At 43.4% G+C, this 72,089-nt stretch overlaps 1 protein-coding gene across 1 annotated transcript; it reads right to left on the bottom strand.

Annotated features, from left to right (window-relative positions):
* Nucleotides 1–12,633: 12,633 nt before the first annotated feature.
* Nucleotides 12,634–65,484, bottom strand: dusp10 (dual specificity phosphatase 10). Its single transcript, XM_068044969.1, has 4 exons — nt 65,323–65,484; nt 64,042–64,983; nt 22,337–22,705; nt 12,634–13,634 (listed from the first exon to the last, which is right to left on the bottom strand). Exons 2-4 carry the CDS (start codon nt 64,934–64,936, stop codon nt 13,369–13,371), a joined length of 1,530 nt encoding a protein of 509 aa, XP_067901070.1. The 5' UTR covers nt 64,937–64,983; nt 65,323–65,484; the 3' UTR covers nt 12,634–13,368.
* Nucleotides 65,485–72,089: the final 6,605 nt, after the last annotated feature.

Genomic DNA, 72,089 nt, shown 5'->3' with positions numbered 1-72,089 from the left:
ATTTTTGATTGGAACGTCATGGTTTGAATAACTGTGCACAAATTACATTATCTTTCAACTGGTCTATTTCATTGCATGAGACCCAATAAAATGTGTAAGAGACAACCATTGGAACTGCTACTCATATTAGTTCGGGACAATAAGATTTGTCAATACATCTCCAGGAGGAAATTGGGTGTAAAATGTTAGAATGGCTTCATTCATGTGAGGCTGCCAGAGAAACCTTCACCTCGGAGATGGTAGACTGTTTGATTTACACTTCCTCTAGACGCATCTTTTGTATCTTTACTTGTTCTATTACCATCTCCTTTTGCCTTGCACCGTCGTCCCTTTAGCCATTTAATTATACTTGCCTTCCATAGTACCACAGACCTACTCTTTTGTTCTTTTTCCCAACCTCCTCCATTTCAATTGTTTCAAATCTATTACATCTCTAACTTTTCCCAGTTCTGATGACAGGTCATTGGTCTGAAATGTTGACATTTCCTCTCTCCACAGATGCTGCCTGACCTACTAACTATTTCCAGCATTTTCTGTTTTTATTAACCAGCATGGAGAGTTGGAGAAGGGCTAAGAGACAATTTTAACCTCCACAGTCTGACAGAAACTGGTCAGGTAGTTAAAACTGCCTGTGGGACTTCTTCTTCCCCCAGATTCTGATTTAAATTTTGTCTTCTGAACAGGCAGGAAGGACACCCACCCGAAACTATTAAGGTCCTTCTTTAACTATCTAAGTGTCATAACGTTGTGGATTCAGGTCCCACTCCAGAGTTTAAGTACAATAATCAAGGCTGGTGCTCCAGTGCAGTACTGAGGGTGTACCGTGTTGTTGGAGGTGCCATCTTTTGGATGAGATGTCAAACTGAGGCCCGTCTGTTCTCTCAAGTAATCCCGATCATAAACCCCATGGTAGTATTGGAAGAAGAGTAGGGGAGTTATCCCCAGTGTCCTGGCCAATATTTATCCCTTAATATCACAAAACAAATTATCTGATCATTATCACATTCCTGTTTGTGGGAGCTGCCACGTTTCCTACATTACAACAGAGACTACACTTTCAAAGTACTTCATTGGCTGTAAAGTGCTTTGGGACGTCCAGTGGTTGTGAAAGGCGCTATATAAATTCAATTCTTTTATTTGAATCAGAGGCCTACACATGGAATCTATAAGGAAAGTTTAGGTCTCCTGCCCTCCTTAATCCATGTCCGCCTGCCAGCCAGCTGCCACTTCCCACTGCTTTCAGGCAGGAACCTAACTGGGCCAATGACATATTGGGACCGGAAGTTAAAATCTCCTGGGCTTCATGCTGCCAAGGCAGGGACAGTTTGCAGCCCACCTTGTCCCCCATTCCACATGACTGACATTAAGATAAAATCAGAGTTCTAGTCTCTGACTGAGAAAGGACAGACAATTTGAAGAAATCTGGAAAAAAAAGTTAGGCGCAAGATGAAAGTTTCTTTCATAAATTTATCACTGAGTAGGTTCAGAGAAATTGCTGGTTAGAAATTTGGTCCATTATCAGAGATAGTGTGGCATTGCTTTGTCAATTTATATTCTAGGACATTTACAGATTAGATTAAAATCACTGTAAATACTATATGTAACATAAATCAGCTCATAAATTTATAATTGGCATTGTCTCACAAAAGCGTTCATCAGTCCAGCTTCTAGAAGATAGAAGAACTGCAGGGGTGGGGGTGGGCAGTGTAGTGGTGTGGGGGTTGGCGAGGGCATCTCAAAGATTAGAGCATCAAGTTCACCTAACAAAAATTTAATAGTCCCTACTCCCAGGTCATAATATTGCATGACTGGATATTGGGCAGTAAAGGTAAATCCCAATCATAAGGAACATGGGATCTAATTATGAGATAGAACAAGAGAGAATATCTAATTCAGACCTGAAACTTGTAACAGTGTATGTGTGGATATTGGATGAAAACACAATCAGGATGGACTTTGATAGCTTTTGCAGTTGAATAGCCTGTTAGCATTCCCTATTAAGGCTTACACATGAAGATTGCCATTTGGACATGCTACCCAAAGGCTGCTTGCCTGCACTTTGGCAAAAGCCAGCACCTTCAAAAGAGAAAGGGAGAAAATGAGGGAAAAAGGTAATGAAAACGTTTGGGACCCAGGGACAAATGCTGGCTACAGCAGTTGGAGTATAATGGAGAAGTAGCAGAGTGTAGGGACTCAGGAAAAACTTATGCTGGAAAACATAATGAAGACCATGAGTGCTCAATACTATCCCCAAACCTCATTCTAGGGGCAGTACATTACTGACTCAAAGCAGACACAGGAGCAGTTACCTGGGCCTGCATGACCCCGAGCCTCCGGTTGTTTGCCATTTCAACACCCCCCCTACTCTTATGCCCACATATCTGTCCTGGGATTGCTGCAGTGTTCCAGTGCACATCAACACAAGCTCGAGGAACAGCATCTCATTTATCGATTAGGTACACAGCCTGCCGGACTGAACATTGAGTTCAATAATTTCAGAGCATGATGGGCCCCCCTTTTTATTTTCAGTTTTTTTTTCTTTTGTCTTTTTTATTTTAGTTTGCTTCATCATTCATTTTTTTTTTACCATGTGCCTACCCACTTTTTTCATGTTTGTGTTTTAGGCCAGGGTTGCTCATTTTTCTGTCCATTAACACCCTCTCTGCACTAATGCTTTGTCTTTCAACACACCATTAACATACCGTTTGCCTTTGCTCCATGACCTTCAGTTATCCTTTGTGACTCTGTCCTATCTACACCTTCCTTTTTGTTATCTCTTGCCCCCACCCCCGCTTTATTTGCTTAAAACCTATTACATTTCTAACCTTTGCCAGTTCTGATGAAGAGTCACTGGCCTGAAATGTTGACTTTGCTTCTCGCTCCACAGATGCTGCCAGACCTGCTGAGTATTTACAGCATTTCTTGTTTTTATTTCAGATTTCCAGCATCTGCAGTATTTTGCTTTTATTACTATGTGATCTGCACTCTCCCTCATTGGTATCCAAATCATTCAAAACCTCTGTCCTATAAAAATTGCAGCTATGAGCAAGTTGATACCTTTTGGGATTGAGGAAAGAGGACATGACTTACAATGGTATTTGAAGCAGCAGAACAATTTGAGTGATTCTTAAGAGAATACCACCCACCCAGATTTGATGAGCAGGGGGAAGGCCTGCTGCCTCCTCTAGCTGCCACTAATCTGTCCACGGGAAAAAATCATCGTAAGGTAATTAATGTAATGATGTTAGCCTGTTGTTAAGAGAAAAGCAGCTCATACCAGTCTTTCTATGACATAAGGAAGCTTTAGGAAAACCAGGAATAATGATGTATTTGGGTTTATAAGACAAGAATTGTTCTTAAGCAAAGAAACATCATGTAAACGGAGCGATACCAGATTGGTTGATCATTATACACTTCTCCTGATTTTCATTCTTATACGTATCTACAAGATTAATTGGTCAGTTTTGTGCTTCTGAGAGATACCTAGAGGGGTACCAGAAGGTGAGGTTTTTGGCTGTGCAACATTGGTCAGGGATTGTTTAAAGTATGTATGTGAAATAATAGTTTCTGCTTCACCACAGTTCATGACACCCGGTCAGTCCACATTCTCCTACAGGCATGTTAGCGTACTGGGCAATGTAGAGTGTGTGAGTGGAATGTGTTTAATGAGCTCAAGGACTGTGAGCATTCAGAGAAAGGATCTTTGGTGCGAAAGGAAAGGTCTGTCCTATAAAAATTCCAGCTATGAGCAAGCTGATACTTTGTTGGGATTGAGGAAAGAGGACATGACTTGTCAGTAAAGGCCATGGACTTCAGTAAATGTGTGTAAGATCTATCTATTTCATTCATTTGTCTTCTTCAGAATATGTGAAACCAATAACTTTAAAGTTATTGAACGCACAGTGCATCATTAAATGCTTGTTTTATTTCACCACAGTTTAGCCTTGCCAGTTAGCTATTTAATCAGTATAACGGCATACGTACGCCAGTATTGTGAACAGTTATTTCCAGTAAAATAATTAATATATAGATTTTTGGACTATTTCTTTACTCCCATGGTTATGCTTCCCTATCCACCTGAGACATAAAAATATAACAATAACAAAAGTGTAGAATATATAAAAATTAAAATTATATTAAATACGATCTTCAGGCATTCTATCAATGAAATTTTGTTGTGGATATTTTAAATAACATGTTCTTCTCAGTGGGCAGCAGATTGATCTTCTTTCTGGCTTTATATTTCAGAGACTGCATTTGTCACTCAGGCCTAACAGTCGGATAACATTTTAGTCGCAGCATCTAGATAGCTATGATTATCATTGACTGGTTCATGGCTTGTCTGATAAACAGGTCAAGTTCTTTGCTTGTAAACAGCACCAAAATAGGTTCAGGGGAGTTTCCAATTGCAACTGATGAGCAGTCCATCATATTAATCCTCTTCTATCAGCAGTGCATACTCGTCGGTGCAAGAATAGCCCTGATCTCAGCAGCTCTGCATTCAGCCTTGGATTTGTTTTTCGACGTATTTGGAAACACAGGTTTCTTTGCCTGAGCCTCTGCGGACAAGAGGCAGACATGTGCTGGCTTTATATGGCTTGACAGCACACAATCAAATCAGTTTCTGGGTCATTTTTATCAAGCCAAAAACTCAGCTGGAATTTCAAACCTTCTTCCCATATTACATCAATGCTAGATATAAATTCAAATGAAAGATTTCACGACGTCATAAAATGACAAAAATAAAACACACAAGTGGAAGCTGTCTCATTTGTTTTAATGAGGATTGTGTCTATTAGACAGTTTGATTGTACAGCATGTTGCTGCTCCTATCCATTGTTTGTTCCATGTATTGGCAACATTTATAGATCTCTCTCTGCATTGCCGCACACAATGAGTTTCCAAACCACAGACATGCAACTGGGCATCGGTCAGGCACTTACTTTCCTATGGGCAAAGTAAGAGGAATCAACAGGTGAGCTGCAGTATGTGAACACAAAAATTTGGCATGAGAATTTTAGTATATAAGTAATATGTCAATTCTATGAGCTGCTGTTTTGAAACTGACTCAACCACATCACTGGGACCATACTAAAAGTGAACAGTCTGCTCTATGTTATTATGGGTACATGAGCCTAGACGTTACTTGCAGCTTCCATGTATATCTTTAGCAGTCAGCTCAAGAGTGTCTATAGCGGAAAACTGAATGTCATTTGACTGAAACTTGGTTTGCAGATAGCAATATCTTGCTCCTTATTTGAGCCTCCCCATATAGCCATACTTTGCACCAACTGTCCTGTTCAAATTGCATGCTGGTGGTGTGGCCCTTATCATCAAATCACAATCTTGGTTGCTCCCCCTATTCCTCTGTCACCTTTTCCTCCTTCAAGTACCTGATCTTGTTCCACACCCTCACCTCTAAAATCCTGGCTAAGTCCACTCTGACTTTTTTCACTGAGATATCCTCCCTCCTTTCCTCCTTCAGCCTCTGTATTGCATAACTTTTCCTCCTCTGTGATTTCAATCTTCATCTCAGCTTCCCTTGCCCTCTTTTCTCTGAATTCATTGTACTCCTGTCCTTCCTAAACTTCTCCCTCCACATGAACTCTCCTACCCATATTCATGGTTACTCCCTCAACCTTGCCATCTTCAGATCAGGCTTAACTTGACAGTGAATTTAATTTGTAAAAGTAAATCTAAAGCAATTCTGAAAAGCTGATCATTAAATAATATAAAGTGTCCAATGCACAACAGTTAAATGGGATGATTCCTGCAGCAGGTTTATAATTGTCCTGTACTTCCAATACAGAGTTTTGTTACAACCAGGTGAGAAAGAGATCTAGGGTTCCCTTTCAGCCTTCGCCTAGTCTTACTGTAACAGGGTTTTATTTTAAAACACACTATGTTTTCAGCTCCCCCTTGATGAATCCTTGTTCACTGCTTTCCAATTATAAGGCAAAGAAACCAGCACAAATAGGCTCTTAGGTTGAAAGAAGAAAAGTTGAAATTTATTAAACTTAAACTCTAATTCGGTTAACGCCTACGGATACATGACGCACCCACGCAAGCATGCATACGCGATGCACAGATGCAAATAGAGACAGAAAAGGACAGAAGAAAAATAAAGTGGAAAGGTTTGAGGCAATATCTGAGGAGTTTTTGTTACGGTTCTTCAGGCTCACTGTAGAGTCCTTGATTGTAGGTAGATCTGGCTTGTCGTTGGGGTGCAGTATTCTTCTTAAACCTTGTTCTCTGTAGGACACTTTTCTCTCTTGAGGTTCATGTGTCTTCAGTGGATTCAAAGACTTGTGAGAAAGAGATGGGAGCAGACAGGAGAGGCTGTGGCAAGCCAGCCAGGAGAGGTCCTTTCAATCCAGGAACAAACAGCGCTCTGCATACTCTCAGTTCAAACTGTACAATTCAGAAAAAAACCCAGACTGCCAAGTCATGTGACTAATTGGTTTGACCAAGTCTGTTTGTGGATTGTATTGGAGCAGGGGATAGCTCCTTTGTTCCAAGAACCGCCTGTTAATATGCAAAAATGTCTTTCCAGTCAGGGGCCTGGCAACCCCTTGTCACAGGCCTTCTCTTCCAGCAACAATTTGAAATTTAATGTCCATGTGGTGAAATTAATGTGCCTCATTCTTGGCAGGTGGGGGCCTCCATGGCAGTTTGTTGGAAAGAAGTGAGGTGAGTTTTCATTTCAAATGTAGTAAAGCAAGAATACACGGCTTCCATTTATACCTCGTAAACATCTCAAATCAATTCACACACAATTAATAATATGGGCACTATTGCTAAGTAGGTGAAGAACAACAGCATATAGCATCAGATATTAAACTGGGACAAATTTGTGGCCTTATAGTACCATCTGGAGTTATACCAGGCACAAAGGATAATGGTTGTGGTTGTTGGAGAGTAATCATCTCAATCCCAGGATATTGCTGCAGGAATTCCTCAGAACAGTATCCTAGGTCCTACTATCTCCAGCTGTTTCATCAATGACCTTCCTTCCGACATAAGGTCAGCAGTGGAGATGTTTGCTGATGATTGCACAGTGTTCAGTACCATTCACAATTCCTCAGATACTAAGCAGTCCATGTCTGCGTGCAGCATGACCAGGACAAAATTCAGGCTTGGGATGATAAGTGGCAAGTAACATTCGTGCCACACAAATGCTGGGCAATGACCATCTCCAAGAGAGAATCTAACCATCTCCCCTTGACGTTCAACAGCATAACCACCACTGAATCCCCCCACTATCAACATCCTGGGGATTACCATTGAGCAGAAGCTTAACTGGACCAGCAATATAAATACTGTGGCTACAAGAGCGGGTCACAGGCTGGGAATCCTGTGGTGAGTAACTCACTTCCTGACTCCCAAAGCCTGCCTGCCCACCATCTACAAGGCACCAGTCAGGAGTGTGATGGAATACTCTCCATTTACCTGGATGAGTGCAACTCCAACAACACTCTAGAAGCTCGACACCATCCAGGAAAAAGAGGCCATTTGATCAGCACACCATCACCACCTTAAACATTCACTCCCACCATGACCAGCACACAGTGGCAGCAATGTGTACCATATACAAGATGCACTGCAGCAACTTGCAAAGGGTTCTTCAACATCACCTTCCAAACCCATGACTTCTACCACCTAAAAGGACAAGGGCAGCAGACGCGTGGGAACATCACCACCTGCAAGTTCCCCTCCAAGTCACACATTATCTTGACTTGGAACTGTATTGTCGTTCCTTCACTGTCACTGGGTCAAAATCCTGGAATTCCCTCCCTAACAGCACTGTGGGTGTACCTACACCACGTGGACTGCAACCTTCAAGAAGGCAGCTCACCACTACCTTCTCAACGACACTTACGAATGGGCAATAAATGCTGGCCTTGCCAGTGACACATCCCAAAACAAATAAAAAAACACCCAAGACAAATTTCACTCCCAATGAAACTGATCATTTTTCCATTAAGTGTGGAGTGAGGCAGATCACTTAGAGAGTAAGATGGATCACAAATCCACGAAACAAGATGATCACAAACCCATTAAACAGAATCAGAGTACAATCCCATTACACTGATCACAAACCCATTATACACAGTGAGATAAATAGCTCACACCATAGTTGCACAAGAGTCAGAAATATAATAACAGTACAAAGATTGCATGTTAGATTCATGAGGATGTTAGCAAAATGAGTAGGCAGAATTATGAAGACATGCTTTTTGCAGAGAGATGAAAAGCTTATGTGATGAACTGATTGAGACGTTCAAGATTCTGAATAGTTATGATAGGATAAACACTGAGATTATTTCCTTTGGTTGGTAAAATGACGACGAGAGGGCTATAGGGCGAGAGCAGGGCACTGGGATTAGTTTTGGAATGCTTTAACAAAAAGCTAACACAGAAAATAATGGACCAAATGATGTTACGCTGTATAATTCTGGTTCTCAGAGGTTTTGAGTTTAGGATAATAACAAAAATAATTAAATGGATGGTGAGAACAGATTCTAAGGTGATTATATCATGAAATTCTTGTCTCAAAATATTATTGAAGCAGAGTTCATAAAAATCTTTTAAAATGGATTAGATATTTGAAAGAGAACATTAAATATTAGCATAATTTTTCTTCAGAGAAAGGATTTAGGAATGAGTTATGTTTAAGTGTGCTTTAAAACAAAATGAATTCACAGCTGAGAAGGCAGCGAAAAAGACAAAAATGATACATGTGTATTCAGCTAGATCTGGCAAGGATGCTTGGCACAGAGAGCAGATACTCAGTCACCTCAAGCCCAGAGTCAGTGAAGATCAGAAGAAAAAAAATTAAGGGATCCCACTAAAAGTATGTGGCATGTTACTATTATGTTTCTTGTTCTTGACGATTCTGTAGTTAGTTGAATCAAGGTGAGATTTGTTTACATCACATGTCTTTTTCAAAAAAAAGCAGCTGAATGTCACATCTTTGAAACAACTGAAGTGCTACATATCAATATGATATTGGCTAATAAGAAATCAGCCATTATCTAACATCCATATCATTCATAGATTTCAACCAGTGTTAGACCAACTTGGCTAGATGTCCTTCCTGCCGGAGAAGACTTGGAGTAGAACTTCCACCAGTTGTCCTGACCCTGCCATCTTTCTGGAATGCAGCTATATATGTTTACAAGGTGGGCTCCTTGCAGGATCCTTGGCAACAGGAGGGAGTCTATTGCTATCAGGAAAGGGAAATGAAAGCAATTGGGCAGCAGGACTATTGCTGCAGCACATGGAGTGGAGGACAAACATAAGGGAGTGGAAGTGCTGAGATATAACAATGGTCAGAATTTGGGGGTGGAATTTTATGCTGGCAGCGGGGGTCTCAACATCGGGGGAAACCGATGCCGGGATCCCCACGTTGCCTCTTTTCTGGAAGGCCTGCTCAATTTAATGCTAATCAGGCACTTAAGTGGACAGCGGTGAGCCTTCCATAGGATTTAGGACCCTGTTGCTGGAAGTCCCGCCCTAGGTGAGCTGACGGCCAATCAGAGGCTGGCAGCTGCAACGCCACTGCGGAGGTGGTGGCTGCTGCTGGAGATGACCGTCCTTGAGGCTGGGGATTGTTGCTGGATCCAGGCCTCAGGTAGGTCAGGGTGGGAGGGGTCTTGCAGGATGGGGGTTGCAGGGGCGGGGAGCAGGATCAGGATCAGCAACAAGGGCAGGTGGTGGCTCTCAGTGGACCCCCCCCCCCGCCCCCTCCGATGTCGGTCCCTTGTTCAGTCACTATGTGCCTTTGAAGGAGGGACCCACCCCCAGAGCCAAGAAGCAGCCCGCAGAGTTTTTCATGCCGTGCTTCCCGTGCAGTTACAGGGCCACCCGCTGCACTGGTAATTGCTGCTGCGGCAGGAAGAGGACCTTAATTGTGGGTTAATTACTCAGTTAACGGCCTCAATTGGTGGCAGGACTTCCAGCCCTGGTCTAAATTTCGGCGGGATGAGACAGTGGCGGGAAGGCCCCCCCTGCCACCACCCCATCTGATTTTATGCTCTCCCCGCCTCCAAACTCGCCACAGGGAGAGCATAAAAGTCCCTCCTGGGTTTTTGGAGATTGATTGGTATTCGCGACTGGGTCTTCTACCATGAAGAGGGACATTAGAAGGCCTTCTGCCACTACCTCAGTGACCCTGCCACCTCTCTCCTGAGCATCCCTGGATCAGTGGTGCTGACAGAGAAGGAAGAGAAATTGCCTTTCATTACATGCAGTTAGCGGTAAATGAGTGGTCAGTGTCTTTCCCTGCTAAGGTGGGAGGAAAGGAAAACTCAGTTCAGGATGAGGGTGAGGTGGTAGGCCTTCCTATGATAAAGGTCCAGCCTACTGTCTCCAGATATGAGTCAGAGACACTGCTAATTGTAGTTTCTAGGCAGGTTTCGCTGCAATTGTGTACATGTGTTGTAAATTAACACATGGAGAAACACCAGGAGAATTTCCACACAAATTCTCTGTAACTCTGGCAAAAGAACAATAGGAACCCCAGTGCTTGTCACCTCCACATTTGACTATTTCAATGCTCTTCAGGACATCCTCTATGCTTTGTAAATTTCAGCTCATCTGAAATTGTGTTGCCTGTATCTGATCCTGCTCTGAGTCTTGTTCATGCACTACCCCTTTCCTTGCTACATTGACTGCTGGGGCAGAATTTTGGATGCCTGTTGGTGGCGGGAAGGGAGGCAGACAGACCTGGATTCTCCTGCCACTGACTGGCGTGTCAGTTTGCTGGCATAGTGCTGCCTCCAGGCCATTTTTAAGGAGGCCAGGTCGGGGGTGAGACGGCTACCCACCCACATTGAGGTCATTTGGGGTCTATTAAGGCCCCTGTCTCATGCTAACTGAAATTTTCCAGTCAGCAGGCAGGCCCCCTGCGATGGCTAAAACACAGCCAATGAAAGAAGGTGGCCTCCCCATGGCAGACCGAGGGGGGCAGTGCTCCTGAGGCATTTAAACCCCCCCCCCCCCCCCTCCACTGCTAATGCAGAAAAATGGCCACAGGGTTTTCCCTCCACAAATGGCAGCTGTGGCCATTGTTATTCTCAAAGATTTTTAAAGTGCTGAGCGTACTTCCATCTTGAGGCATCCTCTCTCTCCCTTACCTGCATCACAAGGCTGCAGCTTTCTCACTGCTGGAAGGCCTCCTATTGGCCTCGCCCCTCTCTATCTCTTTAAGCTTCTTCAGTGCCACAACCCCTACCCTGTGACCCCCATCCCCACACCTCTCCTGCCACCCTCTCTTTGTCATTGGTGGCTATGCCTTTAGTCATCTACACCCACACTCTGGAATTCCTTCTCTAAACCTCACCACCTCTTTTAAGATCCTCCTTAAAACCCACCTCTTTGACCAAGATTTTGGTCACTCTTCTTAATGACTCCTTCTTTGGCTCAGTGTCCAATTTTTGTCTGATTATGCTTCTAGAAGTTGTTGCTGCTTTCCCTGTTTTCTCTGGGGCTTCTGCTGCACTTCAGGGACAAAATGGTGGAAATTCATCCCTCTATAAAAATGTGGGGGAGACATCAGGCTGAACAATCTGAACTTCATCAGGTGTAATCAGGAATCACAGTGGGGAGAAATAGATCTCTGGCAGTATGACAAAGCAAGTGATAGCCTGTTTTACAGCCCGTCCATTGACATCAATGGGGGAAATAAAAATGGGTGGAACATGAAAAGGGCTGCAGATTTGCTATTGCTCATTTTGTGCGATTGCTGAAAACCAATTGCACTGCCTTAGTTTGGTGTTGCAATCTAAATTTTGCGTCTTTGAGCCAATCAGCCTTCCTCATTTGTATCTATCTTGTGATCGCAAAGTGGAACTTTGAGTTCAGATTCACTTCCTGACTTCCTATATTATAGTTTAAAGTCCCATCTCTGTACTCCCATAAAAATGATTTTTCTTTCCAAAATGACTGTGTGCTTCAGTGCATTCTGAATCCAAACTTCAGATAGCAAATTTAGTGCTCACCGTTCAAATTCTTTCCCAATTAATTTTTCTACAGCACAGCTTCCCTTCAAGCCAAAGCTTGAACCTGTCAACCAGCTGCAAGATTTGTCTGCGTAAAATAAATGAATTCAAATACTTGCCAAATTGGACCAATTTAAAACTGTTTCAGAGCTGATCAATCACCCCCTGAACATTCAAACAGTTACAAAGAAAATTTAGGTTTGCATCCAATTTTCAAAAAGTGCATCTGAACTCTAAGTACTCACTCATCTTACTGTGCACCCCAATGATGCTATTTGGAAGGATTCCACACTAACAAATATTACACATCCATACATCTGATAAATTGAAGAAAAATCCATATAAGTCCATATACAAGTGGAACAAATGTGATTTTTTTGGGGGCTAGGGAGGGTTTATCTCAACAGGATTGTGCAACATTTATGAAAAATCTACTCAATAATAGGCTGCATGGTGTACAGCTATCATATTTGATCCTATGTTCTTCACTCTCATTGTATTTTACAGGAAGCAGCTTGAGAGAGACTGCAGCTCAATCATGTGTGTTCCTATTGCTACGTTGAATGTTTTGTACAATTAGAAAACCTGACACACAGACACAAAAATATAGCCCAGATGGTTATACATAACTTTTTTTATAAACAAAATTATACACAGACAATGGTAACACACAGATTTTGTGTGAAAAATATTAAATAACATTTTCCCTTAACATTCTGATTCAACATGTTTCTAAGAAATTGCACCAGTATATGTGGCAAGAATTTAAACTAAAATTGCTTTTCATTGATTTTTTTCCCCCAGTTACGAGCTGGTGCATGTTACTATCTATTGTTATGCAACTCCATCCATTTGGTTTTCCACACGCAAATCAATTATTGCACGATGAGCCTCAAAGGGCATATAATGGATGAGACCATTTTTAATTTAACTCCCACAACTGTATTTAACCCTGATGGAAAAATATAACCAGAATCAACAGGACCTGAACACACAAAATAATCAGGTTTATCGTTTCAAGTCTTTCTTCATTAGCTTAGTGGAGATTAGTTGCTGTTACGTGCTTATTGGATTCTCTCACAGCAACCAATCTGCTTTGGCAACCTTTAGATAGTTGAAAGGACATTCCTGCGGAAATCTCCAGACCATATCCCCACTACCATTTTCTTCCCTTCATTTCCAGTTGTTTGTTGCTGTCTATGAACCTGCACAGACCACCAACTGTATAATTCCACAATCAATGACAGTGCAGTCTTTCTTAGGTTCTCAGTTCCAGCATACTGTTAAGATGCTTCAAAGCATCAAGGAGAAATAAACATCACCTTTTTAAAAAAACAATGCTAAAAAAAAAGTCAGCCGGGTCACATTAGACAACTGTCTCCACCCCAACCAGCTTTGGTGTGAGAATTCGAGGAGTGATACCATTGTTTAGGTCTTCTTCAAACTCCAGTAACTGTCCCATGAAATTGAGGTTTGGGGAAATGATTGGTCTCTTTCCTTTAACAAATTTGTAGGCATCAGTCATGGTCATCCGTGTGTGCTTCATCAGATAGGCAATAACAATTGTAGCAGAACGAGAAACACCAGCTTGACAGTGAATGAGCAGCCCCTTGCCACATTGGTGTGCTTCCTCTGAAAGAAAAGGAAACAAAATATGTTATGCTCTGTTGCCAGGCCTGTCAGAGAATACAATCACCCTTCCAACATTTTTTGATGATATTGAAAATAATCAGAATTCAATGTGAGCATCTGAAGACAGATGAATAGAAATCAGATTAATAAAATGAAAATAGGAATGAGAAAAATTACTCAGTGCATATACTGATGCTGTTCTTGCTGTTGTTACCTTGTGTAGTTGATTTTACCAAACTACATATTTATAGAATAGGTTTGCTGCGTGTCCATCATCTTTCATAGATGGAAGGATGCCAACCCTTACATTTCAGTCTTAAATTTCTATTTTCATTTCTAATTGTATAATTGATCTACATTATTTTGCAAATGTCTGTCTCTACTGTTCACCCTATTTTTATGTCGCTAGCAAATGTGCATTTGGAATTGCTCTCCAGGCCATTTATCTATATCAGAAACTGTTAGACATTCAAACAATGGTCCTTGTGGGACTCCACACATTACTCATCTGATAAGAACTGTCTGTTTCCTATTCTTAACTGGCTTCTATCCTTATTCGACTCTGAATTCCTGTAGCTTTGGATTAATTAGAAGTTACCATGTGGAACTTTGTCCAAAGTTACTGAAAGTGAAAGTATATTGAGCAGAAGTATGGATGAAACAGCTTTTTGAACAGACAACAAAAAGGAAGGGTATAAAATATCAACAATATTTGTAACAACCACATTCATATAAAATTCCTCTGTTAAAATAGTGCACAGAGGAATTTCATCTGAATTCAGTAACATGTTCACTACAAATTTCATGATTGGCCTTTAACAGGCAAGCTGCTGTGTTTTTAATTTTTTCACCAATTTCTCTGAATTCAAAATATGGCCCTGCTCTCCAAGTTATTTATTCCCAATCTCCAAACAATAAAAAATCCCAAATGTTACATATGGATGGATAGAGATATGAAACAATTCCTAAAAGGCCTGAACAAGGAACTTCCTGTGTATGTGTGCACAATGCACTGAACCAGTTAGGATGCATTTGTTTTATGGCTAAAGAAATGCCTTAGCACATGTCAAATGACAACTAAAGCACAGCAACATCTTAGGTTTTCTGATCACCTCTGTTAAGTAAAATCTTAATGCAGCTGGTCAGTTGCTAACAGCAATGATCGTAGGTGCGAGCTGATAGAAGCAATGCAAAGCAACAAATACTATAAAGAAGCAATCTTCTGGATCGGTGCTTCAGGGTGCTTAAAGAAGCTTTCTAGAACTACTACTACAACAACAACAACCACCTTATATTTATATAGTGCCTTTAATGTAATAAAACATCCCAAAGCGCTTTACCAGGAGCATTATGCATGAATCGCAGAAGGTTGGTCTGCAGGTACAGCAAGTAATTAGGAAGGCAAATGGAATTTTGTCCTTCATTGCTAAAGGGATTGAGTTTAAAAGCAGAGAGGTTATGTTGCAGCTGTATAAGGTACTGGTGAGGCCGCACCTGGAGTACTGTGTGCAGTTTTGGTCTCCTTACTTGAGAAAGGATGTACTGGCACTGGGGACGGTGCAGAGGAGGTTCACTAGGTTGATTCCGGAGTTGAGGGGGTTGGCTTATGAGGAGAGACTGAGTAGATTGGGATTATATTCATTGGAATTCAGAAGAATGAGGGGGGATCTTATAGAAACATATAAAATTATGAAGGGAATAGATAAGATACAAGTAGAGAGGATGTTTCCACTGGCAGGTGAAGCTAGGACAAGAGGGCATAGCCTCAAGATTAGAGGGAGCAGATTTAGGACTTCTAAAGAAGGAACTTCTTCACCCAGAGGGTTGTTAATCTATGGAATTCCTTGCCCAGTGAAGTAGTTGACGCTACTTCAGTAAACGTTTTTAAAGCTAAGGTAGATATCTTTTTGAACAATAAAGGAGTTAAGGGATACGGTGAGAGAGCGGGTAAGTGGATCTGAGTCCACGAAAAGATCAGCCATGATCTTATTGAATGGCGGAGCAGGCTCGAGGGACCGGACGGCCTACTCCTGCTCCTAGTTCTTATGTAAAATATGACATCGAGCCACATAAGGAGATATTAGCTCAGATGAACAAAAACTTGGCCAAAGAGGTAGGTTTAAAGGAGTGTCTTAAAGGAAAGCGAGGTAGAGAGGCAAAGAGGTGTTGGGGGGAATTCCAGAGCTTAGGGCCTAAGTAACTGAAGGCGTGGCCACCAATGGTGGTGCGATTAAAATCGGGGATGCTCAAGAGGCCAGAGTTAAAAGAGTACAGATATCTTGGAGAGTTGTGGGGCTGGAGGAGATTACAGAGATGGAGAGGGGCGAGGCCATGGAGGGATTTGAAAACAAGGATGAGAATTTAAAATCAAGATGTTGCTTGACTGTGAGCCAATGAAGGTCAGCGAGCATAGGGGTGATAGGTGAATGGGATTTAGTCCGAGTTAAGAGTGGGAAGCAGAATTTTGGATGAACTCAAGTTTAGGGAGGGTAGAATGAGGGAGACCAGCCAGGAGTGTGTTGGAATAGTTAAGTCTAGAAGGAGCAAAGGCATGAATGAGGGTTTCAGCAGCAGATGAGCTGAGACAGGATCGGAGTCGGGCAATGTTATGGAGGGGAAATAAGTGGTCATAGTGATGGCGTGAACATGAGGTCAGAAGCTCATCTCTGGGTCAAATGTGGCAAGGTTGAGAACAGACTGGCTTAATCTCAGATTGTTGCCAGGGAGAGGGATGGTGTCGATAGTTAGGAAATAGAGTTTGGAACAGGGACTGAAAACAATGGTTTCAGTCTTACCAATATTTAGTTGGAGGAAATTTCTGCGCATCCAGTACTGGATGTCGGGTATGCAGACTGATAATTTAGCAACAGTGGAGAAGTTGAGAGAAGTGGTAGGGAGGTAGAGCTGAGTGTTGTCAGTGTACATGTGAAAACTAATGCTGTGTTTTCGGATGATGTCACCGAGGGGCAGCATGTAGATGAGAAATAGGAGAGGGCCAAGGATAGATCCTTAGGGTCCCCAGAGGTAGGGGTGTGGGAGCAGGAAGAGAAGCCATTGCAAGTGATGCTCTGGCTATGATTAGATAGAGAAGAATGGAACCAGGTGAGAGCAGTCCCACCTAGCTGGATGACAGTGCAGGAGGCGTTGGAGGAGGATGGTGTGGTCAACCATGTCAAATGCTGCAGACAAGTTGAGAAGGACGAAGAGGAAAAGTTTATCTTTGTGATAGTCTAATAGGATGTCATTTGTGATTTGATAAAAGCTATTTCAGTACTGTGGCAGGGGTGGAAACCTGATTGGAGGGATTCAAAAGGTGGAGTTTAGGGAAAGTTGAGAATGGATTTGGGAGGCAATAACAGTTTCAATGACTTTGGAGAAGAAAGGGAGGTTGAGATGAGATGGTAGTTTGCAAAGACAGTGGGGTCAAGAGTTGTTTTTATTTGAGAGGGGTGATGACAGCAGGTTTAAAGGAAAGAGAGGGACATCGCCCGTAGAGAGAGAACTGTTAACAATATCAGCTGACTTGGAGACCAAGAGGGGAAGCTGGATGGTGAGCAGTTCAGTGGGAATAGCATTGTGGTAGTAGCAGGTGGTCTCATAGACAAGATGAGCTCTGAGAGGACATGAGGGGAGTTAGGGAGAGAAACTAAAGAAAGATGTAAGTTCAGGGCTAGGGAAGTTTGGCCCAGTGGACTCGTGGAAGGGAGGGACATGGCAGCAGCAACTGATTGGATGGTTTTGATCTGAATGACAAAGAAGTCCATGAGCTCCTCACACTTATACGATGCGGACTACAGAAATTTCTGTTGAGCTTGCAATTATTTTATGCACTTACTGCTGCCTTGATTGTTAGAGTTTCTGCAGCAAATCTACACAGGTCGTCCACAGCTACCCACAGGTGCAGGTTTTTATCCTATATTGCTTCTCATTGAAATAAATGAAACAGTAAACCATTCAGAAGATTTTACATGGCCTGAAATGGCTTATGATTTAGAAAGCTTGATTTTTTTTAAACTTCATTTGAATGATTAACATTTGCTAAATGTTGAAGAAATTAATAAAGAATATTTTCTAATACACAGCAAGATTGAGGCAAGCCCTGCAAAACAATCCTGCCAAACTACAGTCCCTTGGACACTTTAAATATCCATGAGTATCACAGGATCAAAGCCAAACTAAAGCATTTAATTATTATTCTTGAGTGACTAGGTCTGTTAAACTTGATGAAGGCATTATTTGATGTGTCATTTTACACAGATAGATGAAGGATGATCACTATCTCAACCATATAGGAGGCGGGACTCTGTATTCAGAGGGAAGCAACCCCAAACTACAGTCAGCTTTCGAGAATCTGATTGAATATTAATCAGTTCCTTAACTTCGTCACAATAGTGATTTTACAACTGGGCTTCCCCAAATATTTGGGCTTGCCAAATATGCAACTCATAAAAGACTAATTTTTATTAACAATAATTGAGCAGCACTTAGGAGCTATAAAACATTGTAACTGCTGATACATCAAAATGTAAATACCAAGTTTGAAAATGGCAAATGTTGCACTTCTGGAAATCCTTCACAGAATAGGGCAAAGCCAATTCTGGGGCATCTGGAATAGAAAATATGATCTGCACTACTACAGAAGGTATGACAGCTACAGGCTAACTGCAAATCTCATCATTCCTGTAGTAAATAATTTTGCTTTCTTTGCAATTTTCATTTATAAAAGTATCCACACTTCACTGGAATATGGTAACGAAAGATTCTAAAAATGACATTTTAGTATCCAATACTATCTTTCAATAGAATGTGTAAATTATTAATAGTATGCTTTACAGTAAGTTCAAAATCATTTCAAATATATTATATATAATGCAACTGGGTATATTGTCCCAGTTCTCACCTGTGACGAGCTGCCTCAGATTCTATCAGCTATGATCAAGAGTCGGAAATTCTATCCTAACATGTTTAGGCCACAAAAAGGAATTGAAAATCTATCTAAATTATTTTGTCTTTATTTTAAGATAAAAGTACCATTTTAACTGGGGGCAAGTTTTTGGGGGGGCGGAGGGTGGGGCGAGCATCAAAACCACCCAGTTGTCATCAGTTTGAGTCCTGGCAACTTTTAACTCCTGGGCATCATTTATATCATGCCAGCCAAACCTGAAATGGGGATCAAGTGTCATTTGGCTGGCTTCTGCAGTGTCAAAATTGTACAGTCAGCAGGTTGCTAGATGGCACCAAGGTAAGCCAAAATGGAGGGAATCGGGGCTGTTTTGCAGGAGGGAAATGAGGGAGACCGGGCGAGAACAGGCCCAGACATTCCCTGTGGGGCCTGAAGGAGCATGTCTGCTCTTCTTGGCCTTACTATTAAAAAGTTCTTGACTTAGCTTAGAGGGCCTCCTCCAAAGATGTATAATGGGTGACTGAACTGTTACCACCCATTTTACACACAAGCCGAAGTAAAAATTTCTGGTGTTGGACACTAACCCAGGAGGATCAAGAATAAGGGAGTTCATTCCAAGAACTCCCAGAAAACATACATACATAGCGGGTGAGAATGTCCTTTCCTGTTGAGCTTTGCAATGAAGCTAGTTCAAAAGGAAGGGTTGCAGTAGCAGCTTTGAATACTGGCTTGCTTCACCAACCCCCAGACAGGGGGCGGGGCGAGGTCAGGAACTAAGCTCCAGTTTGCTGCGGGCATGTGAAAGAGGTGAACAAAGACAAACAAAGATCTGAAAGCTTTAGCCACGCTCCGAAAATGCTGGAGGGTTCAATGACATCTTTTTTAAGTCAAACAAAATGACCTGCTGACGTGGAGAAGCATGGTTTGTTCTTTATTTTATATCATAATGGAAAGAAAAGTTCTAATCTTTGAAGTAAGAAAGAATTTTAACTGGCAAGGGAGGCGGTAATGGTGTGGGTTAAAATGCCCAACAAGTGGTGTCGGGTTGGGAACCCGACATCATCTTTCCCATTTCCGGGCTTGACCCAGGTGGGTTTGGAGGCGAGAGGGGATCCCCCATGCAGCTGTCGGGAAAGTAATGGCCTGTTTGAATATTTTACTGTATTTTAACCCTGCATTCTGGCTTTAACAGCCAATGCATGCATTCCTCGAGCTGTCTGCATCTCAGCAGGGTCACAGAGGCACAACACAGCGAGGACTGATTGTGTAATGAAATTGACGTGCTGGGAAGACTTTAAAGTCTGAAATTGCTAAGTTTGTGGTCAACCACAGTGAGCGACTTATACTTGTAGGATTATTTCTGACAGCCTGAAATTACTACATTGTGGGCTGAATTTTATGAGCCCCCCTAAGGCAGGGGGCCCATTGCCTCCCTGTTGCAATGCAATTTTGTTGGGGGCAGGACAGGCTTGTGCTGGTGGGTGGGGGGGGGGGGTGCCCCTTCTCCATGAGCTTTTTGTGGCTCACAGAGGGCCCCGCCAGGAAAACCTGCAACTCCCTGAAGCATCCTCCCCCTGCACTCAATGCCCACCTTCCCACCCCCATCCCTGAAGCAGCCTTCCAGACTGGCCCCAGTGACCCCGCCTCACTTGCCTTGGATCCGAGCTCTAGCACTGGCCCTGGGTCCAAGGCCTCTGCAGTACTGGCAGTGGCCTCCGCTCCTGGTGACGCTGCTGATACTGCTGAGCTGCCGGCACTGTGATTGTGGCCCAGTTCTTGGAGGTGGGATCCCCATCTTTAAAGGGAGAGAGATCCTGGTGCCGGGCTGTTAATTAGCCCAGCTCCGTAGAATCACTCCGGGGAACTCCAGCTGGTCAAGGCGGAAATCCCCTTGCCATTTCGGTCTAGTACCGGGAGCCCTACTGTTGGCACAAAATCCAGCTGTGTGTGTCAATTTCAATATTTTGGAGTTACTGACTTGGAATATACTCACCTTCATCTCAACTTCCTTGCTGTCAGTCTTCACTGCAGCATGGGAGCAATGTATGCAACAGCCTGGACCTCTGATGGGGAACAACAGGAGCAGCATCAGCAACACCAGCAGCAGCACCAACTGCCTTCTCCTCAGACACATGCAGCTCCACAGGGCAGACAAGATGAACACAGAGATCCAACTGCAAGGAGGCGAGATGTCCAACAGAGGGTACAGGCAGAAGATCAGCTCACTCGACACGTGCAAACACCAGTGGCTCAGGAGGCTCAGGATTTCATGGCAGATTGTTGCTGATATCTGCAGCCTCCTGGAATAAGACCTCCTTCCCAGTGGATCAGGTGGGCACGCATTGCCAGTGGCCATCAAGCTGCCTGTCATTGGAAGGCCACTCCCCCCAAAGATGAGGGTAAGTGCGAGGTTAGCTATACTGTTGGGGATGTGAGGTGCCTGCAGAGAGAGGAATGAGTGGAACTGCAAGGAGTGTTGTTCTAATGAGTGCTGTGCAGGAGGATGCTGGGAAAGTCAAACTGTGGTGATTGACACCTGGACGTGTTACATCACTCACCATTCCTGCCCTCTTCAGGTCCTGGATCCTCTAGGTGCACTGTCTCCATGTTGGAGGGACCACACTCCGACTACTCACTTCCATGGCCTCTTCTGTGCACACCTTGGTTGGAGAGACTGGCCTCTTCCTCCTCCCTTGGGAAACATCACCTCACCTCACTCCCTCAGATCCTTCAGCAGGACCTCCATGTAAGAGGAAGAGGTAGGGGGGGGGGGGTGGGGCACCCTTCCCAGGTCTCCACATTTCTGTAGTTGCTGAAGCCTCAGAAATCCATGTGCCGTTCAGCCATTCTCACCCCTGCTGGGATCCCTCTCATTAGAAATGCTTTGACAGTTACGGCATGTCATCCCGCCTGCCCTCTCTGAATGGTTGGAAACCCATGGAACGGGATGGCAATGCCACGGCTCAGTTAAAGAACCACAGCAAAGCCGATTCTAATGGGTTCCCTACCCGCTACAGGTCTCACCATTGCAGCTGTGTCCCTCATTGGAAAATTCCATCTGGTGAGTCCAATCATAACTTACTTGCAAAATAAAACAGCTTGTTGATTTGTATCAGGCCTCATTTCACTAATTGTTTGCTTGATCTGCTCTCATTGCAAGTGAAGAAGCATGTTTACAGAAGACACAAATCCAATCCAGCTCATATAGGCATATTTTTGTTATGTCTTTGGAATGTGAAACCACAGAAGTGGTTATAGGTCAGTGTTAGTCAACTCCCATAGAGTAGAACATAGACTGCTTACAGTAGCAATGACAATACTGGACCAGAGAATGTATCTATTGCACTTGCAAATTTGTAACCATTAGGGTTACAAAAGGGAACATGTTCGCTTTCATTTAAGAGGTCAAAAAAAAAGCAGAACCAAAATTTCAAGTTAGGAATCAGCATTCAACAGGAAATTAAATGTAGGTGGAGAAACACGTGCCGGTGCTGGTGGGGGAGCGAGCGGTGGGAGGCTGTGGAATTCCAGATTTGCTGCAATTGGATATTTGGCCTAGGATCACATTTACACTACATTTTGGTTCATTTATTTTCTAGATTTGCAGGCTGCGAGACTACAACCTCAGAATACTTTGGCAGCAAATTATGTTACAGTAAAGGGAATTTTAAGAGCTGCAAACCTTCCAAACCACCTAATGAACTGCATGTTATAATAAAAACGTCTTTGTCAACAGAAACACGGGATATACTTAAGTTATAAGATGGTTAGAAACAGTAGATACTGAAAAGAAAATTACCTATGAATTCAAAGGCCTCTTCGAAATATTGCCTGAGATTCTGCTTGTTGCTATCAGTGGCAGGTAGCCGTTTGTAACAGAAGATACCTTTCTCATAATGATAAAGAGGCAGATGGGTAGTTACGTTGATGATGTAGCCAACATTCATCCGCTGCATTTTTTCTATATCCTGAGCATCCTGCTCGTTTCCTAGAAACAGGAAGGGTAGGATGGGGGTCAGCTCGGCATTTTCAATGTCAGGGGTGGTGGGGATGGACTGAGGTAGCTGTGTTAGAATTGCTGAGGCTCCCCTTGCATCTGGGCACTCCTGAAGCTGCAGGGAGTGATCACAGAGATTCTCGTGGTGTTGTTTGAAACTGCTGTGCCCACCTTTGAAAAGAGAAAAAAATTAGAACACAGTTAGCCACGCGTAGAATTCCAGAACATTCCCAGTGCTTCAACCGCACTGTGTTAAACTAAATCAATCATTCACATTATTCTCAATTAGGGTAGTCAGGCAATAATGTTTTTACGATAAGACAAATGTCAAACAAATCTAGTCGTTCTTCTGTTGCACTACGATACGCAGGCTACAAGAATATTTAGAACAGAAGGAGACTACTTGGCGTACTGTGTTCCCACTTTGCTAGAGCAATCGAGAACTAATTCCACTGCCCTGCTCTCTCCCCACAACCTTTATCTTCCTCTGCTTCAAATGTTTATCCAACTTCATCAAATATTTATCCAACTGCAAACATGTGTTTCATTATTATTACTTGATTAAGTCACCAAGTTTTATAAATGGACTTTTGTGCACTTCTTTAAAAATAAACTGCTGCTAATAATTGGTCTTTACTTTAAGTGTTTCACAATTAGTCCCCAATAACTCATGGTTCTTCAACTTTTAAAAAAATTCTTTCAAGGGATGTGAGCGTCAGTGGCAAGGCTAGCATTTGCTGCCCATCCCCAGTTGCCCTTGAGAAGGTGGTGGTGAACCGCCTTTTTGAATTCCTACAGTCCATGTGGTGTAGGTACACCCACAGTGCTGTTAGGGAGTGAGTTCCAGGTCTTTGACCCAGTGACAGTAAAGCAACGGTGATATACTTCCAAGTCAGGTTGATGTATAGCTTGGAGGGGAACTTGCAGGTGGTGGTGTTCCCATGCATCTGCTGCCCTTGTTCTTCCAGGTGGTACCGGTCGCAGGTTTGGAAGGTGCTTTCGAAGGAATGCGAGTTGCTGCAGTGCATCTTGTCGATGGCATGCACTGCTGCCACTGTGCACCAGTGGTGGCGGCAGTGAATGTTTAAGGTGGTGGAGGGGTGCCAGTTAAGCAGGCTGCTTTGTCCTGGATGATGTTGACCTTCTTAGAGTGTTGTAGGAGCAGTACCTGTACTAAAATTGGAACTGGACAAAAAGGCACTGTAACCGATTTTAACAGTGGCTGGCCAGTTTTAACGGAGAAGCACTGGCCTGAAAGTGGCATTGGATCACCGATCACCCTGTTTAGATTGATAAGGGTCTTTAGATGGGCAGCTGGAGAACCCTCCTGTTTCAGATGGCAGGCCACTTTCAATATGCAGAACTTGGTCCTATGACACATCTGTCCCATTTCAAATTATGAGGTACAATTGGACACAGAGCAAGTTCTGTTCATTTATGCCAGCATTAAAAGGCATAACCAGTGGCCCTTAAAAAGGCGGCTGGAGGCTGTTCAAAAAGCAAGCCAAAACCATTTACATCTTTTATTTTTGTGCGGCCAGGGGAAGCAGGAAAGCTCCTTCTGGCTCCGCAAAAATACTCTGCCCCCCAGCTGGCCTTTGCTCGGCCATTCCCCACCCCCCAGGGTTCACCTCCAGCCTACCTGAACTGTCAGTCAGCTCCGCACAGGAGCCAGCTGATTTGCTGCTCTCCTTTTGCAGAAAATGTTAAACTTGGTCCTCTGTGTCTTTAGGAGGATCGCAGAGTTAATTTTCTGCAGCGTTCTTATGTTCATTACGGCTATCATAATGGAAAAAGAAAAACAACTGGTGGTGGCTCATATATTGTTGTATACACTGAAATATGGCAATGTCCCTACTGGAATACTTTACAAAGAAATAATTTACTACTTTCTGTCTTTTATATTGCAGCAACACTCCCATACACCACAGTTTGTCAAACAGGGATTAAATAGCCAAGAACTGTTGAGCATTCTGGTAACAGAACCTATTTCCAGAACTTACAATAGCTCTTGGCTATTTAATCACAGTCAACATCCTAATACTGCCATCATACTTCAAAGCTGGTTTTCTGGACTCCAATTCTGTATAAGATTTTTAAAGGTTAAACCACTTAATCAAGGGTGGGAATCAACAGATTTCAGCACCTGTGTGCCTTGAAGCACAATATGAAATGTTGTGTCATGATGTAACCATTGAGATTCTCCACCAACATTCGTTTGATTCACTCATTACTTCTAAAATGAATAAAATCCACCTATGGTCAGTTTACTATAACTGAACCCAAACGCTTGCTGTACTAGTATGTAGGTTACACTGCAGCTGCCAAATGCCTGTATTAGTGCAGGACTGACTCTTGGAAATGGTCTCATTTGGAAGAACTTCCCAGGTCAGGAAAACAACATCTGGATACTGCTCCCAAATGTGTTGTATAACATGGGCATTGCTTGTAACACAGGATTGCTTTCAGAACACAGAAAAGCAGTCAGTTCTGTGGTTTTAGGTTTCTTGGATACTTTCAATGAAAGCCTAGAGCAATCTTAAGGCTACACAGTAAACATGTGACTTTTTCTGTAGTACGTTTTTGCAAAATGAAGATCATTCCTGTGGTTGTCAATTTATACTTCAATTCAAGCAAGCTACCAAATACATTTTTAACTGGTTCCTAACAGTTTCCACATTGCTGAACACTTTTGCAGAATACCATAATCTATCAATGCAGAATGAATGCATGTGAAGACACAGAGTGAACAGTTCTAGTGAACACCATATTTGTTGAATAGATAACCAGAAGAAAAGAAATTGTGACCTTTAAACATTTAAAAATAATGGACCATAATTGATGTAAAAAATAAGTGATGATTAGATTAGATTAGAGATACAGCACTGAAACAGGCCCTTCGGCCCACCGAGTCTGTGCCGAACATCAACCACCCATTTATACTAATCCTACACTAATCCCATATTCCTACCAAACATCCCCACCTGTTCCTATATTTCCCTACCACCTACCTATACTAGTGACAATTTATAATGGCCAATTTACCTATCAACCTGCAAGTCTTTTGGCTTGTGGGAGGAAACCGGAGCACCCGGAGAAAACCCACGCAGACACAGGGAGAACTTGCAAACTCCACACAGGCAGTACCCGGAATCGAACCCGGGTCCCTGGAGCTGTGAGGCTGCGGTGCTAACCACTGCACCACTATGCCGCCCTAACGGTGCTCGCAAATGGTGCAGCATCTTCAGGCAAGGGGCAAATACGTGGTCAAACTCAAATATCCAAAGATTCCCGTGAGAGTTGCACCATTCCACCATTTGCTTCACAAAAATAGCATCTCACTGAATGCCTTACTATTGATACACATATAATGATGTGAAGTTGCTGTATTTGCATGTAGATATGAAACAAATCTGCTAGAGAAAGTTAAGACTTGTCAATTTCAGTCTGGGTACCCTTTTAACAATGTGATTAATGTTAATTACTGCTAGTCAACCTCTCTGGCACTGAACATTCATTAATTAATACAAGTGTAGAGTTTCATTCCTTAATGTTTTATTGTTGTTGAAGGTTTTAAAATGTCAGATTAACTTTAAAAAAACTTTTCTTGTCTTTTTTCTCTCTCTTAATCCAATCTTTCTTTTCCTATTGTTATTTTTGTCCCTGTACCTGATTTGGCATTGAATTTATTCACGTGGATTTCCACTTCCTTCTTGATCGTTGCACTTATAACTTTACAATCCTTCAATCTGATTGGTTAAGGAGCTGGCCTTGTTCACTCAGGTTCCAGATGCCTGGTTTTCCTCAGTGATGTTATCAGCTCACACTTTCAGCAACTTACGATGCAAAAAAGTCGAGAAGCCCAAACATGCAAGGGCAAGCCTGACTAGTGGCAAATACCATCTGATGACCTGTTACAGCAAATTATGGCCCAAAATAAATACCCTGCTTCAATGTACTGAAAAAACAGAGATTTTGTGCACCAATTAAATATATTTAGAATGGGGGAAAAACAGAATCTTCTAGTCTAGTCAATCTTGGATTTAATCCTTCCGAATTATCTTCAGGCCCTGCCACAAACTCTGTATCCTTTACACCAATTCAGATCATTCAAAACTCTGCTGCCTGTATCCTATCCCAGACCTGATTGCCCATCTCTTACCCATCCTCACTGACTCACATTGGTCTCCACCGCCTCAAATTTAAAATGTTCATCCTTTTGTTTAAATCACTCCATGGTTCAACCCTCCCTCTCTCTGTAACCTCTTCCAGTGCTTAACCAGCACCCCCCCCCCCAACCCCCCGAATTCTCCATTCCTCTAACTTTGGTTTCTTGTGCACCCCAGTCTGTTGCTTTCTGTTCTGTCTTATCCCATCATAATTTTACACACCTCTATTAAATCATCCTATAATCTCTTCTATTTTAAGAAAAGCAACTCAAATTTCTCACTTTTCTTTGTATTTGTATTTTCTGATACCAAGCAGCATTCTAGTGAATCTACACTATAACCTTTTTATGCAATTTCTTTGGCATATTTTTGGTCAGCCCTACTAATTTCCCCTTCTTTGGCTCAGCATCCACTTTTGTTATGCCTCTGTGAAGCACCTTTGCATATTTTTCTATATTAAATGCAGTATATAAATGCAAGTGCTGGTTGTTAACCTCTCTCCTCAATCTCTTAATGGAAATTTTAAAATGATGGCTCTTTATTATGTATTGCCCACCAGAGAAAATAGTCTTTCCCTATTCATTCTAGTGAAGCCCTTCAAAATTTGAAAAACCTCAATTAAGTCTCCTCTTAGTCTTCTCTGCTCTCGTGGAAATAGCCCCTGTATCGCATGTCTGTCTTTATAACTATAGTTTTCCATTGCTGGCATCAACCTGGTAAATTTACAGTATATGCTCTGTATGGCTTTAATATACTTTCTATAATGAGGAACCCAAAATTGCACACATGTCTCTAACTGTGCCCTAACCAACAGTTTGTGAAAATTGATCATCACTTCTTTACTCAGATATATAAAAGCCAAAATGTTGTCAACTTTTTTATTGGCTTTACCTATTTGCATTTCCAGGAAAATGGTATATATCCAAATAAATTATCAGCTTCATTTTTTTTTCCTTTTTACAGCTACAGTTCTAAGAGGGTTAAAATCTAACAATGGATTTAAAAAAAAGTTAATAATTTTACTAATCAACCGTGAAAGTGTTCAGTAGGGAAACTATTACATGTAATTCTGTTTACAAAATGATTAATGAAGGAGATTGGAGTCCAGTTAGTATCCAACCCCATTCACCTCTGTTTTTTTTCTATCCATCTCTCTCTCTATGTAGTGTCTGTTGCTAAACATGGCGTATACAATGATAATGCAATGGAAATGCCCCAAGAGCTACCTCAGCTGGTACATGGATTGAACACATACTATTGGCATTATTCTGCACCACACTATAGCCTTTAAGCCAACTGAGCTAACCAACCTCACTTACTTCCATAGGCTTGTAAAGCCAAAACTTAACTTCACCGAAACATTATTTCCTGGTTTGTTCTTCAACCTTCCTGGTGTTTTGAACCATTCACCTTCATTTTTCAATTAATTGTTATTGTAAAGGACCATAGGCATCTCTCTCATTTGAGAGAGACAGCTGGTAATGTACAGCTTGAGGGTCACCACTTCATTAAGCATGGGGCAAGGCAAGGAAGCAGGCCTCAACTATCACAGCCAGTACAGGGACTGAATGTGTTGTTGGTATCTTTTTATATCACATTATAGTAATCTAGTCAACTGAGCTAACTGACCTCACTTACTTCTGTGGGTGTATAAAACCCAAACTTAACCTCACCGAAAAACTATTTCCTGGTTTACTTTTCTTTTCAATCTTCCTGATGTTTTGAGCCATTCACCTTCATTTTTCAATTAGTAATAAAATATTAAATCACATCATGAAACAAAAATGTAAATGGTAAAAAGCCGACAAGAGAAAATTATAGCTCACCAAACAATTACAATAGGAACATTAAGGAATTAATGTAAATTAATCATAGGAAGAGGAGTAGGTCATTAAGTCCCTCAAGTGTGTAATCTTTTTGGACTGCCACTGTTTCTAGCTTTTCACCATTTAAAAGTACTTAGATCTATCCTTTTTGGTCCAAAATGGATGATCTCACACTTGCCTGCATTGAAATCCATCTGCCACAGTTTCACCTGCTCAATTAATCCACCACTGTCTCTTTGTAATTTAATGCTGCTATCTACACGACTTAGCGTCCCACCAATCTTTGTGTCATTGGAAAACTTGGATATATGGCTCTCTATTATCTATGTCATTAATAAATATAGTGAATAGTTGAGCACAGATCCTTGTAGGACACCACTAGTCACTTCCTTTCACCGAGTAGAACTTTTGAAAGTAAATTTCTGCAGAATGTCAGGAAAACTCAGTCCCTTAAAGTGTGAAACCAACAGTCTTCTGAGATCGATCAAAAGAGCTTACTTACCTATAACACTTTATCTTGCAATAAGGTGCAATTACCAAAGTGAAAGGTCAATTTGTAATGATACCATTTTTTGTCGTGGATACCGATTTTTACACCCAACTGACTTCCATTGGCAAACTAAACAACTGATCAGTAAACTGGTTTAAAGGCATTAATTTGTTTTTAACACTCTTTATCTGTATTGTGCCTAAATCGTTTTCTACTAGAATTAGTGCATGTGGTTAAAATGGTGTTGCCATAGGTACACCAGTGGGTTGTCAGCGCTATCTATTGGATAACACTACTTTACATCAACAGGAGTTAAGCCATATGCCCCTTTGAACCTGCTTCATCTTTTTGTTAGCCATGGCATCTCTCATTTTAATCCCAATTCTCTCGCTCCCTTAACAACGTTAATTATCTACCTCCCTTTTAAATACTTTAATTGAGCTTGCATCTAGGACAGTGAGTTCCATCCCCAATTTCAAATACAAATCTTTACCTTCATTATTTCCTTTACACTCCCTTCTGTACTGGCTAACTAAAATTAACTGCCCGCACAAAATCATTACTAGCACAATAACAATCCTAATACAGTATATTTTGTAGCAAAATATCAAAGGGTTGGAAATTAGTCTGGGACCATTTTTGAGTTTAGATTCCATGCATCCAAAGCAAAAGACCCAAAGATCAATGGAAATTGGTCATCCAGTTTCATCTAAATAATTGGGTCTTGCCTTGTCAGGCAGCCATCAATTTTGGGTGGCTTGCTTCACCGGCAGCCTCCCTCAGGCAAGTCCCATGGGGGCGAGAGAGGGAGGGTTTGGAGTGGGCTACTGGAGAACTGATCATGACTCCTGTGGCTTCTTGAAAAAAAAGATTTACCTGTTCTTGGTGGTCGCGAGGCTGCTGAAGAATCCTGGGTGGGGCAAAATTTGTTAACAGGCGTTAGGCCCCTAATTTACATATTCAAAAGACCTAACACCTGTCTTAAGCTTTGCCCCCATGACGTTTGTAAGAATGAGTCCTATGAATTTGGCAGTGGGACCAATGCCTGCACAGTTTGGGTGCACCACATAACACTGCTAAATTGGTATGCTTCGTACCCATTTTACTCCTGAAAAATGGGTACAATGCATACCAATTTCTATTCCTAAATGCCTGACCTAAGAAAATTTAAATCAAGAGAGTTCGGTGTGGAATTGATCCAATTCTGGGAACTGTACCGACATATCCTTCTACCTTCCCCACCATCGGTTGCCCCATGGATGTCCATGGTGACCACTGCACAGGTCTTTTGAGGATACACAAAACACTAACAAAAACACACTTAGAGTCCAATCCAGATTACAATTTACCTTTTTAATGCATGAGTGAAAAACAATAAGGAACAAAAAGCAGATCAATTCATCATCAAGTCCTGAGCCTATAAAATCAGTGACACAATGTGCATACAAAAAGCACTCGAAATATATATGAAATTTGCCCAGATTGTACTGCAGCAGTAAAACAAAAGATCACATTCTGCTGTTTCAAAGACAAAACAAGGCATTAAAAATATGTATAAATCGTATAATAAATTTTGCTCATGACTTCAGAATGCAGCTGCAGTTAGGTTGGATTGAGAGGACTCTATTGATGTTATTTGATTGCTACTGTGTTCATACTGATCTTCCTTTTACATTATTTTTAATGGAGGTATTTGGGCAAGGTTCCTTTTGTCCCTTTTTCTTTGGTAGCTTGTGATTGAAAAGGTCTCCATGAATGCCCCTATAGCTGGCTATGAGAAGGCACCATGAGCTACTCATCTGTAATTCTCCCATTCAGTACTCATGTATAATTCTCCCGTTCAGTTTTCTCTTCCCCTCCTCCAAGGTGGAAATGCAATCATTTCTTTTCAGCACCTCTTCCCTTAATTTGGCTCAGATTGGGGGCACAGTTCTATCTTTACATGTTAACACTTATCACCATTGTACAGTCCCATTAAGATTGATGTTGAAACGAAAATTAACCTTTTTTGACCTGCCTACCTAAGCTCCCAGCTATCGAAGCCAACTCGCATATTTTGGCTCTAACCCACCAATCTTGGTGGTTTCTCCAAAGGTTCAGTCTAAATAAACATAACCTGTTTTCCTAATCACATGAGCAAATGAAGAGTATATGATTTTAGAAAATGTGGAACATGATATTTGGAGCATTGAATTAATTATTTTAGAGAATGTTTCTTTCAGTGACTAAAATTAAACACACAAAGTGCAGCTATTCAGTAATGATGTAAGGGCTGTGGACTGTCAGAAAATTTTCACCCTGCCAAAATAACCCAATTGACAGCTCTTAACTACTTTTCCCTTGAACATTTCAAATACCGAGAGTAATAAACAAAATGGATTAGCTTGCTTTGATCTTGGAAATTTTGAAGTTCTCTGAGCTAATGGCTGTTGATATCAAAGCTTCTTTAATCTTTGGTATAAAGATTGTTAGTTCATGCTCACACAACCAGCAACTTGTACCGCGTGCACACTAGCATTTAGAGGTTGGACTGGAGACCAGAACTGATCTTCCATTCACAGAATAAAAGCAAAATTTTTTGTGCTAGAAGATCCACAACGGGTATTGTTTTGGACATATTCGTACTGATTGAAAATGGACTTTGAGCCTAATAGTGCTTATTGGATGATCCTCCAGCATAATAATCTATTCTCCCCCGTAACCCCAAATGGGCCTACAATATCTGATATAATTTTTAAAAAGGAAATAACTGCCTGTGATGTGCCACTCATGAAAATGCAGGTTCACCTAAGGTTGGATGATGGCAGTAGGTGTCAGCGTAAGGTGAGATGAGAGTGATTGCTCTTGATATCAAGGCAGCATTTGACCGAGCGTGGCATCAAGGAACCCGAGTCAAAGTGAAGTCAATGGGAATCAAGGGGAAATCTCTTCACTGGTGGAGTCATGCCTAGCACAAAGGAAGATGGTTGTGGTTGTTGGAGGCCAATCATATCAGCCCCAGGACAATGCTGCAGGAGTTCCTCAGGGTAGTGTCCTAGGCCCAACCGTCTTCAGCTGCTTCATCAATGACCTTCCCTCCATCATAAGGTCAGAAATGGGGATGTTCGCTGATGATTGCATGATGTTCAGTACCATTCACAACTCCTCGGATACTGAAGCAGACAGTGTCCATATGCAACAGGACCTGGAAAACAGTCAGGCTTCGGCTGATAAGTGGCAAAAAAAGATTCTTGCCATACAAGTGCTGGGCAATGACTATCTCCAAAAAGACAGAATCTAACCATTTCCCCATTACATTTAATGGCATTCCCATCGCTGAAGCCCCCACTATCAACATCTAAGGGGTTACCACTGACCAGAAACTGAAATGGAGCAGCCACATAAATAATGTGGCTACAAGAGCAGGTCAGAGGCTGGGAATTCTGCAGCTATTAACCCACCTCCTGACTCCCCAAAGCCTGTCCACCATCAACAAGGGGCATAAGTCGGGAGTGTGATGGAATAGTCTCCACTTTCCTGGATGGGTGCAGCTCTAACAACACTCAAGTAGCTCGAAACCATCCAGGACAAAGCAGCCTGCTTGACTGGCACCCCATCCACCACCTTAAACATTCACTCTTTCCACCACGACCAGCGCACAGTGGCCGCAGTGTGAACCATATACAAGGTGCACTGCAGCAACTCCCATGCCTCCTTCAACAGCACCTTCAAACCCATAACCTCTACCACCTAGAAGGACAAGGGCAGCAGACGTGTGGGAACACCACCAAGTTCGCCTCCAAGCCCAACACCATTCCAATTTGGAAATATATTGCCGTTCCTCCACTGTCAGTGGAACAAAATTCTGGAACTCCCTCCCTAGCAGCACTGTAAGTGTACCCACACCAGATGGATTGCAGCTGTTCAAGAAGGCAGCTCACCTAGAGGCCTGCTTTAGGTTGGGAAAAAGAACCTGACCCGAACCCGACCGAACTACAGTGGGCCCAACCCGGCCCGAGACCCTCAGATTTTGCCCCAAGCCCGATCCGACCCGAACCCGCCACTAGTCGACCCGAACCCGCCACTACTCGACCCGACCAGAGCCCGACCCGACCGTCCGTTTACTTACCTTCCTGACACCAAACCTGCAAGAAGCTACAGTGCATGAGAGATGTCATAGTGATGCCAGTCGCTCTGTGCAGACTCAGTTTCATCCCGGACTCCCAGCTCAGGTAAATTTTTTTTAATTCCAGCAGAGCACTTACCATGTGTGTCCGACCCGACCTGACTCGACCTGGACTCGGTCCGACCCGAGCCGAGCCCGAAAGCCAGTCCCGGAAGATGGGCCCGACCCGACCCCGAACCCGACACATGTTGTCGGGTCCCATCGGGTTCGGGTCGGGTAGCAGGCCTCTAAGCTCACCACCACCTTCTCAAGGGCAATTAAGGATGGGAAACAAATGCTGACCTTGCCAGCAATGTCCACATCCCATGAAACAAATAATAAAAGCACAGCATATGAAGGGAAATAGCAAAGGTAAACCCAGGCAAATAAAAATCACTCAAAAATGTTTATTTTCTTAAAAACAAAAAACTTTTACTTACACTTTGAAGTGAGTTTGCCATCTTTTAACAGTATGTAAGGTTGTATGTTGGAAGAAATTATTTACTGTAGGCCAAACACTAGCTGTAGTTATAGCTTTTGGCAGTATCTGTAGACATGAATTCCAATCTCTTCAATTCAAAATGTATGTACATGTTTGGTTTTGGAAATGTATTTATTTTTCTTTTGGAAATTACTTCTATTTATTTTTGTTTTCTCCGGCTTCATATCTTCCCTGTCCGAGAAGAAGTCTGCTCACAAGCCTCTGCCACAACTGCACTACAGCTGTTTGCTAGTGGGTGCACAGATATGATCTGAAGCAACTGGTTCTTCAATCTATCAAGGCTTTTTGACAGCACCTCCCAAACCCACAACCTCCACCACCTAGAAGGACAAGGGCAACAGGTGTAGTGGAACATCAACTTGACCATTGAGTTTACTTTGACAGCAACTAATAGCATCGTGATCGCTGCCACCACTTCAGCAGCAATATCATGGGAACACCATTACCTCCAAGTTCAGCTTCCAATAACACACCATCTCGATTTGGATAGATATCGCTGAACCTTAATCATCGTTGGATCAAAATCCTGGAATTCCCTGTGTAATTGTATTGTGGGAGCACCTTTATGACATGGACTGCAATGAATCAAAAAGAAGGCTCACCACCACCTTCACAGGACAACTAGGGATTGGCAATAAATATCGGCCTTACCTCTACGTCCCTAATTAATAGTAATAAAACTTCCCTTCTGTATTGTAGGGAAGTACATTGCTCTGACTGATTAGCAGCATCCATAACTGCTCGGCTGAGATTAGGAACTCACCAACTGGGAAATCAGACTGCTACCAATAGGTGGCACAGTGATTTGGGGCTCTGATTCAGTGTTGTGTTCAGAGGACTCCTTAACAGTTAACATAAAATAATTAGGGATACCTGAATCCATCCAGAAAGATTCTGCAGTTCCCGCACAGCAGCGTCCAATTACTTCTTCCCGGATTTCAGGGTTTGCAGTTCTATCTGGGTGTTTATTTTAAACACTGATCACTCTCTGGGGGTAATTTTGTAATAGTGCAAATCAGGTGATATCAGATTGGTCACCTTTTGCCTGACTTTCTTTTCCAATGACCTCCGTGGAAAGGCAAAGCAAATGATGTGTACAACCAACGGCCAATCAAATATCACTTGTTTTAATTATTTCAAAAGTTAAAGTTACTCCCTCTCTATGTAAGAACATAAGAAATAGCAGCAGGAGTAGGACATTCAGCCCCACAAGCCTGTTCTCCCATTCAATAAGATCATGGCTGATCTGATCATGGCCTCAACTCCACTTTCCTGTCTGGTCCCCCATAACCCTCGACTCCCTTGTAGATCAAATATCTGTCTAATGCAGCCTTGAATAGATTCAATGACCCAGCCTCCACTGCTCTTTGGGGAAAAGAATTCCAAAGATTAACAACTTCCTGAGAGAAGAAATTCCTCCTCATCGGTCTTAAAAGGGAGACCCCATATTTTGAAACTATACCCTTAGTTCTAGATTCACCCATCAGGGGAAACATCCTCTCAGCATCTACCCTGTCAAGCTCCCTCATAATCTTATGTTTCAATAAGATCACCTCTCATTCTTCTAAACTCCAATGAGTATTGTTATGAAAGTACTTCCATTTTTTAATATTTTGTGAGGACTCGTGTTTTAAAATTGTCGAAATAGATTCCTTTGGAGGACTGAAGAAATTACATTGATGCTGCACTTCATCTTTTTTTAAAAAAAGGTCACTGGAATGATTTTGGGACATAGTTTAGAAACACTTACTGGAAGTCACATGTATTCGGCTAAATAAACAGCAAGAGCCTCGGTGACTGGGGGAGCGGTTTACAGAAAAGTGACATGTCAAGATTTATGGTGGTCAAGAGTTGGTTTCGTTTTGGATATCGTTTGAGGCAGTTGGGGGTCAGCTAAGAGAGAAGACACCAGTTCATCCTTTCTCCACCTCTGAGAAACACTGAGAATCCAGTGTGATAGCTGAAACCCTTGATGCTGCATTTCTCCTGGAAAGCATGCCAGACTAATCCTTGAAGTCACCTGAAGAGAACTGCTCCAAAAAGATCCCAGTGATAGCCATCTACACGTATTTGGGATGCCAGAATAAAGGGACAACTGCTATCATTCCATATCTTCTCCTTTTCCTTCAAGAATTAACAAGTATTTGGCCAAAGTATTGTTTTTGTCTTTTTTTGTAAAGAGATCTCTGCAGAGAAAAACCCCTTTATTTTTTCTTTAACCAGTGTGTGTGTGTGCGTGTGTGTTGGGCTAATTTTAGAAGGGAACTTTCATATTTCAATCAGTGTATGAATGCTTTGCATCTTTACTGACTAAGTCTTGTTTTATAATAAACAACAAAATTATTAATTTATTAAAGAAACCTGTTTGGTGAATTGTATTCTGAAATAAAAATAGAGTATATAATTGGCCATATCGGTAACTGGATAAACATATGTTGTGACCCGTGCAGAAGTGGAACTAGAGAAAGACAATGCATTCCTCCCACCTCAGTTATAACAGTATAAGCCCAACCTGCTCAATCTTCCCTCATAAGGCAAGCCCTTCATCCCAGGAATCAGCCTAATGAACCTTCTCTGAACTGTCTCCAAAGCAAGTATATCCCTCCTTAAGTAAGGGGGCCAAAACTGTACGCAGTACTCTAGCTGCAGTCTCACCAATGTCCTGTACAGTTGTAGCAAGTCTTCCCTATTTTTATACTCCATCCCCCTTGCAATAAATACAAACCTTGAGGAACCGGCCCGATATTGCTGGTGGTGGCGAGGCCTCTTGGTGGCACCCCCAACGCTCGGCAACAGGACTGCCATTAACGTATTGAAATAAATTTAAATTAATGAATTAATTACCCTAATGTTCCCTTCTGTACTGGTGCGATATTCATGCGGCTGGCCAGCACCCCCGCACCATCGGATCCCCATCCGGGGAATCAAGGCATAACACTGGTGGGGAGTGGGGAAGAAGCATGTTTCTCATTGCGGGGGTGGGATGGGGGGGGTGGGAAGCGGGGTCAAAGTAATATCATTGGTGTAGGGGATGGTGGTAAGGGTTATAGTTTAAAGTTTATGTACTTTGATGGGGGGGTGGGAAAAAGGTCAGGTCACCAAAGTGTTTTTGGGGGGGGGGGGGGGCGGGGAAAGAGGGCAAGTAATTAATTTAATTGTTATTGGGGAGATGGGAGAGGGACAGAATAAATGTCTTTAAGTTTTTAAATTAAATGTTCCTTTAAATATTTAAATTGAATGGTAGGGCTTGGAGCCCATTGCTGGGGATGGACAGCCCACCCCCTCCACATCATTGTGGGAGGAGGTCCTCCCCGGCTATTTAAATGAGCCACGTCGCTTAATATTGCAGTGGCTCCGCGACGTACAGCCCGCATGGGCGGGCTGCCAGTGTTTTCACCCGCCGCCGAAATTTCAGCCCTATCTATAATCTCTTTGCAAACACTTTGAATCCTCCTCACAACGGGCTTCCCTATCTATCTTCGTATCATCTGCAAATTTGGCTACTATACACTCAGTCCTTTCATCCAAGTCATTAATATAGATCATAAATAGTTGAGGCCCCAGCACCAATCCCTGTGGCACCCAACTAGTTACAGTATGCCAACCTGAAAATGCCCCATTTATCCCGACTCGGTTTCCTGTTAGTTAGCCAATCCTCTATCAATGCTAATATTTTTTATGCCCAACACAGAGAGCTCTTTATTTATTTAGAGACTTTTGTGTGGCACCTTATCGAATGGATTTTGGAAATCCAAATACACTACTGGTTCACCTTTATCCACCCTGCTTGTTACATCCTCAAAGAACTCTAATAAATTTGTCAAACATGATTTCCCTTTCATGAAACCAGATTTTCATTATCATGTCAGTGAGCGTCGCGAGCTAGGCCAGCATTTATTGCCCATCCCTAATTGCCCTTGAGAAGGTGGTGGTGAGCTGCCTTCTTGAACCGCTACAGTCCATGTGGGGTAGGTATACCCAGTGCTGTTAGGAAGGGAGTTCCAGGATTTTGACCCAGCGACAGTGAAGGAATGGCGATATAGTTCCAGTCAGGGTGGTGTGTGGCTTGGAGGGGAACTTGCAGGTGGTGGTGTTCCCAACCATTTGCTGCCCTCGTCCTTCGAGGTGGTAGAGGTCACGGGTTTGGAAGGTGCTGTCGAAGGAACCTTGGTGCGTTGCTGCAGTGCATCTTGTAGATGGTACACACTGCTACCACTGTGTGTCGGTGGTGGAGGGACTGAATGTTTGTGGATGGTGTGCCAATCAAGCGGGCTGCTTTGTCCTGGATGGTGTCGAGCTTCTTGGGTGTTGTTGGAGCTGCACCCATCCAGGCAAGTGGTGAGTATTCCATCACACTCCTGACTTGTGCCGTGTAGATGGTGGACAGGCTTTGGGGATACAGGAGGTGAGTTACTCACTGCAGGATTCCTAGCCTCTGACCTGCTCTTGTAGCCAATATCTACCCAGCAATGTGGAAAATTGCCCAGGTATGTCCTGTATACAAAAAGCAGGACAAGTCCAACCTGGCCAATTACCGCCCTATCAGTCTACTCTCAATCATCAGTAAGCTGATGGAAGGTGTTGTCGACAGTGCCATCAAGTGTCACTTGCTTAGCAACAACCTGCTCAGAGACGCTCAGTTTGGGTTTCGCCATGGCCACTCAGCTGCTGACCTCATTACAGCCTTAGTTCAAACATGGACAAAAAGCTGAACTCAAGAGATGAAGTGAGTGTATTTATATGGCTACTCCAGTTCAGTTTCTGGTCAATGGTAACCCCCCAGGATGTTGATAGTGGGGGATTCAGCAATGGCAATGCCATTGAATGTCAAGGGCAGATGGTTAGATTCTCTCTTGTTGGAGATGGTCATTGCCTGGCACTCAAGTAGCAATTAACATTCGTGCCACACATCAGCCTAAGGCTGGATATTGTCCAGGTCTTGCTGCATTTCTACATGGACTGCTTCAGTATCTGAGGAGTCGCGAATGGTGCTGAACATTGTGCAATCCTCAGCTAACATCCCCACTTCTGACCTTATGATTGAAGGAAGGTCATTGATGAGGCAGCTGAAGATGGTTGGGCCCAGGACACTATCCTGAGGAACTCCTGCAGTGATGTCCTGGAGCTCAGATGATTGCCCTCCAACAAGCACAATCCTCCTTTGCACTAGGTATGACTCCAACTAGCGGAGAGTTTTCCCCCGATTCCCATTGACTTCAGTTTTGCAAGGGTTACTTGATGTCATATTCGGTCAAATGCTGCCTTGATGTCAAGGGCAGCCACTCTCACCTCACCTCTTGAGTTCAGCTCTTTTGTCCATGTTTGAACCAAGAGTACATTCTGCACCCTTGCCACCCTCAGTGCTTCCTCCAAGTGGTGTTCAACAAGGAGGAGTACTGACTCATCAGCTGAGGGAGGGCAGTAGGTGGTATTCAGCAGGAGGTTTCCTTGCCCATGTTTGACCTGATGCCATGAGTCTTCATGGAGTCCAGAATTGATGTTGAGGACTCCCAGGGCAACTCTCTTCCCGCTGTATACCACTGTGCCGCCACCTCTGCTGGGTCTGTCCTGCCGGTGGGACAGGCCATACCTGGGGATTGTGATGGCGGTGTCTGAGACATTGTAAGGTGTGATTCTGTGAGTATGACTATGTCAGGCTGTTGCTTGTCTCGTTTGTGGGAGAGCTCTCCCAACTTTGGCACAAGCCCCCATATGTTAGTAAGGAGCACTTTGCAGGGTCGACAGGGCTGGATTTGCAGTTGTCGTTCCCGGTGCCTTGGTCGATGCCAGGTGGTCCGTACAGTTTCATTCTTTATTGACTTCGTAGCAGTTAGATACAACTGAGTGGCTTACTAGGCCATTTAAGAGTCAACCACATCCCTCTGGAATCACATGTAGACCAGACCAGGTAAGAACAGCAGATTTCCTTCCCTAAAGGACATTAGTGAACCAGATAGGTTTTACAACAATTGACAATGGTTTCATGGTCATTATTAGACTAGGTTTTAATTCTAGATTTATTAATTGAATTCAAATTCCACCTTCTGCTGTGTTGGGATTCAAACCCATGTCCCCTGAGCAATATCCTGGATCTCTGGGTTACTAGTCCAGTGACAATACCACTATGCCTCCACCTCCCCTCTCTCTAGTCTTAATAACTCAGAAACCTGACATTAACTTTCAGACTTGTGGTTCTTACTACATTGCCTCCAGTGTCTGGATAACCCCCTTGTGTTTTGGTGACCAGAACGGGATGCAGTACTCAACTGTAATCTGACCAGAACCATCTAAGGTTTGATCACAACCTCCTCTGACTTGGGATCTATTGTTTTGGGTATGTAGCTCAACATTCCAATGGCTTTGTTGACTGCTGCTCTGCGTTGGTTGGACATGTTTTGTGTCAATGCTGCAAAGACTCCTCAGTCTCTTTCAGGTTCTTCTTTAACTACTTCAGTACCATTCATGAAGTTGATGTGATGTCTATTTTCCCTTCCTGTGTTCAGCACTTTACACTTCTTTGTATCAAAATTCATCAGCCTAAACATTGAACAGGGCACGAAAACAGGTGTGGGTATTGCAATGCGTAATTAAACTTCCCCCGTTCTCTTCTGATTTCTAAGCTACAGATGATGTAAGCATGCACCTCTTGCTTCCCCCCTCCCCTCCCCTCACCAAAACCCTACCCTTGTGCCTTTCACATTTCAGATGCCCATGAACTACAACCTAGCCAGGCAGTGGTGGAAGAGTAAGGACTGGAAGAGCATGAAGACAGTGGTCACTCACACTGGCACTCAAAGCCACCACTTCAGATACTGACACTGCGCTTACTTTACAGGATAGCTTAGAGGTGGGATTTGCATGTGGTGAGACAATGGGCATGAATGGCCTGCAGACAGGCAGGGAATCTGGGTAGCACAGGTGCCAGCTCGTCAGAGGGAGAGGTCACACATTAGTGCTGCTGCAGAGGTCTCAGATGAGGTCTTTGATGGGACAGTCTACAGAAGGCGGCTGATGGATATGCACACTGAAATGCTTGGTGCATTGGCAGGCCTGCCAGAAAGCCTGTGGTCAATGTCAAGGAACATGGAGGAGTCCGGCACCAACTTGGCACAAGATGTTGCACGGAGCTGGAAGCACATCCTTTCTATCATGGAAGTGGTGGGCAACTCCATTAGCACACTTGCAGACCCAACCATGATGCAGCATCTGATGGCTGATGGCTCAGCTTCCATTGCACACAAACAGAAGCCGCCCAACGTCTAGATGCTGCAGCCATGCTAGCTGAGCTCGTTGCCTTGCAAGCTCCGATCGCTCTCATGCAATCTTAGCTTGTTGCCATGTAAACTCAGACTGCTGCCATAATGGCTGTGGATACCACTGTTCAAAGGGGCTTGCAAGGTGTCAGGGAAATCCAGCAATCTGTCCTCCAACAGATTACTATGATTGCTCAGGCACCACCCCAGGTGAGTAGCAGTGTCCCTGTGGAGTACAAATCTGCTGTCCTCTCAGGATGACAGCATTCGTCCTCCCACCAGTGCCTTACTGTTGCCAGTCAACCAGCCAGCCCAGACCAATGTTCCCTCTAATTTGTTTTGCTGTACGGGGCCAGTTCATTATAATGCATAGTACCTTTAAATTTTTTTTGCCAGCCGCGCACATGTGTTATCTTCAACAGGACAACTGGTGAGGGCTAACGCGGTATTTTCCAGGTTGCTGGACATCCATGCACATGCGCACCGCAGGAGGCCCAGACTACTGCTGCCCATGTCAAGATGGTGTAGTCCGAAGCCAGGCCTGCCTGGCCAGAGCAGCTTAAGGTCGTCCTCCAAGGCCATTTGCAGTTACTCCTACTGAAAGTCAGCAGCCATACACCTGCCATGCTGCCTAGGAGCACTAGGACATGCAGAGGCACCTGGAACACAGGAACTAAGGGAATGTACAAGGGTGATTAATAGATGTTTGTATGGAATATGGCATGATTTAATTTATACCTTTGGTTTGGAATGTTTATTTTGTGTTGGCTTTTACTTTTGCATTGTTGCTAAGCAGATGCTGTGATGGTCAGTGACAAAGGGAGATAAGGTGTGGGCTGTTGGCAAATGGAGACTGGAGTTGTGTTTACTGGTTTCACAATCAGATGAGTTGATCACAGACAACCCAGCCAAAAAGGGGCTGCATTGGTTGCCTCCTCTCTTCCTCCTCTTCCACCTCTTTCTCTTCAGCTGCTCACTGTATAGCTGGTGGCAAGGACTGTCCTCTCATTACAGCAAGGTTGCGCAACATGCAACAAACCAGCATGAATCTTGACAACTGCTCAACCGAATACTTCATGGCTCCTCCAGAGCAGTCCAAGCAGTGGAAGTGTAGTTTTAAGGATCACAATACTCTGCTCCATTACATTTTGTGTGGCAACATGGCTTTCACTATATGCATGCCCACATGTGTGCGGGTTATGCATTGGAGTCATGAGCCATGTTGTCAAAGGATTGCCCTGTTATCCAGTAGCTATCATCTAGTTTGTTGCAGTGGCGTAAATGCAGGTGGCACAACAGACTGCCGTAGAATGAAGCCATCATGATTACTGCCAGGATACCAGGCATTGACCTGCATGATACAATGAGTATGGTCGCAACCCAGCTAGATGGTGTAGGAGTGGAATTCCTTCCGGTTGCATTAGATGTCAGAGCCGGCCAAGCTACATACATACATTCAAAAGCGCTCCACAGCAAGGGAAGCCCACAATCCTCACAAAGCCACAAACTCATTCCACCTGCTGCTCTCTGACAAACGAGAATGAAATGTAGTTAGCTCTCTGGGAATACAGAGCCTCAATGACTTTCCTTATGCAACAGTGGATGGCAAAGTGGGAGATGTTGCAAATATCGCCTGCTCCAGCCTGAAAGGAGCCCATGCATATTAGTTCATGGTCACAGGCACCTTCATAGCTACAGACAATCTTTGCCCTGCTCCGTGACTGCAGCAGGTGGCAGGTTTCAATGAGGACTTCTTTCGTGACGCTGTTTCTTGCTGAGGTTCAAGTAGGGGAATTGATCCCCGAGTACCTTGGGTAATATGGCCTCCTCCTGAGAGCCCTCCTCCTGAGAGCCCTCCTCCTGCTCCACCTCTTCGTCCCTCTTCCAGCAGCTTGTCCTGCTCTGTGCAACCTCTGTTCATTCTCCTATGGGAGCCAGTGGTTTGTGCAGAATCCTCGAAGTCAGGACAAAGTTCTTCAATACATGTCACACCAGTCCCTGTAGAGCTTAGCAGCTTTAATTAACTCTGGAAACCACCAAACACTTCTACTACCACAGCAAGAGCCAGTAGAAATCAATCAGTAATTAACAATCCTTTTAAATGGTGCAGGAAAAGGGTCTTCCCTGTTGTTGAACGCACGTTCAGCTGTGCAAGGTTAAGAGAAGGCATTAGCTGGAGCTTTGAGCTCCAAAATGGCAGCAATGGATTCAAATCAGCGTAACACACTGATTGGCGTCACCGTCTGCCGACTCTGCACACTTCTGTCAGATGCCCCCTGCTCGCATGCCCTCGCCCTCATCAAAACGGCATCCAGCACGGCTAGAAGCTGAAGTGTGCGTGCATGCCATGATGCCATTTTGGAGGCAAAATGGCACCTACAGCACTAAAGGGAGGCAGTGGTGTAGTGGTATTGTCACTGGACTAATAACTCAGAAACCCAAAGTATAGCTCAGGGAACATGGGTTTGAATCCCACCACAGCAGAAGGTGGAATTTAAACTGAATTAAATCTGGAATTAAAAGCTAATCTAATGGTGACCATGAAACAATTGTTGATTGTTGTAAAAACCCATCTGGTTCACTCATGTCCTTTAGGGAAGGAAATCTGCTGTTCTTACCTGGTCTGGCCTACATGTCACTCCAGACCCACAGCAATGTGGTTGACTCTTACATGCCCTCTGAAATGGCCGAACAAGTCATTCAGTTGTATCTAACTGCTATAAAGTCAATAAGGAATGAAACTGCACGGACCACCCGGCATTGACCTAGGCACCTGAAATGACAATGGCATACCCAGCCCTATTGACCCTGCAAAGTCCTCCTGACTAACATTTGGTGGCTTGTGCCAAAGTTGGGAGAACTGTCCTACAAACTGGTCAAGCAAAAGCCTGACATCATACCTTACAATCTCCCAGACACTGCCATCACCATCCCTGGTCAAGTCCTATCCCATTGGCAGGACAGATCCAGCAGAGGTGGTGGCACAGTGGTAAACAGTCGGGGGGGGGTGGAGTTGCCCTGGGAGTCCTCAACATTGACTCTGGACCCCATGAAGTCTCACAGCAACAGGTCAAACATGGGCAAGGAAACCTCCTGCTGATTACCAGACTGGATTGTATCTATTTTAATTCAAGGAGTCTTACTAGTAAGGCAGATGAATTGAGGGCATTGATTGACACATGGGAATATGATATTATTGCTATTACTGAGACACGGTTGTGGGAAGGGTAGGACTGGCAGCTTAATATCCCACAGTATAGAATCTTCAGACATGATAGGGGAGGGGGCAAAAGAGGAGGTGGCATTGCACTGTTGATTAAAGAGACAATTATTGCAGTAAGGAGGGATGATATCTTAGAAGGTTCCTTTAATGAGGCCATATGGGTAGAACTTAAAAACAAAAAGGGGGCTATTACTTGGCTGGGAGTGTACTACAGGCCTCCAAACAGTCAGGCAGTGGTAGAGGAACAGATATGTAGGCAAATCTCAGAGAGGTGCAATAATAGGGTAATAATAGTAGAGGATTTCAACTTCCCCTATGTTAGAGGGGATAGTATTAGTGCAAAAAGCTTAAAGGGGGCAGAATTCTTCAAGTGCAATCAAGAGAGCTTTTTGAGCCAGCACGTAGAGAGTCCTACAAGAGGAGGAGAGGTACTGGACTTAATCCTAGGGAAGGAAGCCGGACAAGTTGTAGAAGTGTCGGTGGGGGGGGGGGCATTTCAGGGATAGTGACCATAACTCTAAGATTTAAGGTTGTTATGGAAAAGGACATAGAGGGTCTGGAAATAAGAGTACTGAATTGGGGGAAGGCAGATTTCAATATGATAAAACAGGATCTGACCAAAGTGAACTGGGAGCAGCTGCTTATAGGAAAGTCTACATCAAACCAGTTGGAGTCATTTAGAAGGGAAATTGTGAGGGTTCAGGTGCAGCATGTTCCTGTAAAGGTGAAGAGTAGGACCAACAGGTCAAGGGAACCCTGGATGTCAAGGGATATGGAGGATTGGATAAAGAAAAAAAAGGAGACGTATGGCAGATTCAGAGTGCTGAAAACAGCAGAGGCCCTAGAGGAGTACAGAAAGTGTAGGACAGTACTTAAAAAAGTAATTAGGAGAGCAAAGAGGGGCATGAAAAATCACTGGCAGACAAGATAAAGGAAAATACTAAGACATTTTATAAGTATGTTAGGGCAAGTGGATAACCAGGGGAAAAGTAGAGCTAATTAGGGATCAAAGAGGCAATATGTGTGTGTGGAGCCGGAGGACATAGGTGGAGGTTTTGAACGATTACTTTTCATCTGTGTTCACTATGGAGAAGGATGATGTTGGTGTAGTGATCAGGGAGGGAGATTGTGATATACTTCCTCAAATTAGCATTGAAAAGGAGGAAGTATTAGCTGTATTAGTGGGCTTAAAAGTGGATAAATCCCCAGGCCCATATGAGATGTATCCCAGGCTGTTATGGGAGGCAAAGGAGATAGCAGGGGCTCTGACTCAAATTTTCAGATCCTCTCTGGCCACAGAGAGGTACCAGAGGACTGGAGGACAGCGAATGTGGTACCATTATTCAAGAAGGGTAGCAGGGATAAACCAGGTAATTACAGGCCAGTGAGTCCAACATCAGTGGTAGGGAAATTATTGGAAAAATTTCTGACAGACAGGATTAATCTCCACTTGGAGAGGCAGGGATTAATCAAGCATAGTCAGTAGGGCTTTGTCAGGGGGAGATCATGTCCAACTTGATTGAATTTTTCGAGGAGGTGACTAGAGGTGTAGATGAGGGTAAAGCAGTTGATGTAGTCTACATGGACTTCAGTAAGGCTTTTGATAAGGTCCCACATGGGAGACTGGTTAAGAAAGTAATGGCCCGTGGGATCCAGGGTAATTTGGCAAATCGGATTCAAAATTGGCTTAGTGGCAGGAGGCAGAGGGTGATGGTAGAGGGTTGTTTCTGCGAGTGGAAGCCTGTGACCAGTGGTGGGGTCAGTGCTGGGACCCTTACTGTTTGTAGTGTACATTAATGATTTAGATGTGAATATAGGAGGTATGATCAGTAAGTTCGCGGACAACACAAAAATTGGCGGTGTCGTAAATAGTGAGAAGGAAAGCCTTAGATTACAGGACGATATAGATGGGCTGGTAAGATGGGCGGAGCAGTGGCAAATGGAGTTTAATCCTGAGAAGTGTGAGGTGATGCACTTTGGGAGGTCTAACAAGGCAATGGAATATATAATGGATGGTAGGACCCTAGGGAGTACAGAGGGACCTTGGGGTGCTTGTCCATAGATCACTGAAGGCAGCAGCGCAGGTAGATAAGGTGGTTAGGAAGGCATACGGGATACTGGCCTTTATTAGCCGAGGCATAGCATATAAGAGCAGGGAGGTTATGATGGAGCTGTATAAAACGCTGGTTAGGCCCCAGTTGGAGTATTGTGTACAGTTCTGGTTGCCACACTATAGGAAGGATGTGATTGCAATGGAGAGGGTGCAGAGGAGATTCACCAGGATGTTGCCTGGGCTGGAGCATTTCAGTTATGAAGAGAGACTAGATAGGCTAGGGTTGTTTTCCTTAGAGCAGAGAAGGCTGAGGGGGGACCTGATTGAGGTATACAAAATTATGAGGGGCATTGATAAGATAGATAGGAGGAAACTTTTTCCCTTAGCGGACAGGTCAATACTAGGAGGCATAGATTTAAGGTAAGGGGCAGGAGGTTTAGAGGGGAGTTGAGGAGGAATGTTTTCACCCAGAGGGTGGTTGGAATCTAGAACACACTGCCTGAAGTGGTGGTAGAGGCAGGAACACTTACGACATTCAAGAAATATTTAGATAAGCACTTGAAACGCCATAACCTACAAGGCTACAGGCAAGTGCAGGGAAATGGGATTAGTTAGGATGTGTGCTTGATGGTCGGCGCAGGCGCGTTGGGCCGAAGGGCCTGTTTCTGTGCTGTAAAACTCTATGACTCTATGACCTCCCTCCCTCCCTCAGCTGATGAACCAGTACTCGTCCATATTGAACAGCACTTGGAGGAAGCACAGAAGGTGGCAAAGGCGCAGATGGGGGAACGTCAATGTCCATCACCAAGAGTGGCTCGGTAACACCACTGCTGGCCGAGTCCTAAAGGACATAGCTGTTAGACTGGGTCTGCGGCAGGTAGTGAGGGAACCAACAAGATGGAAAAACATACTTGACCTTTTCCTCACTGATCTACCTGCCGGCGATGACATCTGTCCATGATAGTATTGGTAGGAGTGACCACTGCACAGTCCTTTGGAGACAAAGTCCCTTCTTTGCATTGAGGATACCCTCCATCGTGTGGTGTGGCACTACCACTGGGCAAGTGGGATAGATTTCAAACAGACCTAGTAATGCAAAACCGGGCATGCATGAGGCACTGTGGGGCAGCAGCAGAATTGTACTCAACCACAATCTGTAACCTCATGGCCTGGCATATCCCCCACTCTACCATTACCATTAAGCTGGGGGATCAACCCCAGATCAGATATAAGCACTTTAAAAGCAGTATCCCATGACTGTCAGCACAATGACTCACCTGATTTACTTGCAGCCTGTAGTTCTATGCTCTGTCATCTACAGCTGGAGGTAAGTTCCTTTTTTCTTTCTATTGTTTGCGCCAGTATTTCTGTGGCACTTTCTCACTTTTGGCTGTAAGAAGGGTCACTTGCGAAGCTTTTTTACCCGTGATCTTCAACTTAGACTTTGTCTTCTCACCACAGCTCCCACCATATAATGAGTTCTTTATGCTGTCTGATGCAAAACATACTGTACCCAAAATTCAACAATTTTGAGAGAAAATAATGGTGTAGTCCTATCATTGAGAACTGGATATGTCAGATCTGTCAGAGTTACTCCCATTTGAAACCACTTACTAAACATCAAGTCACTGGGAGAAGATACATCTACCCATATATGCAAATGAGAGGATAATGAAGACAAAAGTGTTGTCCCAGGAAAAATCCACCATTTATCCAGTGTGACTTGTCAAACTAGGAAGTGGTTGAGCTCACAGGCTTTGATTGCCCATAATCTTTGCCTGAAATATCAGGGGAGATTTTCAACTGCCAACCACCCTTTACTCGCCTGAAAAATTGGTATCTGGCCATTACAGATCTGGTGGGTGCCTTATGTATTCATTCGCTCTTTAAATAGGTACCCAACACTCCCATACAAAATATGCAACAAGCTGTTTAAATATAGAAATTAGGGTCCTACACCTGTTGCAGGATCCTAATTGCAGCTTTTAATGAGAACTGGGTGAAGTATGCATAGCACATGCCAGACCCACTTACTCCAACTGTTGAGTCCTTAAAGAGACCACTGGAAGCCTCTTCAAAAAGATAATTTTTTTTTGTTTTTAGTGAGAATTTTGTGGGGCTAGGGAAGCAGGAGTGTACAAGGTACAAATGCCAGGTTGTCAAAGCATCCACTTGGGTTGCACTGACTGGTCTGAAGGCCTCGCCGTCAAAGAGGATGGATAGTGTTGCCACCACTTGTGCCAGGTACTGCTGAGCTGTATTGAATCTTTCTCTGATTTACATTTGCTATCCGTCTCTGGTCGTCAAGAAGTTCCTTAGTACCTCCACCTAAGTGTGATGCTCATCTAACATCCTTTTTAGTGCAAGACAGAGATATGAGCCCACAGGCTTGGGAGCCTGTGGCTGAATTCTGCTTAGCCTTCAAACCCTATTGTCAAATTCTACTTTCGCTTATGAGTCCTCTGGGTGATGCATGAAGAAATTGGGAGGAAGGGTCAGGTCAGCTAAGCAGTCTGCTCTGCTGAGATTATTACATTTCTTCCTATATTGTAAAGGAACCATGTGATTTAAGGAGGTTCCTTGATTCTGTGAGCCACAGCCACCTAACACTGCAATGTTTAGAACCACAATTTCGTTGGGTCACTGAATACAAACCAAACAATCCATCCCCTCCTGCTTTGAACCTCATTTAAGAAGACCAACTCCAGCTCCCTGAAGTTCGCTACATATTTCCTCAACCATTTCTAGCTCGCATCCTTTTCGTCCAGTTTGCCTGTTTCTTCCAGTACTGTCATTGTCCCTTTAAGGAGCATCAGGTTTTATAACAAATAAAATAGACCTCTCCTTCAGGTATTTTTTTTGTCCTCCCCCCACCACTATCAGCCATTGAGGGTCCATTTCTGGCATAACTCCTGCTTCTGTAGAAGTTTAATGTCCCCCCCCGCCCCCAACCCCCACTTATCTCCCATAGCATATCTGGGGCATTACATGTTGTATTCAAACATATTTAAAGCTGTTGACTGCAATTTACAGCAGTGTCTGAACCAAGACCTCATAGCAGACAATGTCCTGCTACGCCTCAGTCTGCCAGAACAATTTTGGGCTTATTGTATAAATCCAACCTAGTTTGATTATATTTTGTTTTAAAACTGTGTACTATGACTTATGGATTAATTATTTATCCTGGTTGGATGCAAGCATAAATTTAAATCCAAATTATCTGTAATGTAACAATGAATTGATTCATAGATAAACCCAGTATCAGGAAACATCGTCAGAACCACAATGGCTGTTCCCTGGAATCTCTTTAAAACTCTGGATGAAACAGAAGTTATTTTTTTTAAATCCAAGTGGTGAGCTCTTGCTTCTTTAGTATAAATTGCAGCTAATGAAGTTAGATACCCAGAAATAAGACTATCCCATCAACTATGGATTATAAATTCTCTCACATAAACTTTTGTACACGTAAAAGGAAATCATAAGCTGACAGCTATTAACAGAAAAAGCATATAGCCTTTTCCAAAATATACATATAATTTGCATAGGATAATGATACTAAATTATCTGGGTTTTTTTCAGTTCGACAGCTATGCCTAGCACCACCTGTTAGGATTACATCATCTACCACCACTTGCAGTACTACCTAAACAAAGTACTATCCCTTGTATTGTTAGTATTCAAGGGGCTGATGTCATGCCAACTGATGTCATTGTTATTATCCAGCTCCACCGCATTTCCATAACGACAAGGCAGGTGGAGGGTTTCAAGTCAGTGTCAGAAGTAAAGCAGGTTTAAATTACTGAAAAAGGCCAAGCCCATCTGTTGAGTGAACCACCCTCCCCTGCAAACAAGTTTCCTAATAATTCACAAAGGAGATGAAGCTGTATCATCTCCTCCTTTGCCGACATGCACAAGCCAAATTGGGCACGCTGTCCAATGTGCCTATCAAAATGCAGTCAGTGTATGTATTCAGTTCTCCCTTTCAATTGTATCTGCTTTATTATAAGTTAAACTGCAAAACAGCGTCTTTGGGAATTCTATTTTTAAAAATTATCCTCAAAACATTTTTGTGTATTATTTATAGACTGCACCAATTCTATATTAGATGCCATTTAAAAAGTTGATTAGTCAATATTCCAGTTTTCATTTTATGATGCTGGCACTGAATTGGCAATATCGCCCATATTGACTTCACTTTCTGCAACCACATTGTAAAGTTTGCAGACCCCAGATGCAATTTAATGTGAATAAGTACATTTTGGACTAAGAACGTACACTCTATAGAAATAGATAGACCTAGAGGCTCAAATACATAATTCAATTAAAGTGCAAGTGCAGGTAGGCAAAGTTACAAACACCCCAACAACATTTGTATTTTTATAGGATGATAGGGATAGACCACCTTCTCTGGTTGGGGATTAAGTGACAAGGGGCCATCATTTTAAAACTGTGACTAAGGAAGTGAAGAGCAGGTTAGAAGAAAGTTCAATTATGCAAAGTTATTAAAGCATGGAGTGCTTTACTACAGTATGTGATTGAGACAGCTTTTAAGAGAAAAGTGGATACATACTTAATATATAGGAAAACATACAGCTATGGGGAATTAGTTGTGGATTGCTCTAGCAAAGGGATGGCACAGACAAGATGTGCCAAATGTCCTCACTGTTGTAAAATTGTATGGTTCTATATAACAAAAAATCTGGGCCTGTCGAAAGAAGAATTAAAATATCAGACCTTCTGATAATCTGGGCCCAGGGCTCTGGGACTTTCAATGAAAAAAAAACTTTCAGCTCCTTAAGGAATTTTCACATTGGCCAGATTACTGGAACAGACTGCATGAAAGAAACTACCACGTTCAGAAATAGCCACTGGTACATTTGTATTGCATTTATTTTAAAAAAGGCATTTCTGCTGCAAGTTTGCTTTATAAAAGCAACGAGTAGTGGGGGATCTTGTACAGAGTAAAGCTACAGGGTCAACAGTTGTATCAGCATGTGCTCCTCTATTACTGCAGAAGGTAAAATAGTTTAAGGCACTTTATCTTTACAATCCAGTTACTACAAGTTCAGACTGGATGTAAATAAATGGTGCCGGGGACCCGGTAAGTAGTGAGCGTTCTCTGAGAGAGCTTTACAAATTAATTGCAGAAATGTTTCAGTACTGTGGGTGATATAAGCCACTGAATGCTTTTGGTGGACTTTGTAAGGATTTTTCCTGTGTTTCAGCTTTGTATAAAATATGTTATGGCCTTCAGAAGCCAGGTTATAATGGATAAGTGGTAAATTACAGAATATTCTAATTTTAAAGGGGTGTGACTTTTTTTCTAAAGTGGCAGATCTTTACTTAATCGTTTACAATAATCCTACAAAACTGGACAAAAAATACTTGCCAAGCACTTTTTCATAAGGCAGTGGCCCTTTAAACCCACATTCTTAGATAAAACAGTAACAGCCTGGTTAAACTTGGAAGTTAGCAGTTAAAACAACAGCTATCTCTGTAGTCTTTTTCAGCTCGCAAAATTTAACCAGATTTCAAGATGCTTCACAAATGTTATGTATAATGGTTTAAAAAAAATCTGCCCACAATGTTACTGGAAGTGCAAACTGATAACAGCATAGAGAGGGCAAGAAGGCATCTGGGACCTTAGTAAACAATGGGAAAAACAGGGTATCTCCTTAAGCAATGAGATTTAAAAATTTAGAAATAAACGGCAGAAGAATTGAGAAGTCGGCTGCATTTGGGTGGGTTAGTTCAAAGTCATATCCGGTAGAGAAAGAAGAATCAAGTGAGGGAATGAAAGATTAGATTGAGAGAGAGAATGAAAGATTAGATTGAGAGAGAGAGAGAGAGAGAGAGAGAGAGAGAAAATAAAAATATCCTGCAACATGAAGGAATGAGACTTCACATTAATTCTTTACTTTTGGCCCAGAGAGAGTGATTGGCAGCCATTAATAATTATTATGATATTAGTTACTGGATTTAAGTTTCTGTGGCAAGCTTAATGGACAATTAACGTGCAAATGCAGCAACTTTATGAAACTCACGGGGAGGTTAAGCGCAAGATGCCATTTTCACAAAGCTAACGCCATAGCAACGCAAATCAGTCAGCAGTTTGTGGCGATTCAAAAATGATCTCTTCCTCGCTACACGTTGCTGGCCCATTTGCACATGAATAATGCTATTTATTTTCAGATACTTTTATATTTTTTAAGCAAAATCTGGCCTTCTGTATATAGATATACACGAGTAGATCTCCAATGATGTTGTGCACAGTATATCAGATCTTATGCTGATTCAAGAAGGGGTTGTCAGTGTGGAAAGTAGGAGAGCAGTGTACGAGTTTGTTACAGTCAGAAGTATTATTGTTGATTGTTTCCAGGAAACAGAAAGTGTTTTCTTTACTCAGTGCAGGTAAATAAACAATTGCTAATTATTTGGGTTTATGGATTTTTATTCCTAATAATTTTCCATCAGAACCAGTGGAGGCTCCCAAAAACAAAACTTCTGTATGTCCTGTGAATGGCTAGTCTTACTGATCATCATTGAAAAAATGTGGACGTTCTACACACATTGCAGCTTGGGTTTGTAGCCTGCTGAATTAAGTTTCCTTAACTAACAATGATATGTCTAGGAAACTGTAACAAGTCAAGGATCAGGCTTCTCAAATTGGTAAAGGCCTCCAACAAAAAAAATTGTAGCCATTTTATTCTGTTGGATAGGCAAGTTCAATCATTTTCTTGTAAATTTTGTATTTTTATTGTCGATTACATACAAACCTTATTTTGAGCAGGAAGTTCTCAGCTTAGTGAAAAACCCAAGAATGCAGTAGAAAAAAAAAATCAATTTTTATGGAAGTAATTTGGTGGCTTCAGCCTCTCCTTCTTATTGGTAGCTGTTGCTGAGTAACCATTTTTGATGGATGTTTCTCATTCTTCTTCTTGTCTGCTGATTGGTACATTTCCTGCCTGTTGCGATTTATTGCTGGCTTATGAATGTAAAATTTGAACCAAACAGCTTGAAGTGTAACACAAAATGTGCCGATAGAACTGTGTCACCCAAGCAGGAGATGTGACAGACAAAAATGTATGCACGCACACTGTTTTTAGGTACATGCATACAAGTGAATCTGAAACTGTAGCTTCAAACTTTTAATGCACATTGATGATATTTTTTAAATCATCAGCAACATATACAGAAAATGCTGAAATTATCTACATTATCTATAATGGAGAATATATTTTGATAATTATATAGTACTCACTTTATTATGAAAAAAAAACTATTATTTTAACTAATTTACTATTAAATGGGTGGCACAGTGGCGCAGTGGTTAGCACTGCAGCCTCACAGCTCCAACGACCCGGGTTCAGTTCTGGGTACTGCCTGTGCGGAGTTTGAAAGTTCTCCCTGTGACGGCGTGGGTTTCCACCGGGTGCTCCGGTTTCCTCCCACAGCCAAAGACTTGCAGATTGATAGGTAAAGTGGCCACTGTAAATTGCCCCTAGTGTAGGTAGGTGGTAGGAGAATGGTGGGGATGTGGTAGGGAATATGGGATTAACATTGGATTAGTATAAATGGGTAGTTGTTGGTCAGCACAGACTCGGTGGGCCGAAGGGCCTGTTTCTGTGCTGTATCTCTAAATAAATAAATTGGAATTTTGATAGTTCAAGGGAACCATTAGCTGACACAACAATGTGTCCAATACCATTTCATAGTCTGTGTACTACAGGTGCCAGAAGCTAGAACATCATGACAAAATGTGACACAATTACTTTTGAGTACAAACAGTCCCGAAGGTAGCCAGTTAATTTCCTATTACTGGATATTGTTCTCAAACATCAAGGTCATTTTAGTATTAAAACCAGCAATTGATTGCCAAAATTTTGGCAGAGGACATTTACAGGACCCTCTCAGTTGCTGCAATGTGTGACATAATTAATACCAGACAAGCCAAAGGAACTATCGGTTTAACTGACCTGTACATGACAGAATTTGTTTTGAAAAATAAACTATAATTTGTTTTACTTGATGCAACAGTATATAAAACATTATACTTGATCTTAGAGCTAAGGAATGACAACTGAGCTGAAGAACTGGGGTGGCACAGTGGTGCAGTGGTTAGCACCGCAGCCTCACAGCTCCAGCGACCCTGTGTGGAGTTTGCAAGTTCTCCCTGTGTTTGTGTGGGTTTCCTCCCACATGTCAAAGACTTGCAGGTTGCTAGGTTAATTGGCCATTATAAATTGCCCCTAGTATAGGTAGGTGGCAGGGAAATATAGAGACAGGTGGGGATGTGGTAGAAATATGGGATTAGTGTAGGATCAGTATAGATGGGTGGTTGATGGTCGGCACAGACTCGGTGGGCCGAAGGGCCTGTTTCAGTGCTGTATCTCTAAACTAAAACTACTCCATATACTTAGTGGGCAGCATTTAATAGAATAATCAAATCAGAAAGTACTAGATTTTGTGAAAGCTTTGTTTAATTCTACAACTTTAATAGTTTTTGAGATCTTCAGGATTGACCTAGAAAAAGTCAAATGCATACGCAAATCAGATGTAAACAAATCACTTGTAAAGCAAATTGACAGAAGCCCTTCCTGACTCAGATTATATGCAAATTCGGTTAAAGACAGTCATTTCCTGTTCACCATTCTAAACTATTTCCAGTTAATAAAATGAGAGCTTTGTGCAATCTGAATTGGTATCAGTACCCTTCCTCCACCACCCTCCCTTCCTGACAATTATTAGTTTAAACAGTAATTCAATCCCCAAAACAACTGTGGCCTCCTGATCAATTTATATCCCGATACCACTGAAACAGTAATAGCCCTAACAGGCAATACCAAACTTGGAGTGGACAACATTCAGTCCCAGACTCTGGACTTAGACAGGTCATCTCTAAGCAACAGTGTTTATAAACATAACGGAGATTGGATACGGGGGCAGGCATTTATATGATAAATATATACTGATCCTTTGAAGAGCAAGGCTGAAATAAATGCAATGCTGAATCACACATATTTGTGCCATATAAGATTTTAAAAATTACGCTAAAGTCGTAGAACTCAAAGAAGGCTATTTGGCCTGTTGCACCTGCACTGGATCTTTTAAAGTGCTTTCTATTTAGTTCTGTCTCCTTACCCTTTTCCCACATAGCCTTTTTAAATTTTACGTAGCTTGAGCCATAAAAAAAATCTTCCTCATAATACTTGCAAACTGTTTTCTTCAAAATTTGTTCAGCAAGTCTCACAGAATCTCAGAATTGGTACAGTGCAGAAGGAGGCCATTCAGCCCATCATGTCTGCACCAACTCTCTGAATGAGCAATTCACCTAGTGCCACTCCCTCACCTTCTCCCCGTAACCCTGCACATTCTTGCTTTTCATATAACAATGTAATTCCCTATTGAATGCTTCAATTGAACCTGCCTCCACCACTCTCTCAGGTAGTGCATTCCAGACCTTAACCAATTGCTGCATGAAAAAGTTTGTCCTCGTGATGCTTTTGCTTCTTTTAGCAATTACTTTAAATCTGTGCCCCCTCGTCTTCGATCCTTTCACGAGTGGGAACAGTTTCTCCTTATCTATTCCACCCAGACCCCTCATGAGTTTGGATATCTCTACCAAATCTCCTCTCAGCCTTCTCTTCTTGAAGGAAAACACTCCCAACTTCTCCAATCAATCTTCATAACTGAAGTTCCTCATCCCTGGAATCATTCTCATGAATCTTTTCTGCACCCTCTCTAACACCATCACATCCTTCCTAAAGTGCAGCACCCAGAACTGGACGCAATACTCCAGCTGAGGCCGAACTAGTGTCTTATAAAAGTTCAAGTAACCTCCTTGCTCTTGTACTCTATGCTCCTATTAATAAAGCCCAGGATACTGTATGCTTTATTAACCGCGCTCTCAACCTGTCCTATCACCTTCAATGACTTATGCACATATACACTCAGGTCCCTCTGCTCCTGCACCCCCTTTAGAATTGTACCCTTTATCTTATATTGCCTCTCTATGTTCTTCCTACCAAAATGCATCACTTCATATTTCTCCACATTGAACTTCATCTGTCGCCTATCCGCCCATTCCACCAACTTGTCTATGTCCTTCTGCAGACACTGCAATTTCTTTTGTAACTATAACACAATCAATTTGTAGGCTATGCTGACCTCAACTCCTTGAGCGTCAGACACAGGGAGGATGATTGTGCCAGTAAGTCCATGGGTACATGTTCAGTCTTTACCGCTGGGGTGTTCAGTATCGCCTGGGTGGATTGCAGAAAGGAGAATCTGGCAGGGAACACAGCATGGCCCTTACAGAACACGGAGGATTTTCTATATATTTCAATAAAAGGAAAGTTCGGCCAGGTCTGTCACCCACACAGGATCCTCCCAGCACATTTATCTTTCTATGCTTTACTCAGGTGTTTGCTCAACACCCAAGTGGTAAAAACCAAAGTCTACCCCATGTCTTCTGGGCTGGCTGAGAGATGCAGAAGCAGAATTGTATCTCGCTTAATTTGTGAGTATGGGAGGAAGGGAGGAATCCAACAGAGGGAAAAACCAGTGCCCTCTCTTTCAACGCATTAACTGCATATACATTTTTACTTCTTATGGTGGTTAGAGTGCAAAACTGATTGGTAGATGTATGTCAATAATGGCAATTCTACTTAACATCCACTGTGTGAAAGACTCCTTCCAGTTTCACAACTGTACCCGCAAGGTTAGTCACCTAAGATTTCAAATGGACTGGACCTTTGAATACTAAATATTCATTCTCTACAATTAGTTTCTGGGCACAAATCCAAGCGGTGCTATTACATTTGAAACCAAACAAATTGTGAAAAGTAATACTTCAAACATTTTTATCTCAGGTCTACTCAACAGGAGAGCCACTATTTATTATGGATAGGATAACCAACAGAAGAAGAAGGACCACAGATGTAGAACTCAGTTAATTGTCCTTTTAAGATTTCAGGAACTACACTTGATTGATTTCTCACTTGAGTACTGTGTACAGCTCTGGTCTCCATATTATGAGAAAGGATATAGACGCACTGGAAAAGAGGCAAACAGATTGCCAATGATGACACCAGAACTGAGAGATTGTAACTATCAGAAAAGATTGAATAGGCTGGGATTCTTTTCCTTAGAAAAGAGAAGGCTGAGGAATGACCTAATAGAGGTCTTTAAAATTATGAAAGGTTTTGATTGAGTAGACTGAGCGCTTACACTTGTAAGCGAGTCTAAAACTAAGGTCATAAATATAAGACAGCGACTAATAAATCCAATAAAGAATTCAGAAGAAAGTTCTTTAGCCAGAGACTGGTTAGAATGTGGAACTTGCTACCACATGGAGTAGTTGAGAAGAACAGCATAGATGCCTTTAAGGAAAGCTCAAAAACTACAGGAGGGAGAAAGAAATGAAAGGGTATGCAGTTATGGGAGGAGGCTCCTGTGAAGCATAGAAACCGGGATTGAGCAGTTGCGACAAATGTCCTTTTTCTCTGAACATAAGAAACAGGACAAAGAACAGTACAGCACAGGAACAGGCCATTCGGCCCTCCAAGCCTGCGCCGATCTTGATGCCTGACTAAACTAATACCTTCTGCACTTCCGGGGACCGTATCCCTCGATTCCCTTCCCATTCATATATTTGTCAAGATGTCTCTTAAACGTCGCTATCGTATCTGCTTCCACCACCTCCCCTGGCAGCAAGTTCCAGGCACTCACCCTCTGTGTAAAAAACTTGCCTCGCACATCCCCTCTAAACTTTGCCCCTCGCACCTTAAACCTATGTCCCCTAGTAACTGACTCTTCCACCCTGGGAAAAAGCTTCTGTCTATCCACTCTGTCCATGCCGCTCATAACTTTGTAAACCTCTATCATGTCGCCCCTCCACCTCCGTCGTTCCAGTGAAAACAATCCGAGTTTTTCCAACCTCTCCTCATAGCTAATGCCCTCCAGACCAGGCAACATCCTGGTAAACCTCCTCTGCATGAGTAGGCCATACAGCACCATCAAGCCTGCTCAACCATTCAATAAGATAATGGCAAATCTGATCTTGGCCTCAACTCCACTTTGTGCCTGTTCCCCATAACTCTCGGCAACCCTGTTGTTCAAGAATCTCTCCATCTAAGCATTGAATATATTCAATGACCCAGCCTCCATAGCTCTCTGGGGTAGAGAATTCCAACGATTCATGACCCCCTGAGAGAAGAAATTCCTCCTCATCTCGGTCTTAAATGGGAGACCCCTTATTCTGAAAATATGCCCCCAGTTCTAGATTCCCCCACAAGGGGAAACATCTTCTCAGCACCGACCCTGTCAAGCCTCCTCAGAATCTTATGTTTCAATAAGATCACCTTTCATTCTTCTAAACTCCAATGAGTATAAACCCAACCTGCTCAACCTTTCCTCACAAAACAACTCCTTCATCCCAGGAATCAACCTAGAGAGTCTTCTATGAACTGCCTCCAATGCAAGTATATCCCTCCTTAAATAAGGAGAACAAAATGGTACGTAGTACTCTAGGTGTGGTCTCACCAATGCCCTGTACAGTTGTAGCAACACTTCCCTACTTATATACTCCATCCCCCTTGCAATAAAGGCCAACATTCCATTTGCCTTCCTAATCGCTCGCTGTATCTGCATGCTAACTTTTTGTGTTTCATGTACGAGGACACCCAGATCCCTTTGTACCGCAGCATTCTGCAGTCCCTCTCCATTTAAATAATATTTTGCTTTTCTATTCTTCCACCCAAAGTGGATAACCTTACATGTTCCCACATTATACTCCATCTGCCAAATATTTGCCTATTCACTTAACCTATCTATATCCCCTTGCAGACTCCTTGGCCTGAATTTTACGGGTCCCCAGGTGCTGACAATGGAGGTGGCGAGGGGGAGGGGGTCGGGGCAGCAACACAGTGGAAGCGGATTGGCTGCCCACTCCGAGGACGCGGGCAGATGATTAACATAAATAAAGGCCCAATTAAGAGCCATTTTATGGGGCCACCAGCATTTGCCGAAGGCAGGGCAGCCCTGCCGTCACCACGTGGGGAGGCCACCAGCATAATGGAGGTGGCCTCCCTCTTTGGCTCCGATGGACTAAAGTAAGGGCCGGAGGCAGGGAAGGCATCAGAAGGCCCCAGTGATCTCACCAGAGGGTTTTCGCCCTCCGACCCTTGGACCCCTGAATTTGTTTTTTTTTTATATAAACTTAGCTGGTTGATTTTCTGAGGTCTTCTGCCTGCCTCTCGTGGTGGCACTGCTGAAGCTTCAGAGCCGCCAGGCCTGATTGGGCCAACAGCATCAGAAGGCTGCCCGCCGTCCTTAAGTGGACAACGGGGCCAAAGGCAGCCAATTAGGAGAGCCTGTGGTGAAATTGCTGAGCAGGTCCCGCTACTGGCAAGTGCGAGCTCAGGACCCACATTTCACTGCAGCGTCAGGGTCCTGGCACACGTGGCAAAATTTAGACCTTTGTGTCCTCCTCACAGCTTGCTTTCCCACCTATCTTTGTATTGTCAACAAATTTGGCCATAATATACTCGGTAACTTCATTTAAATTATTCATGTAGATTATAAACAGTTGAGGTCCTAGCAGTGATCCCTGTGGCACCCCATTAATTACAGTTTGTCAACCTGAAAATTACCCATTTATCTCGTCTCTGTTTTCTATTAGTTAGCCAATCCTCTATCCATACTAATATTACCCTCAACACCATGGGCTCTTAACTTGTGCAATAACCTTTTATGTGGCACCTTATCGTTTGGAAATCCAAATACATTACATCTACTTGTTCCCCTTTATTCACCTTGCTCATTATATCCTCAAAGAACTTCAATAAATGGGTCAAACATAACTTCCCTTTCATAAAACCATGTTGACTCTGCTTGATTGCATTATGGTTTTCTAAATGTCCTGCTACAACTTTCTTAACAATAGATTCTAGCATTTCCCCAATAACAGATGTTAGGCTAACTGGCCTATAGTTTCCTGCTTTCTGTCTCCCTTGAATAGAGGCGTTATATCTGTGGTTTTCCAATCCACCGGGACCTTTCCATTATCTAGGGAATTTTGAAAGATTACAACCAATGTATCCACTATCTCAGCAGCCATTTCTTTGAAGACCCTAAGATGTAGGCCATCAGATCCAGGGGATTGTCAGCTTTTAATCTCATAAGTTTGCCTAGTACTTTTTCCTCTAGTGACAATGATTCATAGATCATAGAGATTATTTTAAGTTCCTCCCACCCTTTTGTCCCCTGATTCTCTGCTATTATTGGGATGCTTTTAATGTCTTCGACTGTGAAGACAGATACAAAGCATTTGTTCAAAGTCTCTGCCATTTCTTGTTTCCTATTATTAATTACTCAGTTTCATCGTCTGAAAGACCAATGCTTACTTTAGCTACTCTCTTCCTTTTAATATACTTGTAGAAGCTCTTACTGTCTGTTCTGTAAAACTAGGGACCGCCAATCCAAGATAGTTACGAATAAATCTAATAGGGAATAAGGAGAAATTTCTTCACTTATAGAGTGGATAGCATGTGGAATGCGCTACTATAGAAAGTGGTTCAGGCAACTAGCTTGAATGCTTTTCAGAAAAACCTAGACAAGCACATGAGAGAAAGGGGAATAGAAAGATATGCTGAGGTGAGGTAGATGTAATAGGAGCAAGCATGTGTGGCATATGAAAACCAGCACAGAATAGTTGTGCCGAATGTCCGTTTCTATGACGTATATTCTATGTAATTCTCATCTGTGTAGAGTTAGCTATTTCAGCTACGATTGGATAATGTGCCAGACAGAAAGGAGGTAAAATGATTGTGATCCATGTTGCTACTTATTGACTCACAGGGACAGGAGTAAGCCATTCAATCAGGTCATGGCTGATCCGTATCTGAACCCCCTTTACTCATCTTAGTTCCATACCCCTCAATACCGTTACCTAACAAAAATCTATTGATTGGTCTTGAAAGCTCCAATTGTTCCTGCATCTGCAAAGTTTTCGGGGACAGCACCCTAGATTTCTACTAAATTTCATAATTTAACTGTCTAAGCCTCAGTATCATCCTGGAGAATCTCCACTGCATCTCCATGACAGCCAAAATATCCTTCCTGAGGTGCGGTGCCCAAAACTGAATGCAGTACACCAGATGTGCTCTGACCAATGCTCCATACAATTGAAGCATAACTTCCTCCCCTTTGTATCTCAGCCCTCTTGAGATAAAGGCCAACATTCCATTAGCAGTTTTGATTGCTCTTTGCATCTCTGCTTGCTTTAAATGATTTGCATACTTGGACTCCCAAATCTCTTTGCTCCTTTACATTTCCAAATTTTACAAAAATTACTCCAATTTTGTGTGGGTCCACAACCTCACACTTGCACATGTTGAATTCCATCTGCCATAGTTTTGTCCATTCACTTGTCTCTGTCCCTTTGCAACTTCCTGCTCCAATCCACACAATTGACTGTGCCTCCTGTTAGTGCCATCTGCTTGATTATACAACACTCTAATCCTTTATCCAAGTCACGACTATATATGGTAAAAAGTTGAAGCCCCAGAGATCTAGGGAACACCTCTTGTCACATCCCTCTAACCAGTGAACACTCTCTTTATCCCCATCTGTCTCCTACCTCCTAACCAATTATTGAACCATGTCGCAAGGTTATCTCCAATTCCATGAGCTCTCATTTTTGCTAATAATCTCTTGTGCAGAACCTTGTTAAATGCCTCCTCAATGTCCATTTTGACAACATGTATAGACACTCCACTGTTCAGCATGCTAGTGACTTCCTCAAAAAAATTTAACTAGATTAAATCAGACATGATCTATCCATTGCACATGAAACCTGACTCTTTTTGAACTGCTAATACTTGTACAAATGCTCAGTCACTCAGACTCTCATGACAGATGCCAGGAACTTCCTCACAGTTGATTTTAAACTGCAAAATCTGTAGTTACCTGTTTTCACCTTCCCTCCCTTCTTAAAGTGACATTTGCAATTTTCCAAACACAGAATTCCAAAATCTAGAAAGCTTTAGAAATTTATGACTAAAGCATCTGCAATTTTCTCACCTGTTTCTTTTAACATCCTAAGGTGGAACCCATCAGGCCCTAGGGCTTAGTCTATCTTAAGTCCCATTATTTCTCTGTTACTATTTTTAAACTTATATTGTTTATTCTAAGTTCTTTCCCTTAATTTATTTTTAGGTTCATTTGTATTTTGTTCCCTTCCTCCACTGTGGAAAGGGGTACAAAGTACTAACTGTCTGCCATTTCCTTATTCTTCATTATAGTTTCACCTTCATTTCTCTTTAATGAAACCACATTCCCCTTTACCACTCTTTAACTGAATATATTTATAAACACTTTTACTTTTTGCTTCGTTATCCCTTTCAGGTTTTTTTCATATGAGCATTTTGCATCTTACTGTGTATCCCTTAGTTGCATTCAATACCTTTCCAGTCTGCCTAATTTCCACTTTTCTTGCATTTGTGTAAGCCTTGTCTTTTAGCGTGACATTGTTTCTGTATCATTTGTTGAGCCTTCTAATAAAAATAGTCCATTTTCTCCATTCTCTCCTCATAATTAAAGCCTCTAATTCACAGTAAATCTTTTCTGAAACATGGTCTTGACATCTTTCCAAAAGTAGGGCATTCAAAATTGGCCAATCACTTTTATCGGTTTACCACGACCAGTTAATTCTGCACCTGAGTACATCCTTTATTATTCACAAAGTAGTCTCCATTGCTCATGGTGTAACTGCTTTAATATTGCACTACTCTTCCATCATGTAGTTTCCAATTTGTTCTCTCCCGTCCGACCACCTTTGCACATTTTCCACCATAGGGCCTCTTCCAGGCATGCCTACCTCATAGTGAAGGTCACAGATTTCTCCAATCATGCTCTGCAGCTAACCAACAGGAGGAGGCATGCAGTAGTAAGACTAGATGGGCAATATCACTTTTTCATTACCCTTGAAAGAAACACTCCTAGCAAAAGTGCTCCACCTAGCAGCTTGGCTAAGACTGGCAGAATTCAATCCCAACTGTTGCAGGCAGATTTGAGTGACAAGCTGCTTTAGGACTCAAACCCACATCAATCTGTTCGGAAGGTCAGTGCTGCAGCTGCTAATCTGTTCTGCATTTGGTATTGTAAATGCCAACAATTCTGCTACTGCTCACTCCTTACATAATAATTAACTGTAATGAAATTGAAAAATGAATTTACTGCATTGCATTCAAAACCAAACAAGGTCAATATCATTAAGTCAAATGTCCCTAATTATGCTGCAGAGATTATTTTGCCATGCAATCAGGACATTTCAGAACTTGTTAATATCTGCAGACCATGAATCATCATTATTGGACTTTTTTTTCTCAATTTCTATGCTAGTAAAGCAGTATTGCATACTAGCCAGGGTGACGTGCTACACATACTGTATTCGTTTCCAGGATGTTTTCCTGCGTTTCCTTGAATATGACATTTCATAACAGGAATTTTCATTCAATAACCAGTTTCAAAAATAATACCTTCTTTACTTCAAATTCAGTCGTTTTATGTATTAAAAGTTCAGGCAAAGGGTTTTAACGAACAGATATATGACCGAAGTGCATAAAATTCGTAGAATACTGAAGACTTGAAAAGAACGGATTTAGTTTCGCAAGGTGTATTGTTCACAAATTATCAACTCCTTATGGAACTTTCTATAAGTGGACAAATTTTTTTTTAAATCAAAAACCGAATTCGTTTGTATCATCTATATTATCCAGTATCCTACCACAACTCCTGAAACCTCCGAACTTTTTCTCATTAAATAAAATATTCCAAAGGACTAACCTTTCAAAACCAGTGGATCCTTGCCTTCTCGTTTCAACGATTCCAGCACTATGTGAAGTGGCTGTGAGGGCATCACCCTGTTGGGCTCATTAGTGTTCTCATCATAAACTATTATCTCCTTGGAGAAAATCCTTTTGTAGGAGTCCTTGCCTTCCCTGCAAGAGATGAGATCCAAGACCGTGATCTTGCCCTGCTGCAGCCTCCTCCTGCTGATCTTGTCCGAGCAGTTTATGTGGACGGCTCCCTGGATATGACTTTTGTTATACTCCATGAAGGGGCGACAGTCTATGATGACAGGACCTTGGCTCTGCGGCTGGGGGCCCTTGCTGCATTTGGTCAGTTTCTTGGCTAGTTCGGTGGGGTAAATAGTGCGGACGCCGACGACCTGCTTGGTGGCCCCAGCCGCAGGAGGAGACAGGGGTCCTCCAGGTCCACCAGCAGATGCAGAAGCCGGGGGGTTCAGAGTGCCACCGTTCTCATTGCTGTTGCTCACCATCTGCTTAGCGGCACAGGAGGCACAGTTTGCAGGAGTCCCGAGTTTAGCAGCAGGGGCTGGGACCAGGTTGCTGCCGCCCACTGATACTTGGCTCTGGTCGCCCTTGTTCGGGTAGGTGGTCACCGTGCAGCAACTAGCGCTGCTGCAACCGCAGGACAGGGAGCGCACCGAGCCGTTGGATGATGGCATATACGTGAAGTTGCCGCTTCGGAACGAAACCACAGCCGCTGGGCTGAGGGTCGTGCTCTGGGTTTTCGGATCGCCGGCTGCCGGAGTAGTCGTCGCTACAGGAGAAGCCACGTAGGTGTTATCCAAGCGGAGATGGAGTTCCTGCGGTCTGACCGGCCTTGGCAATGCCACCACCCCAACAATTCGTTCGTCTAGAGGGGATGGAGGCATCAGGATGATGTTGATGAGCCCTCTTGTCGATCCGTGGAGTAAATGGACTGAAACGGGATCAAATGTACTGTCAGCATCAGAGCAGAGGGAGGGGAGGGGAGACAAATAAATTCAAAGGCACGCATTGGTTATTTCTGCTGCAACTAGAAGGGGAACGCAACTAAAAATAAACTACAGGCAGGGGCGCCTTCATTTGGCAACCGGTGGACCGACCTTAAATAAACTCGACATTTATTCTCCTGATAAAGTGGTTCAGTTTAAAGTCAAAGCGAGCCGGACTCACTGAAACTTGACCAGACGGGGGAGAAGCAGCACCTTCGCTCTGCAGCAGCTCCACTTCCAGCTCCAACTACGTGAAGGAGACGCGATTCATAAAATGTACTTACATCATAAACTTCTGCCGCTAGGCTTCGCCGACATGCACCCGCTCTCCTATTATTTACTTGATATTATATATTTATTTATTATGGTTTCAAAGACTTGGACTCATTCAGCGCGTACGCGCGAGCGCTGCCACTTTAATTCGGCTACACTTTATACAGCGGGTTAATTTCACCTGACTGGGGGAGGCGGGGCCGGCCACATAATTGACAGAGCAACCAGCCAATGGGAAATCGGGACCCCCCGTGTTCTGACACGCCCACTGACCCATCAGCTAATCGCCGATTGCAGGAGGCGGGCGCCGGGCCGGCATTGGGCGGGAGAGGGAAGGCTTTGTCGCAAGCATGACATCATTAGCAGCCAATGAGCGGGCCGGCAACGAAGCCGGTCCTGGAATGAAGTGTTTGCTCGCTCGTTCCAGTGGACTCAGCAGCCAGGCAGAGGGACAATTAAAGGGAGAGCAGGCACTCGAGCTAGCTTTTTAATTTCATTTTCCCCTTCAGGCTACATTATTGTTTGCCCACGCACTTCTCTTTTAAAGAAAGGATTAAATCATTCAGTGCAGCAGACCCCAGTGTGCAAGCTGAGTAGCAACACAAGTTTTTGGAGATAAACTACAAGGCAAAGCGAACTCAAAACACAAACAAGACGGCTGGGCTTTCCTTTCCAGGCAATAGTAACACCCCAAAGTTCAGCTGCCATCAGCAGCATACCGCGCAGCATATGGTGCTGCAGGCAAAAAGCCCGCCAACATTGCATTGGGAACTTAAACTGGACCTGACAAGAATGTACCAGCTTAACCTGAAAAGTATTGCGTGGCAAACAAAACAATGATGTGGCGAGGGCTGTGTTTCTAGCGAGGAGGAAGTGAATTTTTTTTAAAACAATCATTTCTGTTCCTGGTCGCATGTGGTGAGGGACCTTGTGAGGGGAGAGGAGCCAGCTGTTAAAATAATCATTGTATGAATGATTGGGTAGATAACGAAGAGGATCGCACACATAATCCAGCACATGGGGTGATGTCATTATTTAAAGCATGGTTAATCATAATATCTGAGATCATTTATCTTCGGCACGAAATGTTTTCGACATAGTTGAGTATTCTTCCTACTTTGGACAGCACAGTGGCGCAGTGGTTAGCACTGCAGCCTCACAGCTCCAGTGACCTGGGTTCAATTCTGGGTACTGCCTGTGCGGAGTTTGCAAGTTCTCCCTGTGACTGCGTGGGTTTTCGCCGGGTGCTCCGGTTTCGTCCCACAGCCAAAGACTTGCAGGTTGATTGGTAAATTGGCCATTATAAAATTGCCCCTAGTATAGGTAGGGGAATTGTGGGGATGTGGTCGGAATATGGGATTAATGTAGGATTAGTATAAATGGGTGGTTGATGGTCGGCACAGACTCAGTGGGCCAAAGGGCCTGTTTCAGTGCTGTATCTCTAAAAAATAAATAAATAAATACCTACATGAAAACATTTATCTAAACTCCCATCAACTATGGGTGCACTAAGAGGCAGAATTTCCTGTTACTGCATATTGAATCAACTGTGTGTCGTGCATGTCAGAAAATTGGTTGTGAGCAGTTCTGGCCACCATACCTTAGAAAGGATATATTGGCCTTGAAGGAAGCACAATATAGATTTACTTGGACTCCAAGTGTTAAATTACCAGGAGAGATCACTAGGTTCTATAACCTGGAATTTAGAAGCTTAAGGGGTGATCTGATCGAAGTTTTCAAGATATTAAGGGGAATAGATAGGGTAGATCGAGAGAAACTACTTTTGCTAGTTGAGTTTTCTAGGACTAGGGGGCATAGCCTAAAAATTGGAGCCAGACCTTTCAGGAGTGAAATTAAGAAACTGTCATGCTCACGAGAAATGCAGCATTGAAAATACTGAACCAAACTGTAGAGTTATAAAAATTGACATCACAAAAAGCCTGTCCAGCCGAGAACATTGAGAAATCCAGCAAAAAAACCAAAGAGCCCTGCTGCGAATTCTACACTTTAACTCCACCCCCAGACTGAAGTCTTAACCACCAGAAAGTCAACAAACAACGCAGGCCCGCAACCTTAAAAGGGAAACTGTCCTCCAAGAAGATTCTGCAGGTTTACCGTGAACCCTGAATACCTACCTCACTTCAAACCACATACCTTTTCCCTCTCTATCTATCTATTCTTGTGTGTGTGTGTGTATGTGCGTTTGCGCGCACTCACAAGTGAATGCGTGTGTGGGTGCGTTACGATCATTTCGGGGATGAATATTATTCAATAAATATTTAATCTTCTGTTTTAAACCTACAAAAAAACCTGTCACTGTCTATTCATTTGACAAATAAAACTCAAGGGGTTAAACCCTATTAACAAAAACACTTGGTGTGGTCAGTTGGGAGGTGAACAGTGGGAACCACCCACACCCCTTACCACCTGCCCCTAACAAAACACCTCTACATGCAAAGGGATGTAGAAGTGTGAAACTCTCTTCCACAAATGACAATTGATGCTAGATCAATTCTTATATTTAAAACTGAGATTGATAGATTTTGGTTAGCCAAAGGTATTAAGGGATATTGGGCAAAAGCAAGTGTATGGAGTTAGGTCACAGATCATCCATGATCTCATTGAATGGCAGGGGATAAATGGCCTAGTCCTGTTCCTATGCTCCTATGGGTGTGTATTGTGCCAGCAATAAGGACTTTCCTCCATTGTCCATTTAAATAATGGTTGGAAATTGGGCAGGTTTCTTTTTCGGCATTTGATCCACCCTATCTGATATGCTGGGATCCTCCAAATTGGTGGCAAGAAAGTTGGTCCAACAGCAGCATCCTCTCCCAAGTCAACCTGCTCAGCAATAGGGCACTAATCGCCCAAAACCAGCTCCGTTGGGTGGGACATGTCATTTGCATGACGTCATCTGCTCAGAGCTTGGTCACAGTAGGAGACTTCCAGGAAGACAGCGGAAACACTTTAGAGATGTCCTCAAAGCATTGTGGGAGTCACTGGCTCGTGCCCATTCTAGATGAAGAAGGCTCATTCGGGAAGCCATCATACACCTCGAGGGATTTCGTTCAGAACATTGGAGGTGAAGCTGAGGAGTCGGAGAGAGCGCACAAACCTCCAAACTACTCATCTATCTGACCCTTCAAGTGCCTCCTGCCCGTCATGTAGCAGATCATGCATTCGCCTTATCACAGAACCCATCGAATTGGAGTGGAAGCAAGTCTTCCTTGATCCCAAGAGACTGCCTAAGGTACAGGGTGTAATAACAGGAAAATATCCCTCTGAAGGTTGCTGATGGCCTATAAATCACACTCCACACATGGCGCTAGGATTTCCTGCATTGCCATCCCTCTGGCTAATTTAAAAGCACAATTTAAATCAAGGTGTCAGTCTTAATAAGCTCTTGTCTCTGAGTCAGAAGGTTGTGGGTTCAAGTTGCACTCCAATATCTTGAGTTCATAATCTAGGCTGCAATTTGAGTGCAGTACTGAGGGAATGCTGCAATGTCAGAGTTGTCATATTTCACATGAGACATTCAACTAAGGCCCCATAGAAGAGCCCATGACACTATTTGAAAAGAGCAGGGGGATTCTACCTGGTGACCTGACCAATATTTATTCCTTAACCATCATCATTAAAATAGATTATCTGGTCGGGAACTTGCTGGGCTGAATTTCACTGCCCCCTCGACATGAGGGTCGTGGCGCGGGGGGCTGGTAAAATGCTGCGGGGAGAGGCCCGCCTTATCCTGCAACGTTGAGAAGTGCCTGCTGCGTATTACCGCCAGCGGCGGAACCTCGGTGTGGCCCCCACACCGCACGGCGGCGGAACCACAATTAGCATATGGTAAATGGTACTTACCTTTGCTGATTATGCAGCCTGCCACCTCTCCATTGACACTTCCTGATTTTTCAATGAACAGACAACCGTCACGTGCCGTCCCGATCATGATTGGAAAAGCCAGTGGGTCCACAGAGACAGACGGTTTCACGGCAGAAGGTACGTTTCTTTTCAGGGGTCTCACTCTGCATACCTAAAAGGAGGAGGGAGGGGAGCATTACAGGGGTCTCACGCTGCATACTGGAAGGGAGGGGGATACACAGGAGTTTCACTCTGCATTCTTAAAGGGAAGGGGTCTACGTTTATTGGTGGGAAAGCTCTGCTGGTATGAACGGAGGGAGGTACTGTGTACCATCCCTCCGTTAGCAGTGTACGCTCTGTGTTTATGAGGGAGCAATGGCACACTAGGCACCCTGTGTGTGGGGTTAAGGTTATATGGATGGTGGGGGCAATCGATTCAGTTGGTAGGATATTGATGTGGTCATGTTGTGCCACTCTGAGTGTTAGCCAAGATGGGCAATGCCATGGCTTGCCACACAGTTGATCCAGGAAAGCAGCTGATGTACTAGTGAACACCAATCCCTGCCCTGTTAGGAACCTTCGAATACATGAAGGGTTCAACTTTATTTATCACTTGGAAATAGGTATGGCTGATCCTCTGCTCATGAGGATCGGTATGCGCCAGAGGCAATATCAACAGGCAGGTGCGATCCACGTAGAGGCCCCCAGTCGTGAGCAGCAGCCCCCAAGGGAAGCTTGCCATTACGTTTGCCGTGCATCTACAGGCCTCACATGACATGCCATCAGATGTCAGAGCACCAGTGTCAGAGGCAATTGTGCATGCAGAGAGGGTGGTGACACGTCTCTGTGCCCTGCTCAAGGATGACCTGCAGCCCATGGGCTCCGGTGGATATCCCATGCCTTTGTTCCGCATAGTGGCAGAGTTTCTCAAGCCTGATGCGTCTGCACCTTTTTAGGGCTCCACCAGAGACCTTTGTAGGGCCACACAGTCAGCAGTGCATCACTGCATCAGGGAGGTCACCAATGCCCTGCACCGGAGGGCCAGCGAGTATGTCCACTTCAGGGCGGACTCTCACAGCCAGGTCCAGAGGGCCATTGGTTCTGGCACCATTGCCGGAAACCATAGGCTGTAATGTTCATAGACTGCACTCATGTGGCCATCAGGCCTCCCGCCAGGCTACTACCTGCAGACATCACCATTAAAGGAGCCCTCTCAATCTAGGTGAAGCTGGTATGTGATCATTGCAGATGCTTGCTGCGAATGTGTGACCGCTTCTCAGGCAGCTGCCATGACATCTGGGTCTTGCGTCAGTCCCAGCTGAACTGGCTCAGATGAAGGGGTGGCTTCTTGGAGATTAGGGCTATCCTTTGCACCTTTGCAGACATGGCTCCCGACACCAGTGAGAGACCCCACCACTGCTGCAGAGGAGAGATACAAGCCAGCCACTGAGTTGCATGAGCCACCATTGAGCGGGAGATCGGCATGCTGAAAGAGTGCCTCCAATGCCTGTATGGATTGGGTGATGCCCTGTACTATGGGCCGAATAGGCCAGCTCCTTTCTTTGCTGCTCTGCCCAACTATGCACCCAATAGGAGCCAGGCCTGGCATGATGAGGAGAGATGTCAACAGGATTCCTCCTCCGACTATGAGGGAACTGAGGACCTACAACATGAAAGGCGTATGGGAAGGCAGATGGCATCCAGGCTCTGCACGTAGGGCTAGCAGTGAGCTAGGGACGTATGGAAGTGGCTTATCAGACAAAGGCTCTCGGCTCCAACGGAACCAACATGAGCTCTGCAAGCCACACATCACCCTTGCTCACCTGCTGTGCACCAGTCCACATCTGCAGCATCCCTGTGTAAACCATTAGAGGCAGCAGCTGACTGAGCCAATGCCCATGTCACTGCATCCATGGAGACGCTCATGAGTAATGGTGGCATGGCAATGATGTTATTGCATACATTGGCTCTCCTGAAGGGCCAACAGTGCAAAGGGATGTGACATTGGCGCTGCATGCTGGCACACATCATTCACACAGAGAAAAGGACACACATGTTGGTGAGGAACATTTACTGAAAGATGTATTTACATTGCTGTGACACCTATGTATTCCCATGTGTGTCAGTATGTTCACTGTAAAGCGGAGACATGGACAGCCCGTGGGTCTGATACCAGTGGCGAGCTCGATGTACACTGTGTACTTGGGGATCTTGCCATCTTCCATGCGGCTCACATGGCAGCCATAAAGGTGGGCCTAAAGTGTGGCGAGTCGAAAAGACTTAGCAGTTGGCAGGAAAATAGGCAGAAGCGCAAGGGGAGAGCCAACTGTGTAACAGCCCCGACAAACAGTTTTTTCTGCAGCACCTGTGGAAGAGTCTGTCACTCTAGTACTAGCCTTTATAGCCACTCCAGGCGCTGCTCCACAAACCACTGACCACCTCCAGACGCTTACCCATTGTCTCCTGAGACAAGGAGGCCAAAGAAGAAGAAGAAGAAGAAGTTCACTGTAAACCTCTGTAATACCTTTTATGGTCTATTTAAGTCTCACATCCTGGAATGTGCAAATTTATGATTATTCAGCTCGGTGCGGCACGCCTACACTTGAGTGAAAGAAGAGGATTGCAACTTCACAGGACACTGGGACACAGCAGGGTAAGTATTTGGCGGCAAAGCAGAAAGCGCTGGGGTCACTCAGCAGGACAGGCAGCATCTGTGGAGAGAGAAGCAGAGTTAACTTTCAGGTCTGTGAACTTGGACAAGATAACTCTGCTTCTCTCTCCACAGATGCTGCCTGAGCTGTTGGATTTCTGCAGCACTCTCTGCTTTGCTGCCAGATTGACAGCAGCCTCACTCTTCAGCAGTCAGGTAAGTATTCTTTGACAGTTGTCGGGAAGCAGGTGCTGGGGCGCTTAAAAT

Source organism: Heterodontus francisci, chromosome 13 (genome assembly GCF_036365525.1).
Source record: "Heterodontus francisci isolate sHetFra1 chromosome 13, sHetFra1.hap1, whole genome shotgun sequence".
In the NCBI taxonomy this organism is placed as follows: Eukaryota; Metazoa; Chordata; class Chondrichthyes; order Heterodontiformes; family Heterodontidae; genus Heterodontus; species Heterodontus francisci.
This window is presented reverse-complemented; position numbering and strand designations above follow the sequence as displayed.

Coding starts and splice junctions, on each gene's coding strand:
- dusp10 (XM_068044969.1), bottom strand. CDS start 64,936: ATGCCTCCATCCCCTCTAGACGAACGAATTGTTGGGGTGGTGGCATTG. Junction 22,706..64,041: donor GGATCCACTGGTTTTGAAAG/GTTAGTCCTTTG, acceptor CTCTTTTCAAAG/GTGGGCACAGCAGTTTCAAA. Junction 13,635..22,336: donor AGAGGCCTTTGAATTCATAG/GTAATTTTCTTT, acceptor CTTTTCTTTCAG/AGGAAGCACACCAATGTGGC.